Source organism: Grampus griseus (assembly GCF_964374135.1).
Source record: "Grampus griseus genome assembly, chromosome: 7".
NCBI classification, from domain to species: domain Eukaryota; kingdom Metazoa; phylum Chordata; class Mammalia; order Artiodactyla; family Delphinidae; genus Grampus; species Grampus griseus.
The window spans coordinates 2,762,885-2,818,306 of NC_139001.1; the positions used below are offsets into that span (position 1 = coordinate 2,762,885).

Consider the following 55,422-nt stretch of genomic DNA (forward strand, 5'->3'; position numbering starts at 1 on the left):
CTCTCACTGTTGTGGCCTCTCCCGTTGCGGAGCACAGGCTCCGGACGCGCAGGCTCAGCGGCCGTGGCTCACGGGCCCAGCTGCTCCGCGGCACGTGGGATCTTCCCGGACCGGGGCATGAACCCGTGTCCCCTGCATCGGCAGGTGGACTCTCGACCACTGCGCCACCAGGGAAGCCCCTCTGCCCCTTCCTTAAAGGACACGTTTCACAATAAAAATAGCACCGCCAATTAATTTTGCACAGTGTGAGAGATTTTCCGACATTTACTCCAATTTCCCCAAACCAGTGTTGCTGTAAAGTTCCTTTCCCCATTGCCACGGAAAAAAAACAGTTGTCATTTTCTTCCTTTTTCAGTCCTTTCTCACAGTGCACAAAACATGCCTGAATGACAGGTTGTTCAATCATTATTGCCGCATTTTACAGACCCCGAAACTTGGCAGTTTATAGCAACGCCTTCATTGTGCTTGGCCTGGCACTCCTTGCTTCAGACCCTTTGCTTGGTTGCAGTTGAAACTTCCGACATTTTTCCTGGAAATCTCTTTTTTACTATTGTGGTACTGTTGTACAGCCCAGCTGTTGATTCATCTATATTTTTATTTTTATATTCTTTCTAACATATCTGTTAGTTTCCTAGTCTAATTTTATTCTTTACTTTGTTATTGTTCTTTGTTTGTTTTTGCTGCCCCACGCGGCTTGGGGGATCTTGTTTCACGAGCCGGGGATCAGGCGAAACTCCTGCAGTGGGAGCTCCAAGTCCAAACCACTGGACTAACAGAGAACCTCAGACCCCAGGGAATATCCATTGGAGTGAGATCTCACAGAGGTCCTCATCTCAGCACCAAGACCCCGCTCTACCAAACAGCCTACAAACTGCAGTGTTGGAAGCCTCAGACCAAACAACCAGTAAGACAGGAACACAATCCCACTCATAAAAAATATTTTTAAATGAGACAACAAAAAAATATGTCACAGTTGAAGGAGCAAGGTAAAAACCTACAACAACAAATAAATGGAGAGGAAATTGTCAATCTACCTGAAAAAGTAATGACAGTAAAGATGATCCGGAATCTCGGAAATAGAATGGAGGCACGGATTGAGAAAATACAAGAAATGTATAACAAAGATCTAGAAGAATTCGGGGCTTCCCCAGTGGCACAGTGGTTAAGAATCCACCTGCCAATGCAGGAGACATGGGTTCGAGCCCTGGTCCAGGAAGATCCCACGTGCCGTGGAGCAACAAATCCTGTGTACCACAACTACTGAGCCTGTGCTCTAGAGCCTGCGAGCCACAACTACTGAGCCTGAATGCCACAACTACTGAAGCCTGTGCACCTACGGCCCATGCTCTGTAACAAGAGAAGCCACCGCAATGAGAAGCCTGCACACCACAATGAAGAGTAGCCCCCACTCGCCGCAACTAGAGAAACCCCGCGTGCAGCAACGAAGACCCAATGCAGCCAAAAATAAATAAATAAATAAACTTATAGAACTAAAGAACAAACAAACAGAGATGAGTAACACAATAACTGAAATGAAAAATACACTAGAAGGAATCAATAACAGAATAACTGAGGCAGAAGAACGAATAAGTGAGCTGGAAGACAAAATGGTGGAAATAACTGCCGAGGAGCAGAATAAAGAAAAAAGAATGAAAAGAAGACAATCTCAGAGACCTCTGGGACAACACTAAATGCACCAACATTCAAATTATAGGGGTCCCAGAAGAAGAAGGGGAAAAGAAAGGGACTGAGGAGATGTTTGAAGAGATTATAGTTGAAAACTTCCCTAACATGGGAAAAGAAATAGTCCCCCAAGTCCAGGAAGCACAGAGAGTCCCATACAGGATAAACTCTAGTAAAAACGCACAAAGACACATATAAATCAAACTAACAAAAATTAAATTCAAAGAAAAAATGTAAAAACCAGCAAGGGAAAAACAAAAAATAACATACAAAGGAATCCTCATAAGATTATCAGCTGATTTTTCAGCAGAAACACTGCAGGCCAGAAGGGAGTGGCAGGATATGCTTAAAGGGATGAAAAAGAAAAACCTACAATGAAGATTACTCTACCCAGCAAGGATCTCATTCAGATTCAATGGAGAAATCAAAAGCTTTTCAGACAAGCAAAACCTAAGACAAATAAGCACCACCAAACCAGCTTTACAACAAATGCTAAAGAAACTTCTCTAGGTGGGAAACACAGGAGAAGAAAAAGACCCACAAAAACAAACCCAAAACAATTAAGAAAATGGTAATAGGAACATACATATCGACAATGACCTTGAATGTAAATGGATTAAATGCCCCAACCAAAAGACACAGACTGGCTGAATGGATACAAAAACAAGACCCATATATATGCTGTCTACAAGAGACCCACTTCAGACCTAGGGACACATACAGACTGAAAGTGAAGGGATGGAAAAAGGTATTCCATGCAAATGGAAATCAAAAGAAAGCTGGAGTTGCAATACTCATATCAGACAAAATAGACTTTAAAATAAAGACTGTTACAAGAGATAAGGAGGGACACTACATAATGATCAAAGGATCAATCCAAGAAGAAGATATAACAATTATAAATGTTTATGCACCCAACATAGGAGCACCTCAATACATAAGGCAAATGCTAACAACCATGAAAGGAGAAATTAACAGTAACGCAATAATAGTAGGGGACTTTAACACCCCACTTACACCAATGGACAGATCATCCAACCAGAAAATAAATAAGGAAACACAAGCTTTAAGTGACACAATAGACCAGATAGATTTAATTGATATTTATAGACCATTCCACCAAAAAGTGGCAGGGTACACTTTCTTCTCAAGTGCACACAGAACATTCTCCAGGGTAGATCACATCTTGGGTCACAAATCAAGCCATGGAAAATTTAAGAAAATTGAAATCGTATCAAGCATGTTTTCTGACCACAACATTATGAGACTGGAAATCAATTACAGCAAAAAAAATTGTAAGAAACACATATACGTGGAGGCTAAACAGTGCGCTACTAAATAACCAAGAGATCACTGAAGAAATCAGAGAAGAAATAAAAAAACGCACAGAAACAAATGACAGCAAAAACATGATGACCCAAAACCTATGGGATGCAGCAAAAGCAGTTCTAAGAGGGAAGTTTATAGCAATTCAATCTCACCTCAAGAAACAAGAAAAATCTCAAATAAACGATCTAACCCTACACTTAAAACAACTAGAGAAAGAAGAACAAAGAAAATCCAAAGTCAGTAGAAGGAAAGAAATCATAAATATCAGAGCAGAAATAAATGAAATAGAAATGAAGAAAACAGTAGCAATGATCAATAAAACTAAAAACTGGTTCTTTGAGAAGATAAACAAAATTGATAAACCCTTAGCCAGACGCATCAAGATAAAAAGGGAGAGGACGCAAATCAATAAAATTAGAAAGGAGAAATCACAACTGACACGGCAGAAATACAAAGGATTATAAGAGACTACTACAAACAGCTATATGCCAATAAAATGGACAACCATGATGAAATGGACAAATTCTTGGAAAGGTACAATTTTCCATGGCTGAACCAGGAAGAATTAGAAAATATAAACAGACCTATCACAAGCAATGAAATTGAAACTGTGATTAAAAATCTTCCAACAAACAAAAGTCCAGGACCAGATGGCTTCACAGGCGAATTCTATCAAACATTTAGAGAAGAACTAAACTGATGCTTCTGAAACTCTTCCAAAAAACCGCAGAGGGAGAAACACTCCCAAATTCATTCTACGAAGCCACCATCACCCTGATACAAAAACCAGAATAAGATATCACACACAAAAAAGAAAATTATAGACCAATATCACTGATGAACATAGATGCAAACACCCTGAACAAAATACTAGCAAACAGAATCCAACAGCACATTAAAAGGATCATACACCATGATCAAGTGGGATTTATCCCAGGGATGCAAGGATTCTTCAATATAAGCAAATCAATCAATGTGATACAGAACATTAACAAATTAAGGAATAAAAACCATATGATTCATCTCAATAGATGCAGAAAAAGCTTTTGACAAAATTCAACACCCATTTATGATAAAAACTCTCCAGAAAATGGGCATAGAGGGAACCTATCTCAACATCATAAAAGTCATATATGACAAACACACAGCAAGCATCATACTCAATGGTGAAAACCTAAAAGCATTTCCACTAAGATCAGGAAAAAGACAAGGATGTTCACTCTCGCAACTCTTATTCAACATAGTTTTGGAAGTTCTAGCCATGGCAATCAGAGAAGAAAAAGAAATAAAAGGAATACAAATTGGAAAAGAAGAAGTAAACCTGTTGCTGTTTGCAGATGACATGATACTATACATAGAAAATCCTAAAGGTGCCACCAGAAAACTACTAGAACCAATCAATAAATTTGGCAAGGTTGCAGGATACAACATTAATGCACAGAAATCTCTGGCATTCCTATACACCAACAATGAAAAATCAGAAATTAAGGAAACACTCCCATTTACCAATGCAACAAAAAGAATTAAATGCCTAGGAATAAACCTGCCTAAGGAGGCGAAAGACTTGCACTCAGAAAACTATAAAACACTAATGAAAGAAATCAAAGATGACATAAACAGATGGAGAAATATACCATGTTCTTGGATTGGAAGAATCAACACTGTGAAAATGACTATACTACCCAAAGCAATCTACAGATTCAATGCAATCCCTATCAAACTACCAGTAGCATTCTTCACAGAATTAGAACAAAAAATTTTACAATTCGTATGGAATCACAAAAGACTCCGAATAGCCAAAGCAATCTTGAGAAAGAAAAACGGAATTGGAGGAATCAGGCTCCCTGACTTCAAACTATACCACAAAGCTAATCAAGACAGTATGGTATTGGCCCAAAAACAGAAATATAGATCGGTGGTACAGGATAGAAAGCCCAGAGATAAACCCATGCACATATGGGCACCTAATTTACAACAAAGGAGGCATGAACATAAAATGGGGAAAAGACAGCCTCTTCAATAAGTGGTGCCGGGAAAACTGGACAGGTACATGTAAAAGAATGAAATTAGAACACTACCCTACACCATACACAAAAATAAACTTCAAATGGATTAAAGACTTAAATGTAAGACCAGACACTACAAAACTCTTAGAGGAAAACATAGGAAAAAACACCCTTTGACATAAACCACAGCAAGATCTTTTTGACCCACCTCCTAGAGTAACGGAAATAAAAACAAAAATAAACAAAATGGGACATAATTAAACTTAAAAGCTTTTGCACAGCAAAGGAAATCATAAACAAGACGAAAACACAACCCTCAGAATGGGAGAAAATATTTGCAAATGAAACAACAGACAAAGGATTAATCTCCAAAATATACAAACAGCCCATGGAGCTCAATATCAAAAAAACAAACAATCCAGTTAAAAACTGGGTGGAATACCTAAATAGACATTTCACCGAGGAAGACGTACAGATGGCCAAGAGGCACAGGAAAAGATGCTCAACATCACTAATTATTAGAGCAATGCAAATCAAAACCACAGTGAGGTATCACCTCACACCAGTGAGATTGGCCATAATCAAAAAATCTAGAAACAATAAATGCTGGAAAGGGTGTGGTACACTATTAGTGGGAATGTAAATTGATACAGCCACTATAGAGAACAGTATGGAGGTTCCTTAAAAACTACAAATAGAACTACCACATGACCCAGCAATCCCACTACTGGGCATATACCCTGAGAAAGCCATAATTCAAAAAGAGACATGTACCACAATGTTCACTGCAGCACTATTTACAATAGCCAGGACATGGAAGCAACCTAAATGTCCACTGACAGACAAATGGATAAAGAAGATGTGGTGCATACACACAATGGAATATTACTCAGCCATAAAAAGAAACGAAATCGAGTTATTTGTAGTGAGGTGGATGGACCTAGAGTCTGTCATACAGAGTGAAGTAAGTCAGAAAGAGAAAAACAAATACCATATGCTAACACATATATATGGAATCTAAAAAAAAGTGGTACTGTTGAACCTAGTGGCAGGGCAGGAATAAAGATGTAGACATAGAGAATGGACTTGAGGACACGGGGTGGGAGGGGGAAGCTGGGGAGAAGTGAGAGTAGCAGCGACATATATGCACTACAGAATGTAAAATAGATAGCTAGTGGGAAGCAGCCGCATAGCACAGGGAGATCAGCTCCGTGCTTTGCGATGACCTAGAGGGGTAGGATAGGGAGGGTGGGAGGGAGGCTCAAGAGGGAGGGGATAAGGGGACATATGTGTGCATATAGCTGATTCACTTTGGTGTACAACAGAAACTAACAGTATTGTGGAGCAATTATACTCCAATAAAGATGTATTTTTTAAAAATATAGGGCTTCCCTGGTGGCGCAGTGGTTGAGAGTCTGCCTGCCGATGCAGGGGACACGGGTTCGTGCCCCGGTCCGGGAAGATCCCACATGCCGCGGAGCGGCTAAGCCCGTGAGCCATGGCCGCTGAGCCTGAGCATCCGGAGCCTGTGCTCCACAACGGGAGAGACCACAACAGTGAGAGGCCCGCGTACCGCCAAAAAAAAAAAAAAAAAAATATATATATATATATATATAAAACTGAGTCACTTTGTTGTAGACATGAAACTAACACAATATAGTCAATCAACTATACTTCCATTTTCAAAAAGAAACCTCATTTTATTTTGCTTGTGGTTTTGTGGGTCAGGATTTCATAAAGGGCTTAGCTGGGCAGTCCTTGCTTGGGGTCTCTCATGAGGTTGCAGTCAGCTGCTGGCTGGGGCTCAGAACCCTAGTCTGAGTGTTTCCTTCCCTGGAATGGATGTCCAAGATGACTCATTCGACTCGGCTGGCGCTCACTGCTGGCTGCTGGCTGGCACCTCGGCAGGGTTGTTGAATACAGTGCCTACGGGAGGCTTTTCCATCACGGCAGCCTCAGAGTAGTTGGACTTCTTACTTGGTGACTGACTTCCTCGAGAGCAGGCACCTCCAGAGAACCAGGCAGAAGCTGAGGGGCCTTTTACGACCTAGCCTTGGAAGTCATATAATGGCGCATCTTCCACTCTCTATCCGTCCAAGTAGTCGCAGCTCACCCAGGTTGAAGGGGAGGAGACTCAGAACCTACCTGTTGATGGGGGGAGTGGCAAGGACCCATTTAGAAGAGCACAGGGGATGGGAGACATTGTTGCAGCAAACTTTGGAAAATACCGTCTGCCACTCAGGCAGCTGATAATGTCCTAGGACATCCGGTACCTTGCTTATCTCTAGACAATTTAAGCTCTCAAAATCAGAAATCTGTGATCTTTTTCTAAGAGCGCAACAGTGAACTTAGTCTGGGCAGCCCTGAGCAAGCACGAAATTGGCTCCAAACTTCCTGACATTCCTGAGGTAGGAAGGCTTGTGTCATGAACTTTGAGCATCAAAAATGGACATATTCATCCATTCACTCATTCATCCATTCGTTCATTCATTCATTCATCATTCATCTAGCCAGTGTACGTGAGCACCTACTGTGTGTCAGATGCAGTAATGTGCAAAACCAAACATAGTTCCTGACCTCCTACAGCTTACATTTTGTTAGGAGATCCAGTCGTTAATGACATAATCACATAAATAACTGTAAAACGGCAACTATGACAAAAGCCATAAAGGGGGATCGTACTTAGGTCACTCAAGAATGGTTTTCCTGAGGAATCGATGACTGAAATCCGAGGAACAAATGAAATTTTCCTGGAGTGGAGGACCTAGAAGAACATCCCAAGCCAAAGGACCCACATGAGAAAATATGCCGGGACCAGAGAGAGAAAAACTAGTACAGGGGTTGAGAAAAGGCCTCAGGGAGAAGCTCGAAAGGAGGCCATGAGTCGGTGACACAGACTTGGTGGGCGCAGGGGTCAGGGGGTGGATTCAAAAGGCAGTCAGGGGATAAAACTGATAGGACTTGGTGATGGAGGGTGTATTTGTTATCTATTGTTGCATAACGAATTACCATGATCGAGCAGCTTAAAACCACATCCACTGTTATGGCACAGTTTCCACGGTTCAGGAGTCCAGGCACGATAGAGTCCTCTGCAAGGCTGCAGTCAAGGTGTGGGCCTGGACAGGAGTCTCATCTGAGGCTCGACTAGGAAGGACCAGCTTCCAAGCTCACCGGCTGTTGCAGCACTCATTTCCTTGTGTGCTCCTGGATTGAAGCCCTCCACTTCCGTCAGCCGGAAGCCACCCTCAGGTCCTCGCTGTGGCCCTCTCCATTCTGCAGCTCACAGCATGGTGTCTTGCTTCTTCAAAGTCAGCAAGAGAGAGTCTCTTAGTGTTGCTGAAACTTGGCCTCTGTACACCGGCGCTGGATTAAATCTCGGAGACAGTTTTGGGTGAACTAGAAAGAAATAGCTTTATTGCTTTGCCAGGCAAAGGGGGCCACAGCAGGCTACTTCCCTCAAGACTGTGTGTCCCTCCCTGGAGGGGGGAGTGAGGAGTCTTACAGAGTTCAAGGAACAGGGCGTGGTCAGCTCATGGACATTCTTCTGATTGGTTGGTGGTGAGGTAATTGGGAATCAGCACCATCAACCTTCTGGTTCCAACTGGTTTGGGGTCTACGTGCTTGTGGGCAGCATACAGTTAACTTCTTCCACTTGGTGTGGGTTTCAGTATCTGCAAAACAGCTCAAAGGATGTGGTTCAGAATATTATCTAGAGTCCTTGAGGAAGAACTAAATGTCCTTGACTTTGTTTAATGACTAAAGTATTATTATTTTGTCTTGTTTGACTGTTTTCCTTTCTTTCTGCATTTTCTCACTTCTCTGATTAAATTAATTCTTTGACTAAAGTTTTTCTACAGACAAAAGGCAGGTGGAGGACATGGGTGGGAGTCTATTCTGAGAAGGCCTCATAGGATCCTGCTGGGTCATACTAGCAGGATGGGTGTCACTAACCTGTGTGAAGGAATTACATCCACGTAACCACATACCTCCTGACACTTTTGCTGGACTCTATTGACCAGAGCAAGTCACACCAGCCACGTTCAAAAGAAGGTGACCACACAAGAGCTGAATACGAGGAGACGGGGATTGTGGAAGCCACCTTGGAGGCTATCTTCCCAAGAGGGATTCTGGGGTAGGGACACAGGGAGGTGTCAATCCTGGAAGGAGATATCGAAGGGGATACGGTGAGGAGTCGAGAAAATGATTTTGGTTGGGACATGTTGAGTTTGAGGTAATTTTTTTTTTTGTTTTTTGTTTTTTTGCTGTACGCAGGCCTCTCACTGTTGTGGCCTCTCCCGTTGCGGAGCACAGGCTCGGGACGCCCAGGCTCAGTGGCCATGGCTCACAGGCCCAGCCGCTCTGCGGCATGTGGGATCTTCCCGGACCGGGGCACGAACCCGTGTCCCCTGCATCGGCAGGCGGACTCTCAACCACTGTGCCACCAGGGAAACCCTTGAGGTACCTTTGAGACATCCAATAGATGTCACATGAGTGATATTTGAACATGTGGATCTGGAGCTGGTAGGAAACATAAATTAATGAACCACGTTTAGATGAGTGGTAATTCAAGCCAAGTGTGGATGAGATTTGCCAAAGGAGGGAGTGTGGCATGAGGAGGACCCAGGATCAAGTCTTAAAGAATGCCATCAGTTAATCGCCGGGCAGAAGACGTGGGCCTGCAAAGCAGACAGAGAACAGGCGTCAAACCAGGAGAGCGATGTGTTCCACAAACCAAAGGGAAAGAGACACTGACCGTGTCATACTGCTGGGATTCCTGTATGGCGACGACTAAAAACATCACCTCCATTTAGCCACAGAGTGGGAAATGACTGGTGAGCTTAGCAGGAACTGTTTTGGGGAAGTGATGAGGTGAAGCTAGTTGGGGTGGGTGAGCAGTGGATGAGGGGTGAGGAAATGGGGCTGCATTGCCACTTCAGAGCACTTCTGCAGGGATGAGGCAGTTCATCTGTTAAAGGGAGAGCAGAGAGCAGTGAGGGTTTCAAATAGTGGTGAGTGAGCGGGCAAGTAGGTGAGAGGCATGAAGGCCCACTGGGCCCAACAATGTCCTCAGCCAGAGATCACCAGAAACACACCTGCAGTCGTCGGAATTGGGTTATTACTCATCCCAGCCAGGGAGACTATTACCACGGGCAACCTCAGTCAAGGGACGTGCAGAGGACTTACAACATTTGGGTCTGTGTTAGTTGATTTGGGGAAACATTTAAGGAAGCAGGGCTTTGCTCTGGATTGGATTATGCCAGGAAAAGGAGGCAATTCCTTGACTGGATGTCTTAATAAATCGTATCTCAAAGGCAGGAAGACTAGAGAAATCCTAAACTTGTAATTGGTAAAGAAGCAGCAGTCACTCTTATTGGCCAAGACAGAAGGATGTTTGGTCACTTTTGTGGCTTGGCCAACGCTCGTCTTTTCGTCTGTGTTCAGACATGAAGAGAGGGGCCTCGGTTTTGGCTTGATCAGTCATCAGAGCCTGATGTCGACGTTTTATGAACCTGTGTATATTCAACAGAACACCGAGGCCCAGCTGTGTGCCAGGCCAGCTCCCTAACGTCACTGCTCTCTGGAACCTGCCATGGACGCTCCCTTTCCCCTCCCCCCCACGTGCCCGGATGGCGGCAGTCGAGACATGCCTCCTCTCCACCCTGCATCTTAAGGGGCCGCTCTATGAGGCTTCGGCTTCTCAATCTCAAATTGGCCAGGGATGGAGGCCCACCGTGGCGGTGTGAGGATGAAGGGACGGAACCGATGTGAAAACCCCATAAAGCCTTCCGGGCCACCAGGGCTCACTACAGCTGCCCTCGAGCTCAGACATGTCTATCTGGAAGGGCCTTCTTGGTATCGGACGGCCGTGCCCAGGAACAGCAGGAGGGGCCCGGGACGAGCGTCCCACAGAAACATCGCACAGCCCGCGGCGCGGCGCCCAGGTATCCGCTCGCGCAGCCGGCGAGGAGTAGATCTGTGCGCGTGCGCGCTTCCGCCCCGCCCCCTCACCGCCCCGCCCCCCCCGCCGGCGCGCAGGCCGCTGGGGCGGCCGGGCCACGCCGCGCGCCGATTGGTGGCGTTCCGGGCCCGCCTTCGGGTGATTGACGGCTCCCGGGCCGCCACCGCCCAGCCGCCGCAACAGCCGCCACCGCCGCTGCCTCCGCCTCCGCCTCAGCCGCAGGGTGTGGAGCCCGCCGCCGCTCGCGGGCTGCGCGTCTGCCGCCGCCGCCGCCGCCGCCGTCGCTGCCGCCGCCGTCGCTGCCGCCGCCGCCTCCGCCTCCCAGCCTCCGCCTCTCAGCCTCCGCCATGGACCTGTTCGGGGACCTGCCGGAGCCCGAGCGCTCGCCGCGCCCGGCTGCGGGTAAGCGGGTGGCCGCCCGGACGGTGAGGAGAAGGAGGGCGGGCGGGCGGCGGCCTTGAGGCCGCGGCGCCTGAGGCGGCGGCGGGGACGCGGGAGGGTGAGCGCGGCCTACACCGGCGCGGGGAGTTCGCGGTCTCCGCCATGTTCGCTGCGCAGGAGGAGGGGACCGCGGCTCGGGGACCTTTGTGTGCGGCCCACACGTGTGGCCGCCGCGGCCCGCGCACAGCCGCCGCCGTCCGCTCACGGGAGCCGCGCGCCGGGTCGCCGGCCTGCGTCCGAACAGCTCGCCGTGTGGGCCGCGTCGTTCCGGGCGCGCTCCCAGTTCTGCGTTTTCTTCGGCTTTGTTTTTCGTCTCTACCCCGGAGATGGAAGTCATCGCCGACTCAGTCCTTGGGGTTGTGAGGCCCAGAAGAGAGAATTCATTCTCTCTGCTCCTCTCGTCGGATCTAACGATTCGTGGTAGTTTTTGTGCTTTCCGGGGCCCCGGGAAGGGCCCGCTCCCCTGCCGGCCCCCGACCTCGGCCGCTGTGCCAGGTCCTTCCTGGAGGCTGGAGTTGGAGCCGCCCACGGCAGCAGCGCGGGGGCCGCACGGTTGGTCCTGTGTGTCCAGCGGGTGACGGCCACGCCAGGTTGAGGCTGGCAAGACCTGTGACTGTGTTCACGGGCTAGGTATGCAGCTGGGTGCTGTGGTTTAGGGCTTTCTTTACGAGCCCAGCTTGGTGGCAGAAAACGTGGAAAGCTCTAAAAACGCATTCAGACTGCAGGCTCAGCTCAGCGCCGGGTCTCAGTCTGAAAGCCTGCGGGGGGCGGGGGGCCCGCGTCTGCGGTAGGGGATCCGCGGGCGATTTGGGACCGCGCGGCGCGGGTCTGCAGAGCCTGGTTCGGGAGCTGCCGTTGTAGTAGGGGAAGGGGAAGGGGAGGGTGATGCCCAGCCTTTGCTCTCCAGGAGCCTAATTCTGCACGCAAGTGATGAAGATTGAACATGGCTAAGCTTAATGCCTGTGGGAAACGCTGAGTGTCCAGAGGAGCGACGTTTGTAGTCCGTGGACAGAGAGCGGGGAAGGAGGTGGTGCTGGAGTCTGGCCTCTCGGAAGATGGGTAGACTTGGGACTTGCAGAGACTCTAGGCAAGGGAACGGTGTGCTCTTTGGGGAACGTTTCGTTCCCTAGTTGGCCTGGGCGTACCAGCGTGGAGGGCTACTGTGACATGGGGCCCTGCCCCCGGAGAAGGGGGTGTTGTGCCCTCCATGGGGCCTGGATTCTGGCTTGTCACACGTGGACCACCAGGCTGGCCAGTCTTTGTCGGACCATTATTCCCAGTAACGGTGCCGTGACTTTTCCCTACCAAACATTCATCTTGTGGATTGTTTCTGAGATTTGTTTTCTAGATTGTTCTAGGTACGGGTGAAAACTCTGGCTTGTGTATGCACTCTTCCTTACTCTGTTGATGGAGTATAACCTCTCTCTGAATATGTTTGGGGCAGCGTTTGGACTCGCAGATGTGCCTGTGGGCCTGTCATTTTCTTGAATCGCAAAGGGACCCTTGAAACGATACAAAACTTGACAACTCTTACAGGTTGGTGCTTGGGAGGGCGTATCCAGCCCTGGCTGAGATGACAGGGTGGCAGGGGTGCTGCGTGAAGTTCAAACGCCCCCTTCCCTGAAGCGTGGATTCGTGAGCTGCTCCCTGCCTGTGGGGAGGGCTCTGACACGGTCCTGCTTGGCTGGGTGTATGTTTTTAAACAGCTTTGAAAACAAAGAAGGCATGCTTTCTGAATTTGTAGCTGACAGAAAGCTGAGAGGGATAAGTACTAAAGTGAGTGACAGAATCGGGACCCAAAGTTATCTTGACAGGCATTTAGTTCAAACCAACAAGGTGAGTCTTAACAGGTTAAACAAAATCATTTGAACAAGAACAGAATCTGATTTCACAATTTTGTGGAAATGCTTTGATTTTTGAAAACTTAATTCAAAACGTCATACTTTTTGTTTCCGAAAAATTGATCATATTGATTGACAAAATTGAACGTAGAGAGAATGAAAGGAAAATAGAGTTGGTTTCATGAAGTGGATGGAGAGATGAGGCTGAATCGCACCATCATGACCCTCACAAAGGATGTGCAGGTGCCACCAATTTCTGAGCTAATTCAGGGAACAATAAAAGACCTAGACACTTTCACAGTCCCCAGAAAGAGTTGTTCCAGACATGTTATCAGACTGTGTGGTTTCTGATCCCAACTCTGCTCTTGCTGTCTTCTGTGGCAGTTCCTGCTTCTGGGAAACATGAATGTCGCCTCCTCCTGTTAGCCCACAGGTTAGACAGGGCGCTGTGTGTACAGTATGTAGCACAGGTAGAGCACGAGGTCTGCGCTTACTAGATGCTAGTGCCTAGTAGGTGCTATTCTATGAGTTAACTTTCACAGCCATTCAGAAGGGGGAAAAAATGCACTCTTAAATGGATTTTGTGAAAACACTAAGTGTCCAAAGGGAGGAAGTATCACACTCCTCAGATCACATCAAGTGTATTTTATTTAGTTCTTTGATTTTTTGTTTTAAACATTACATCTAATGTTCCTACCCCAAGCCTCTTAATTTTTATGGTCTGAAGAAAAATGTGGAAAGAACGCATTAAATGTTTTCAGATTTTGTGCTAAATTAGGAGTTTTCATACCAGCCCCTAACATGTTTTGACTGCTGAGTGAAATCAGGTTTTTTATATACAGTATACATAGCTTACCTAAAAAAGGGAGTATGTTTGTTATTATCGGATAGAAATGAAATTTCTCTGGTACATCATACTCATAAAAGTGCTGACTTGATGTCTTTAAAGATTGACAGCTTATATTTGGCAGTCCAAACAAGTTAAAGGTGTCCTGGTTTAAAGTTGTTTGGGCAGTAACCTGGTTTCAGTTTTATAGGGTGGTTCTTTCACTACACCAGTACACTTTAAAGCTGATGGTCAGCTGTCAGGGACTAAGTAAATATTTGCTTGGCAGGCCATCTTCAAAATATTTCCTTTTAGAAAATTGGAGATCTACATATAAAATAAAGGCTGAGATATTAGAAAAAACTTGGACTAATTGTAAAACTTCAGGGTTAATAAGAAAAATCTCAAGTCATAAAAATTAGAATGGATATAGCTATGTAAAAATAAAAAGTTTCTGCAGGCAAAATAGCACAAAGGCAAAAGACAGACTGAGAGAAAGTGGTTGTGGTACACAATACTAAAGGTTACTATCCCTAGTAAGGGAAAGGCGCAGATAAATTAATAAGAAAAAGAGATGACCCGTTAGAAAAATGGTCAAAGGATGTGTCCTGACAGTTTATAGAGGAAGAAATGCAAATGACCCATCAACCAGAGCTTCCTCCGTCACTGGAAAGGAATAGCAGATCACTGATGTGCCATATTTTTCACCCATCAGATTTAAAAATTGGCAAGATGGTAATGAGGGTGTAGAGAAATGGATATTCTCATAAAGCGTGTTGGGGGTGAAAGTTACCACAACTTTTTTTGGAACAAATTTTGGCATTTGTCAGATTTATTAATTTACCCTTTGACCAGCAGTTAGCAGATAAAATAAGGATATAAGCCTAGGGTTGTTTATTGTGGCATTATTTGTCATGTAAAAAACCAGAATCATGCTGCATGCCCATCAGTAAGGGAACCAGACCAAGTGAGTGGCAGTGCTTTCCATAGAGAATAGTGTGCGGCTGTTGAAGCGAATCGTTAGACCCAGTGTGATGGCTTACATGAATAATGATATATGTAGAGTGTTGTGTATATAGTATACTTCTACCTTTTAAAAATTAAAATGCACATACACAAGTTCACGAGCATAAAGGAAAGTGGAAAGTATACAATAAACTGTTACGGTGGCGGGGAGGCGGGGCCTTTTTCTAATACGTCTGTGGTATTTGGAAAACATGTACAGTAGTCCCTCAGTATCTGTGGGGGATTGGTTCCAGGATCCCCTTCGGATACCAAAATCCGAGGATGCTCAAGTCCCTTATATATCAATAAAATGGCCTAGTACAATGCCCTCCGTATCCACAGGTTCCACATCCTCGGATGAGGAGGTCAGCTGTGTCACATTTGTAGTTGAAGAGAAAATCTAGGTATAAGAAGCAGTTTAGGCAAACTATTTAAAAGCTTGTTGTTGCTTTACTGTACGTAGCAACTTATAGCTAATCTGAATATAATCAGCCCAAGAGTATTTTTCTCAGCATAGTATGTAACTTTCAGTAGACTTAGCTTCAGAATGTAGGTAACTTAAAAAAAAAACCAACAATCTAGATAAGATTATCTGTAGTGAAAAACTTGTTTTCTGTCTTGTTTCTTTCTTTATGAGAGTTCTTATATTTAGATCAGGGGCCTCTTCCAAAGTTTAGGGTCAAGGTCACACTTGGTCCAATGATTGTAGCTCCAAATACTTTGAATTACTATTTATCCAAAACAGAATGTAAGGTTCTGGCTAACCAGAAGTTCCCTTTATAGCATCTGTGACCTACAGATTGTTGTTACAGAATCCAGATGCAAGCTATTCTAACTCTGACCCTTTTGATGGTGCATAAAGGTGTCCCAGAGATCTTAGAGAGCCTCGGGATTCTCCTTGTGGGGTTGTGTAAGGGTTAAATGAGATGATCCTTGTGAAGTTCCTAGAACAGTGTGGGGTGGGGGCAGTGTAGCACGTCGCCAGGAGCATGGGCTGGGAAAGCAGGCTGCCTGGGTTTGGATCTCCACTCCTCACTGGCTCTCTCTCCGACAGTTATTTAACCTAAGGGCCTCAGTTTTCTTATCAGTAAATTACAATAATAATAGTACCCACCTCATAAGATTATTGTAAGGATTAAATCCATTAAAATTTGTAGAGCACTAGAATTGTTCCTGGCAGGCAGCGAATGTTAATTATCATTTATATAAGCCATTTTCAGTTGTGGCCAACAAAAATATGAGATGATCTCATTGTGTTTAATTGAAATACCACTCACAGTATTCCAGAGTGACAGAGGAGAGGAGAGGCTCATTCTGTTCAGCATGGGAAGATAAGCCCTTCTCTGGGGCTGGTGGTAGGTTTGAGGAACTGACTTAAACTGAGTTGTCGCCAAAGGAGAGAGGCCAGGCTAGTGCTAAGCTGGAAACTCTATTATGAGGAATGCTTGCCAGGACCGAAAATGTATTAATACCTGGGTAAAAGAGGACTTTGCCCCATTGGACATTGGATTTGGAAAGACCTGACTTAGATGGGTAGTTTAATTCAGAAATTAAAATCGGACCCTGCGTAAGTAGAAGGGTTGATTGTCTTCAGGTTGGCCTCCTCGCTATAATGTCCCCCTCTCCCAAGATGCCTGGTGCTCTGGCCCCGCTGAATCCAGTGTGATTGTTCTGGGTCATCCCATTCAGTTTTGAGTCTGTTGGAATGGGCATGTTGATGCTTAGACCAATACAGTTTGAGTTTCCCTTGGAAGTGGCTTGCTAGAATATTAGCAATTCTTGTAGGAGGATTAATACAGTGAGTAAATGGTTATCCTAAATACCTCTTAGTGTCCTCCTAATGCTGTTTTTTTGGATACTCCCCACAGAGTCTTTATGTCGCTTGTGAGAAAAATGAAAGTATTTGTAATTACTTAATGTCTTTAGGGTAATCCTAAGGGATAAAAATGTAATTTATGGAGTCGACATTTCCCATTTGCATTAGGGGTATAAAGCAGAAGAGTTACTTTTTGTTAAATTAGGAATTACCAGGTATTTAATGTACTTCTGACCTAAAGACTCCTGAAGAAATTTCCTTTCTTGGAGTTTATAAATTTTAATTAAAATTTTTACTTTTTTAAAAAAGTAAAATTGATACCCAGCTCATTTCTAGGCAAAAAGACAATATGGATGAAACTTTTAGAGCGTACACATTGAATTGGTTTTTACTTTTATTTTTTTTAAGAGGGTATTAAATTGTTTATTTATTACACATGATAATGCATGATACACAAGCTTCATTCCCATCTATATCTGGTACCATAATCCAATTTAGATATATTGCATAGGATGTGCCAACAATCATATATTAATAATCAAAAAACTCCATGACTTGGCTTGGGTGACCCTTTTCACGGTGAACTCCAGGTCACAACGCAGTAACTGTCAGTTCAACTACACCAAGGTTTCGGAAGACAGTAGCTTCTCCACCAAAGCAGGTTGTAAGTAAATTTTGAATGGAACCTGGCATCACCTTGAAGGAATACTAACTTCACACTGTTGGCGTAGTTTACCAAAATGGCTTCAGAGTAGACTAACTTTACACAGTACATTTAAAAAAAGGACACATTTATTCAGCGTCATGATCAGACTATTACGTTTAGCAATCAACAGCATGGGTGCAAAAAAAAAAAAAAACTACATTAAAACCCTTTGATGGAATGCTTTACACTTTCCACAGAACAGAAACTAAAATAACCTGTTATACAGTTAGTCACAAACACAGTCCTCGAGTTTTTTTGCCCATACACATGAGTATTGTCTACAACATGTCTTCTTTGTAGCAGCTGGGCCCTGCCACCACTGTGCTTGGCTGAGCTCACACATCTGTTGTAGCCTGGAGCTTCCCCGTCACTCCTCTGGCTCTCCTCTCCTCCTAAGCTTTGTTTCCTGGCAGTAATCGAAACCTTCTGCCACTGCCATAGCTACTGCTGCTGCCGGAACCACCACAGCCACCTTGGTTTCGGGGTTTGGCAAAGTATTGGCCTCCACCGCCCTAGGGGCCAGAACTTCTGCCTCCAAAGTTTCCTCCTTTCATGGGTCCAAAATCTGAAGATTGATTGTTGTAACTGCCAAAATCATTGTAGCTTCCACCACCTCCAAAATTGCTTCCATCATTACCAAATCCATTATAGCCATCCCCACTGCCACCATATCCACCACCACCGCGGCTGCCACCAAAGCCACCTCGACCACTGAAGTCTCCTCCACGACCAAAGTTGTCATTCCCACCAAAACCACCTCCATGACCACCACCAAAGTTTCCAGAAGCACTTCGACCTCTTTGGCTGGATGAGGAACTAGCCATCTCTTGCTTAGATAGGGCTTTCCTTACTTCACAGTTGTGGCCATTCACAGTGTGGTGTTTCTTAATGACAATCTTGTCTACAGAGTCATGGTCATCAAAGGTTACGAAAGCAGAGCCTCTCTTTTTACACTGCCTCGGTCAGTCACGATTTCAGTCACTTCAGTCTTCCCACACTGTTCAAAGTAATCTCTTAGGTGATGTTCTTCAGTGTCTTCTTTAATGCCACCAACAAAAATCCTGTTCACAGTTAAGTGGGCACCAGGTCTTTGAGAATCTTCTCTGGAGACGGCCCTCTTTGGTTCCCCAACTCTTCCATCCACCTCGCGTGGCCTTGCATTCGTGGCCGCATCCACCTCCTCCACAGTGGCACATGTGACAAACCCAAAGCCTCTGGCGCGTGTGGTGTTTGGACCCCTCATCACCACACAGTCTGTGAGCGCTCCCCGCTGCTCAGGATGGCTCCTCAGACTGTCATCGGTTGTTTCAAAGCTCAAACCTCTGATGAAGAGCTTCTGCAGCTGTTCGGGCTCTTTGGGTGACTCTGACATAGACATGATGGCAGTGGAGGGGCGGAGGGGAGATGTCAACGATGCTTACTCTGCGGCGTCCATGAGCAGAAAGGAGTAATCTACCGAACGTATCTCTGAATTGGTTTTTAAATGAGTACATTTCTGTACTTGAACTCAGAGGAGAAAGATCAGTGTGTTGAACTTCATAGGACGTGGATGTCCACACCTTCATCTTTAGCCCTCTGTTTCCCCCACGTTCCTGTGGGCCAGTTCAAGTATTTCATAGCTTCAATAGAAATTTTGGGGAAAGCTGGAGAAGGAATAATGGTTACATTTTATGTGGAAAGGGATAATTGAGTATAAAACATTTCAGATAAGTACTTTTGGTAGGTAAATCTTTAGGTTTTTTTTTTTTTTTTTTTTTTTCCCGGTACGCGGGCCTCTCACTGTTGTGGCCTCTCCCGTTGCGGAGCACAGGCTCCGGACGTGCAGGCTCAGCGGCCATGGCTCACGGGCCCAGCCGCTCCACGGCATGTGGGATCTTCCCGGACTGGGGCACGAACCCGTGTCCCCTACATCGGCAGGCGGACTCTCAACCATTGCGCCACCAGGGAAGCCCAATCTTTAGGTTTTTAGAAAGTTTCCTGGCTTTCTCCTGAGTTTACCTTGGAGTATCTGAAATCCCTCATTTTCTTCATAGATATTTATTGAATTGGGCACTGTGCTGTTAAGGCAGATTGGCTTCCCTCAGGCCTCTCACCATCTCTGTGCTCCGTGTGTTTAAGATTCTCCCTGGTGGTTAATTCAGAATGGTACTGAAATAGGATTTTTAAGACCTGTAGATCTTTGAAGAGTCCCTTTATTTCTGAAGTTCTGTATTGAGGTACCAAGATAGAATTATTGTTTTGCTCTAGAGTCAGTTTTTTCTTCCCAGGATTCACTTTTAAAGAAAGATTTTAAAATATTTGTTCAATAGTGAAATTATCAAAAAAAATACTTGTTTCCCTCAAAACACGCAGTAGCCCTTAAAACGCCTGTTGGGTCATCTTTCATTGCTTGTATTATGTGTTGACTGTAACTTTTTGGAAACAAATGTCCCTATTAAATGGCTGTCAAGAAAATATTTTTTAAAAATAAGCTTTGTCCAGCAGCGGGGAGAAGATTTGAATTTAATGGTAAACTTAAAGATGTCCCCCTTTGAATCCCATCTGGCCAATGACCAAATGCTCTCTAAGCAGGTGTTCCGTGTTCTAGGGAAAGAAGCTCAGAAAGGATCTCTGCTCTTTGATGATCTCCCTCCGGCCAGCAGTACTGACTCAGGTACAGTCTTCAGGCTCTCCCAGGTGTGTGTCAACATGTCATCCTGGGATTGTAGTTGTCTCAATCTTTTTCCCTTTCCCCCATTTTCAACACACAGATGTTTTAGGTGTTGGACTGTCTTAAGTTTTGAATCCATGGCATCAGGTAAGGCAGAAAAATCCGCTAGTCGCTAGCCCTGAGAAACTGCATAAAAGTGTTGAGCAGTTTTCTCTGGTTCATTTGAGTGTTTAATATACTAGCTGGAATAAGATTTAACTCTTTAAGGCAGATTTTTTTGTTTCCTTTGAAATGATAGGACTTTAAAATAAAATAGGTTCAAGACATTATTTAGCACTGTATGAGTTGCCACTGGATTGACACAAGAGTTTTGAGTTTATTTCAATGACCTGTGTAGGTGTCCTGGTGGGATGGATTCTGAAACTTAAGCCTCCTCCTGGTTTTGTGGGCTCACTCAGTGTTCTGCTGTGTTTCAGGATCGGGGGGACCTTTGCTTTTTGATGATCTCCCACCAGCCAGCAGTGGTGATTCAGGTAAGTGGTAGGGAAAAATGTCCAACGTGCTGGTGGAAATAATATGCACTATTTTACCCTTACGTAAAATTTATTTATTTATAGCTTGTAACAAGCCTTAGGATGATATTAAATCATAATACAACATAAGGTTTATTAAAACTGAATAGATACCTGGAATTTCTTGGCAGTCCAGTGGTTAGGACTCAGTGCTTTCACTGCTGGGGCCAAGGTTTGATCCCTGGTTGGGGAACTAAGTTCCCGCAAAAAAAACCCTAAATAGATACCATTAGGTGGGAGCAAAAAGACACTTAAATGCTACATCACTTTTTGGTGATTATTTTTTACTTCTTGCAACTGACTTTTAAGAAGTGAAGAGTCCAGTAATTTACTTTGATCTTTGTTATTAACGTGTTTTTCTTAATTAATTAATTTATTTATTTATTTTTGCTGTGTTGGGTCTTCGTTTCTGTGCAAGGGCTTTCTTTAGTTGTGGCAAGCGGGGGCCACTCTTCATCGCGGTGCGCAGGCCTCTCACTATTGCAGCCTCTCTGTTGCGGAGCACAGGCTCCAGACGCACAGGCTCAGTAGTTGTGGCTCACGGGCCTAGTTGCTCCGCGGCATGTGGGATCTTCCCAGACCAGAGCTCGAACCCATGTCCCCTGTATTAGCAGGCAGATTCTCAACCACTGCACCACCAGGGAAGTCCCTGTTATTAACGTTTAAAAGAAAATCTCAGTCTGTCATTCTGGTTTTGCCTTGTTATATTCCTGACAGGCCCAAATGTATCCAGCAGAAGTGTCTGAATATATGAAGTACAGTTAAAATATTTTCAGTTTCCTGATAAATAAGTCATTTGTTTTATGCCACTTACATTAAAAAGAATTTTGATTTTAAGAAAATGAAGTCAGAATGACACTGCTTTATTGACTGGTACAGACCATGTGCAGGAATTTGAATTCTTAAAATTCAAGACCTTAGTTAATTATTTTCCAGTCAGTCCTTTTATGTTCTCAAGATTCTTTTTATTGATTTGATTTCATTTTTGTCAAGCCTATTAACATTGGCTCTACCTGAGCCTGTAAATGTTTAACTTTTCCTTTTATGTCCCAATTACACAGAAGGGGAAAATAGAGCCGATTCTTCTAGGTTGTCATATATGACGAATGTATTATTCCACTAACTGAGAACTTCTCACATGGAATTCCCCCAAAGGGAGGGGGAAGGTAGGGCAATGGTGGGGGACAGTGGGGATGCAGGCTGTCCTTTTTCACGTGCAGTTTTATCCTCTAGTGTAAAAAACCTTCCTTATGTTGTCAAATAGAACACTTGCTGCTTTTCAGGTATATTTTTTGTATTATTAATTCTTTACCATAAATTCATTGGAATTAGTCTAGAAAGTATGGATTAAATTAGGTATCATTCCTATATTTAGAAAAAGTATCACAATCGTCTTACATAAGAAGTCTCAGGTTTTCAGGCTATGTATCCATACCAAAAAATTACAGCATTCTCATACAATTTACCCTAAAACCTTCCCAATAAAGACAGTGCATTTAGTTAAAATGAAAGTTAATGTGTGCAACTAGGACTCTTAACAGATTTAATTTAAAAAAGGAAGATTCAGCATAGTTACATCTTAGTTATCCACAGGGCAAAAGGCAATAAACTAGTAGCGACTTAGAAGACGTCAACCCATTGTTAACAAGCTTGATTTTTTTTTTTTTTTGGATATAGAATCCAATCTTGTATGCAGTATTTAGGCTTTCTTGAGAAGACATATCTTTCTTCTCAAGCAGGCAAGAGCCATTTACAAAAATTGACTGCATTCTAGCCCATAAAGTAAGTCCCAGTAAAGAATCAGCTTCATACGTAGACCGCATTCTCTGATGACAATGTGATTCACTGAGAAGTCAATAACAGTTTAAAACATTTCTCTGTTTTTCAATTTAAAAGAAAGGAAGATTCTTTTACATACACATTGGGAAAACTGGAACACAAACAGTAAGTGACAGGAGGCTAATGAAGAGACCTTTGGGAAATCCGTGACATTGTCCCAGTTAATTTGCCTTACTATGTGGGGTGGGATGTGTGTGTTATACTGTTGCAGAAATCTGTCCTTTGCAAGTAATTGACCCTTCTTGCAGGCAGGGACATTTCTTTCCTTTTTTTCCTCAGTACTCAGAAATGTCTGGCAAAGAATAGTTGAATAAATAATAAATGGTTGCATGCTTTTATACCTAAATGCAGAGAATACTTAGGGCCATTTATTGGATACTTGATGGACCAGGCACTGTGATGAATGCTTTACATACCTTCTCCCCAGCAGTTTTCAAACAAGCCCCTGAGAGGACAGTATTCGCCCTATTACGGGTGAAGAAACTGAGGCTGGAAGGTTAAGTAACTTGCCTTAAGGGCACACCCCTTGGAAGTGGCAGAACTGAGATTTGAAACTAGACTTCTGTTGTTTCAAAATGCATACACACTGCAGGTGCTCTTAGCTCTGGCTTTGAATACAAATTCGTCCCTTTGCAAGTGGGAATGGCTTCAGCAGTCCTATTTTGCCTTTCAGGATACATACAGTTCTGAAAGCCTGATGTTTATTTTATGCCTTTTTTGGCACTTGTTACTCTTTTTTTTTTTTTTGCGGTACGCGGGCCTCTCACTGTTGTGGCCTCTCCTGTTGCGGAGCACAGGCTCCGGACGCGCAGGCTCAGCGGCCATGGCTCACGGGCCCAGCTGCTCCGCGGCATGTGGGATCTTCCCGGACTGGGGCATGAACCCGTGTCCCCTGCATCGGCAGTTGGACTCTCAACCACTGCGCCACCAGGGAAGCCCTACACTTGTTACTCTTTTGAACTGGTTCAGGACATTTCACTTTGCAGATTTTGGAAACTTATTTATAAGTAGGGGCTTGTGGATGTAAAACATCATATATGTGCCATAGCCCCAAGATATGAATGTGTATTTTTACCACTGAGAAGCCTCTCTTGCATGTCGTCTTATGCCAGTCTGAGCAGGGCCTGGATCTTAATTTGTGGTCTCCCACTGTGGGTGCCCAGGTACTGCCCCACCCCTCAGAGTCATAGCCGTGACTGCTGTGCCTCTCTCTCTGCCAGGCCTCTCTCAAATGTCTTTTGTCTCTGAGGGCTGGGAGGGAGCCTGGTCTGCTAGGGACTCTTATCGTCTACAGCTGTGTTTCTGTCTGGCTTTGACTTTATATTTCCAGGTTCTCTTGACACTTCGATATCCCAGGTGGTAAAGAATGAAGGGAAAGGAGCAAAGAGAAAAACCTCTGAAGAAGAGAAGAATGGCAGTGAAGAGCTTGTGGAAAAGAAAGTTTGTAAAGGTTTTCAGACAGTTTGAAAACAAATGTATTAGACTTCATATTGTAAAACAACCCAGAGCAAAAAGCAAGCTCAGCTTTCCGACAATATTGGATTGGCCAAAAAGTTCGTTCGGTTTTAAGTAAAAATAAAAGACATTTTTCATTTTCACCAAGAAGTTCATTGAATAATGTATTCATTAACTGAATGACCTTTTTGGCCAACCCAGTACTTCCTTTTAATGTCTGTATTTAAGAAGTGGATAGGGTTTCTTATTTGCAAACGGATTTCCAAGTTTACTTTTGCTTCCTCTCTCCTTGCTCTCCATGTACATCTGTTACCTTTGGTCAGATAGGAAACCTGCATTTGTCCTTCAAGGGTTAAAAACCACAGGTAGTCCTTACTTAGCCTTCGGCAGTGAGTGTTTAGCTTATTGGCCCCCCAGTTCCTTGTCCCCAGCCTGTTGGTTAGCACTTGGAATTCTGTGAATAGCTCAGTAGACAGATCCCAAGAGACAGCCTGAGGCTGGAAAAAGCAATTGAAATTTGCAGTCAGCTTTGTAACATGTCACAGTGAGTGGGGAAGAACTGAAAGGTATCAGCTAAAGAGAAAAACCGTGGATTTTCACTTATCGCACTGGCCACTTTGTCTTGTGCCATAAGTGATCTCAAGGCAGAGGCTGTAGGCTGCAGTGCAGGTGTGAGAGGACCTGCGCCGCCTCTGCTGTGAAGACGTGCGCTCAGCTTGGCTTGTCACTGCCTTGAGCCTGGAGAGCACTGTGCCTGCCACCAGCCACTCTTCAGAAAGTGCTCATTCTATCACTTCTATGGATCTAGGTGTCAGAAAAAGCTTAAACCAGCCATTAAAGAGAAATTTCTGCGCCTCCAGTGAACTCCTTTTTCCTTTCCTTCCTCAGTTAAAGTAAAAGCAGCTGATCTTACCATTTGTTCAAATTCTTCCAGCCTCAAGCATGGAAATATATATTTCCAGTGTATCCAACAGGGTATTAGGGATAAACTCTACTTGCTTGCATTCCTCTAAACTAGAAATTTTTTTGTCCTTATTAAATTATTGACAGACTAGATTTGCACAGAATTCCTTGCCCCAGTTCAAGTCCCACTTCTGTGGGATGACAGCACATTCCTTGCTCTGGTGCTTTGACTTAATGCCCTCGCAAGAGAAGCCATTCTGTACTAACTTGCTGTCGTCTGCTGTCTCCTTTCCACTGCTCAGCCTTGCAGAGACCGGCCCTGTCCAACAGTGGTCTGAATCTTGTAACAGAGTTGCAGTCCGGGAGATGCCTTGAGGGGTATAGCTTATTTGTTTGCAGCATTAGGGCATTGCTGAGTAGAACAGCCATAGTTCCCTCTCATTTGCTCTGGGACTAGGGCTTCTGGAGAGAAGGGCACAGTTTTGTATTGGCTTTTTGTTCTCTTTTTCTTAGGCTCTTCGGTGATCTTTGGTTTGAAAGGCTATGTAGCTGAGCGGAAGGGCGAGCGGGAGGAGATGCAGGACGCCCATGTCATCCTGAATGACATCACCGAGGAGTGTAGGCCCCCCTCCTCCCTCATGTGAGTGTCTGTGCTCTAGCAGCCTGATGGCATAAAAGTCTCTGTTCTGATGGGAACTTTGGGCTGTATCCAGTTTGTGTTTATTAGAAAGACATATTTCTTGAGCTGCTTGGTTCAACATCAGTAGTTCTCAGCTGGGGTTGGTTTTGCCCCCCAGGGACATTTCTGGTTGTCACAGTGGGGGATGTACTACTGGCGTATGGTGAGTGGAGGCCAGGATGTTATCCTATAGTGCACGGGTTAGCCCTACAACAATTGTCCTGCTGAACTTGAGAAACCCTGCTAATTGGGAAATGACTCTCCCTATTTTGGGTCTTGGGGTGTGTGCTTTCCACCAGTACCTGAAGAGGTTCTGACAGATAGTATTCTTATTCTTTGACCCAGGAGATAGAGGTAGAAGCTGCTAATTACAGAGGTGAATGGTGACCGGGAGAGCTAGTGCATATAGCGAGGGCCCAGAAAGAGAACAAAAAAGCAGAAATGGCATCAAGAAGATTTCCTGCAGTTGTACAAACTAAAATGAAGGAAAAGGCATGGAGGAAAAGCCATTGCTCACCAAGAGCAGGAATATGCTTTGGAGTTGCTTTTGAACCCAGGAAAGGGGCTTCTGGAGAGCCCCACGGGGGTAGATATTTTCGGGATAGATTTAATTGAGGAACACTAAGCCATAACTAGCAAATACTACGCTGTAAGATTCTGAGTTATCAACCACATGAAATTTATTTTTTCATGGCTTGTGATGTCCCAAATTGAAAAGGAATTTCAAAAATGTTTGAAAAAAGAGCAGCTCTGCAGAATAAATGTCATTTCTCATAGGCATTTTTGTTCTATCCTTCTTGAAACAGTTTTTTAATGACATTTATTCTATTTATGTTTTTTGGCAAAACTTGAAAGGGGAATAGGAATAAGACTATAGTAAGATAGGCTTTAAGAATTCTATATTGGTCGGAGTTTGAGCAAGAATCCTGAAATTACCTATTCTGTCTCTCATAGATGTTTTAAAATAATTTTTTAATATCTTTATTGGAGTATAATTGCTTTACAATATTGTGTTAGTTTCTGCCATACAACAAAGTGAATCAGCTATAACTCTTACAGATATTTTTGACCGTCTTGGATCAGTAACTGTTTATCTGTGTGTTAGTGTTTGAAACTAAATCTGCTTTAAATAGAAAAAAGTTCTGAATTTTAGTTTAGTGAAAAATCAGGGTTAATAGATCTTGATTTTTAAAAACAAGTGTGAGTTTTTAATTCTTAATTTAAAAATGTCACGGAAGTTACTTAAATGTTTGTCTCAGGTAATGTTAATGTTCGCTGTCTAAGAGTTAACAGCTTTTATGGAGAGGAGTAGTCTTTGCTGTGAGAATCTCTCTGACTCTCAGTTCATTGTTCCAGTACCCGGGTTTCATATTTTGCTGTTTTCGATGGACATGGAGGAATTCGAGCCTCAAAATTTGCTGCACAGAATTTGCATCAGAACTTAATCAGGAAATTTCCTAAAGGTGAGACTGAGAGCTAAATCGGTTCATGTTCATCTTGGTGTTGGCTGTTTGTGCTGATCAGTGACATGTCACTGGCTTTAGCAGAGTCCTTGGTGACTCTAAAAGAGCAGGGATGGGCTTCCCTGGTGGCGCAGTGGTTGAGAGTCCGCCTGCCAATGCAGGGGACACGGGTTCATGCCCCGGTCCGGGAAGATCCCACATGCCGCGGAGCGGCTGGGCCCGTGAGCCATGGCCGCTGAGCCTGCGCATCCGGAGCCTGTGCTACACAACGGGAGAGGCCACAACAGTGAGAGGCCCGCGTACCGCAAAAAATAAAAATAAAAAAAAATAAAAGAGCAGGGCTGAGAGGAGGCGGCTCCGAGGTGAGCAGGTGCAGTGGCCGTGCAGGTGTGCCTAGTATGGAACTTCTCGTGTCTCTGAGTGATTGGCCCCTCTCGTGGAATGTCTTTGGGTACAAGTGAGTGTCTTGCCTTTGTATTTGGGAGACTACTAAAACCAAATGCAGGTGGCACTTAGAGGTGAGGAAGTACAGGCTGTTCTTGGTTGTAATACAGAAACAAAATGACAGTGGCGGGAGGATAATCTTCCCTCCTTAAGAGTTTGTTTTCTTTTGTTCCTTCTGTAATAGGAGATGTAATCAGTGTAGAGAAAACCGTGAAAAGATGCCTCTTGGACACTTTCAAGCATACTGATGAAGAATTCCTGAAGCAAGCTTCAAGCCAGTAAGTGTAATAACCACATGAAGACACATGAGTGGAGCACGCGTGTTGTTTTCCTAAACACATTCCAGGCCTGCTAATGCAGTTTAATGCTGATGCTCACTGTCTGAAAAGTTCCTAGCACCAAGTAATCTCTCACAACTTAACGAAATCTGGAACAGAAAAAAGCACGTATCAAACCATCCATTTAAAAAGTATAAGACTCCCCATTCAACTCGGGAAATTAGCCTCAAAGTGCTAGCATGTTGGTGGTGACTGTATTTCTGATGTGTTTCCCCCCAGGAAGCCTGCCTGGAAAGATGGGTCCACTGCTACCTGTGTTCTGGCTGTAGACAACATTCTTTATATTGCCAACCTCGGAGATAGTCGGGTATGTGACTCTGGAGGCACCTATTTAGATAACAGCATGTCACATGGGAGAAGAGCTGTAGAAGCACTTGCTGAATAAGATTACAGTGATGATGGCTGGGTTGGAATCTTCTATTGGGGTTGCTGCAGGGGGTTCTGCTGCAGGGTTTAAGTTCTGGGTCAGGGAACAGCAGCTAAGCTTGAGGCTGTTTGTTCTCTGAGAAGGCTTATACCCTGTCTGTCAGATACAGAGCTGTGAGTTGGAATTTAATTGGCCTGCAAGTACCTTAAATATTCATCTTCATTTTTCTGACCTCAGGCCATAATGAATGAATAACTCAAAAGCTGTAGCTAGAAAGTGCTAGATGATGTGACATATATCCGTTGAGCCCAGTACACCTGGCTGAGGGAGAAACGCGATGATTTCCCACTGGTGACATCCTGTGTCCCAGTCCCAGTCGTGGGGAATGACAGAGCTGGAGGGCAGTGCTCTGCAGGGTCTCTGCAGTCCCTCCCACCTCCCCTGCCAGGAGCGGATGTTCACCTCCATTGCCGCTTGCTTTTCAGCCATTCTCCATGCTTGTTCAGCAGTCACTGGACAAAGTGACCTTCCCACTCTTACTAGCACCTTCAGACGTGGAAATAGCTGCTCCCACCCCTGTTGCTTTTAGGGTGATCTATAAATATGGAGCGCTAGGAGCTATAGCATCACAGATGACAGCCCTGCCTTAGTGGAGTTCATGTTCTGGTGATGTTTTAGTGGGTCTGTCTAGTGGACTGTCTCTTGTACATAGGTGTTTAGATCAAAGGACTTAAAAAAACAACATGAGTAAAATTGGCCAAAAAAAGAGAGACTTTGGAGTCAGGCCCAAGTTTGAGTCCTGGCCTTGCTCTCTGACTCTAGGCACGATGCTTATCCCCTGGGCCTCAGGCTTCCTCCTCTGTAGAATAAGAGGTTTGTCCGGAAGTTACCACACAGTAAACATGGTGGCGGGAACCCACGGAGAGGTACTTGGTCAGCCCACCAAACTGCCCTCATCTTTGCCATTGTAAACTCTTGGAATGGTAACGCCTAAAGGGGCCTTGGTACCTGTTAGGTCCTCCCTTTCACGTCACAGATGAGAAGATGATGGCCTAGTGAGGGTGAGCAGTGAGCTGTGGTCATCCAGCAGAGTTTGCACCAGAGTTGAGACCCAAGCCCGGGGCTTCTCTCCCTGAATTTTTTTTGTGACACCACTTTGCTGCTTGTACTTTTGATGCTGGATCCACTGACCTCAAGTTTGTCAGCAGGAGGCTGAATCTGAAACTCCATTGTTAGCCTTTCTCTTCAGCTGTCAACTTTAGGTGCTGGGCCCATTAAATTTCACAGCCAGTGTACTCTCCATCTTCCCAGGCAATCCTGTGTCGTTACAATGAGGAGAGTCAAAAACATGCAGCCTTAAGCCTCAGCAAGGAGCATAATCCAACCCAGTATGAGGAACGAATGAGAATACAGAAGGCTGGAGGGAATGTCAGGTAACCGGGAGTGACGGGAACTCGGGAAGGAGGGTTCACTTACGTAAAAGCAGCCTTGAGACCTCTGAGGGTGGAACGTTCTGTGTCATGCAGTCTTCAGCGTAATGAGACTCTGTATGAGGTCTAACCTGGTGAAGTCGAAGTAGGTGAACGAGTGTTGTAGGATTTCACCTGTGTCCAAGTGGCAGCAAAAAATGTATGCAAGAAACATGCTTCCCTACGTTTGCAACAGGAGACCTGTCTCAAATTCAAGTTCACCGTTTGCAGCATTGTCTCTGGTCCTGGTAACTCTCATAAAAGCTGTCATTTGTCACAACCCGGTAAGCTACAGTTTTCAGCAAATTCTCCAGAGAGAAAATCTAAAGTGGTTAAGACAGTAAATGTAAGACAGCAGTGTGTGCTGATCACCTCTGGTCTTCCTGGAGAACAACTTATCTAGCCCAGAGGGCCGCCCTTACCTGGCTGCGTCCGTGGCAATTCCAGTTCATCTCTCTTTACACCTTTGAAGGGTGTGTGCCGGCTCTAGTTTATCATCTGCCATCTCTCAGGTAGTTAAAGGAGGGCTTAAGTCTTTTCTGCACTTTAGGAGAATTATACTTTAAGGACATTGCACTATGAATTCGATCAGAGGTGTTTTCTGGTTCATCTTACAGTTTGACCCCATGAGGATTTTGTCTCCTGTTGGAGATAAGGGAGAAGTAATATATCAGTGTAAGAGTGCAGTTATTTGTCCTTGGATGTGTAGTTTCTCTTGTTGTTTATTTGGGGCAGTTTTTATTATTGCTTCAGGCTGTTTCTAGCCAGGGGTGCAGGGAGGTCTCTGGAGAGCAGTTAGAATTCTTAGGGTTGGTTAAAAAAACTCCTGGGTTAGTCAAAGGTGATTTGGGTCTTGGTTGTGGCTGCTACATGAGTGTCGACAGAACTGCAGGCTGGGTTCAGACCTTGGCCAGTGCTCTGTGCCTGACTTCTCCCCCATGACTGCTGTGGAAGTTAATGCCCGAGAATGTGACCCCAGTGTTAGTGTCAGCATCACCTTTTCTGCCCTTTATTATAACTTTAAAATGCTGCTTTTGCCTGAACTCCTTGAAAAGATTTTGACATTGGCAGTCCTATGGCTGAAAGTAAGATTAGCTGCATTGCATTTACTTCCTGTTTCCCAGTCCCTACTTGCTAAGAACAGTGTGGGCTTAGGGTGAGCCCCTCAATTTAGAGAAACGGGGTGGGAGGCTCAGAGACAGCAGGGGCTTTCTGTTCCTGAGCAGCAGGGCCAGGCTGTGGCCCATCTCCTGCCTGAGGCCAGGGGTGGCATGCTTTTTCTTTTCCACCACCCCCTCCTCCTTTTATTATTAAAATTTTCAAACATGCAGAAAACATTTTAAAAGAGTAAACATTTCAATACCTACCACCTAGATTCAGTAGTTAACATTTTGCCATTTTGCTTTGTCTGTTTATGTGTGTGTTTGGCTGAACTATTTAAAAGTTAGTTGCAGACATAACACCTAAGAAAATAATAATTCCTTAGGTTGTGTTAGGTTATCTAATATCCCGTCTGTACTCGTATTTCCCCAGTTGTCCCCACAGTGTCTCTGTTTGAAACCAGGGTCTGGTCAGTGTTCGCATCTACCTTGGACTCACATCTTTCCATGTAGAATCATCTCCACTTGTACTAGGCTTGGATCATCACTAGTCAGCACTTGTATAGGGTCACCAGTGCTGTTGTTTCATAGTATTGTTTAAGTCGCTTGTGTGTATTGCTTGTGAACTAGAAGTTAGGTCTAAAGGCTTCTTTAAATTCAGATAAGACATTTTCAGCAAAAATATTTGACGGGGGATGCTATGTACTTTTGATAGTCCCTCACTTCAGTAGCCATGTAAGGTCACTGGTGTGATACTGATTCCATGCTGGCTACCATGGCTACCATGTGGTGACAACAGATGGCTCCAGAGTGAAAGGACGTGTTTCCGTGTTATCAGCCCATGATCCGGGGAGACACACTTGAGCACCTTGTGAACATTGTGGCCCACCAGCCTTTCAGCTGACGGTTTTAGCATCCCTTAGTGAGCCTTGCATGAATCATTTATTTCACAGGGATGGCAAAGATGATCATCTGCTTCTGTGCTTCCTTCTACGTGTATTGACAGGCATCCTATAAAGAAAGGCTTTCCTTCATCAATAGGAGAAGTACCATAGTTTCTCCCTGAAAGCAGGGTAAATGTTGAATTCTTTAATCACCATTTGCAGAGTGAGAGCCACCCACAGTTGTGGAAACTAGTGTTTTCTTTCCCTTCTCTGCTTCTCTCCATCCCCTTTTCCTTGCTCCATGAGTCACTGCAGGTGGCTTTATGTATTGGAGGCGCTGATTCTAGCTGTAGAGGCAGGGTGCTCTTGCTGCTCACACGACCTCATCTGTGGCCAGTGGGCGGGAGCTTCGGCTTGCTTCAGACACTTCTGCCTTTGTCTTAAAGCTGAGCTCCATATGCTGGGGGTGCTTGTTTCAACTGCAGCGTCATCAATTCTGCGTCTGTTCTAGGACAGAGCCAGGAAACACACACACACACACACACACACACACTCTCTCTCTCTCTTTCTCTCTCTCTCTCTCTCTCTCTCTCTCTCTCTCTCTCTCTCTCTCTCTCTTTTTAAGCTGTGAGCTTAGATTGCTATTTCTCATTCATATTGGACACTTATAGGGCTTTCTCTTAAATTCTTTGATTCAGTACTTGTAGTGTCTTCTTTTATGCTGAAAATCTTGGTTCCTGACAACATTAGTATATTTATTTGCCAAAATAGCTTGGAAATCATAGTATCAACAGTATCACTATTAATGAATTTGAGTTCCTGTGGTTCTCTTATCCTTAGTCTGTGCTTCACTGAGGATGTACGGAGTACTGTGTGTAAACATGGGATAATTATTTTCACTGCGGTTTTGTTACACTCTGGTTATTATGATCATTAGTTTCATTTTGCTTTCAACTTCAGGGCTTTTCCTGCTGGTGGGAATGTAAAATGGTGCATCTGCTGTGGAAACTAGTTTGGCAGTTCCTCACAAATTAAAAATAGATCTATCACACAACATTGTAAATCAACTGTACTTCAATGAAAAATAAATTTAAAAATAAAAAATAAATAGATCTACCATATGATCTAGCAATTCCACTCCTGGGTATATACCCCCCAAAATTCAAAGCAGTGGATTAGAAGAGATAGGCGTGCACCCATGTTCATAGCAGCATTTTTCACAAGAACCAAAAGGTGGAAGCAACCCAAGTGTCCATCCATAGATGAAGTCGTGAACAAAATACGGTTTCTCCATACAATGGAAATACTATTCAGCCTTAACAAGGAAGGAAATCCTGTCGCATGGATGAACCTTGAGGACATTTTGCTAAGTGTTAGAATAAGCTAGTCACAGAAGAGTGACTGCTGTATGGTTTCACTTATATGAGGTCCCTGAGTGGTCAGAATCATCACCGGGACAGAAAGTAGGGTGGGAGTTGTCGGGGGAGGGGGAGGGGGAGTTGGTATTTAATGGCCGCAGAGTTCAGTTTGGGAAGATGGGAAGGTTTTTGGAGATGGATTGTGGTGATGGTTGCACAACAACGTGAATGTACTTAATGCCACTCAACTGTACGTGTAAAAGTAGTTAAGGGCTTCCCTGGTGGCGCAGTGGTTGAGAGTCCGCCTACCAATGTAGGGGACACGGGTTCGTGCCCCGGTCCGGGGAGATCCCACATGCCGCGGAGCAGCCGGGCCCGTGAGCCATGGCCGCTGAGCCTACGTGTCCGGAGCCTGTGCTCCGCAATGGGAGAGGCCACAACAGTGAGAGGCCCGCGTACCGCAAAAAAAAAAAAAAAAGGTCTTAAGGGACTTCCCTGGTGGCGCAGTGGTTGATAATCTGCCTGCCAAAGCAGGGGACACGGGTTCGAGACCTGGTCTGGGAAGATCCCACATGCCACGGAGCAACTCGGCCCGTGAGCCATAACTACTGAGCCTGTGCGTCTGGAGCCTGTGCTCCACAACAAGAGAGGCTGCAATAGTGAGAGGCCCACGCTCACCGCAACTAGAGAAAGCCCTCGCACAGAAACGAAGACCCAACACAGCCAAAAATAAATAAATAAATTTATTTTTTTAAAAAAAAGTAGTTAAGATGGTAAATTTTATGTTACATGTATTTTTACCACAATTTTAAAAATGAACCCCCCCCCACATTTACGTGGTTAATTATCTAAGTTAAATAAAAGGCACAGTTAGACATGCTTTTGTCTCTGTTCCCTTCACCCTTATTTCCTGATTCTTCTCAGTGTTTCTTTTTACAAAAATAAGCAAATCCACGTATGTATTTTTATTTTCCTACTTGCTTACACTGAAGGTAGTATACTGTATGCAGCAGTGCGTTACACTCCTTCAGGTGACTTCCTCGGAGAAGGTGAAAACAGTTTTGTGTTTATTTTACAAGGAAGGCAACTGAACAGCTGAAGGGAAGCTTGCACATGTAGCATTTAGTGTCAGATTTGCAGTACTTGTGCTGGTACAGGTCTCTGATGGCAAAAAGAAACACTTCTGGAATCATACCTGCAGTCTTCTCTGTAGCACGCATCATATTAATACAGCGGATCTTGGCATCTGCAATCCTGGGATGGTCAGAAGAGGATGGAGCGTCCACCTCCCAGCCTCAGCTTTCCGAGCCTGGCAAGACCACCGAGTCCCTGCATTTGCTCACCTGCCAGAGTTGCTGAAGTCCAAGCAGGGTCTGGCTTGTCCTCACAGCCAGATTGGCTGTTCCAGTGCCTCCCTCTCCGATTGCGAAGGGAGAACTGGAACAGAAAATGGCAGCAAAAAGAGCTACGATCAGGGGACTCTGTTGAACGACTTTCCCACCAATAGAACAGCAGTTCTCTGACGGCTGGGCAGATGGGAAGGAGATGAGGGACAAAGCAATGTGGAGCAAAAGTCGCTTGAGTGTGGGAGGCCAGGCCTGTGGACGATTGGTACCGAGGGAAGGCACGTGGGTCGTGAGTGTGGACCTCAAAGCCCACTCCCTCCTCAGCATGGTGGTCTTGGGGGAGAACTTGGAGGGTAGCGGGAGGAGAGTGGGTTTTCAGCCGTTTGTTGAGGGAGAACCCGCTGCAGAGCACGCAGCTTCCTATTGTGCGTTTAGGAAGCTGGCCGCGTATCCTATCGGGTGCGTGTGGAGGAGCTCTGCTGAGGGGGATTGGAGCGCGCCGGGAAGTGCGAGCCCACACATCCACGTGGCTGGTTCCGGACAGGCCTCGTCGGGTGTGGTCCTGTTCCAGTTGTCACTGACCATGAAGGCAGGTGGTGTGGCTTCGTGCTCTTGTGATGCACAGCCTTGGAGTTGGCACTGGCCTCTGGAGCTGACTGGCGTTTGCACACACACGTCTTAGATAGCCCGTGACACTGAGTGCAGGCAGAGTGACAGCCAGCTTGCGGTGTCCGTTTCTGAAGCGTAAGTGGCTTTTCCTGGGTCTGCGATTCTGTCCGTTGTTGCCTTCTCCTGTCACTCCAGTAGTTGAGTGAGTGTAAGATTTCCACTCTGTGTAGAACTTTGCTCAGTAAACAAGAATGGAACTGGCAACTTCTGTGTTGTGGCACACACATTTTTCTTCATTAGACTCAAGAATTGTTCCACGTTTTGTGTACTGAGTTGTGCTGGTAGTAACTGGGGCTTTGGGACCTGCCATTGCACACAATCTCACTGAAACAAGCTGGGTTTATGACTTGGGGGTGGGGTTGGGTGCGCACCAGGCACCCAGTTCCTCGATCCTGAAGAAGCGCTTTGTTGGCTTCTCATGGTGCTCGTGCTTTGAGCTGCTTCCTCAAAGGCGCTCTTGAGGCTGAGGGATCCCGCCCCCCGCCCCACTTCACTCTTCAGCTCGGCCCCTGTGCACTTCGGCCCCTCTTGCTGCGCGTTTTACTGTTTGCACTTGAGAAGACTGCTCAGCTCTTCACAGACACCAGCAGAAGTCTTCGTTGCTGGTGATTCAGCTGTGACCACTGGGAGGGTGAGGGCGACTTTGTGGGCACAGTGAAGGGCCAGGGGCCAGGCTGAGCTCTGACTCTATGAGACAGCAGCCCAGACCCAGGCGAGCAGCTTCTGGCCATGTGTGTCCATCACACAGCATCTCCAGAGCTTGTTCTGTCGTTTGGGAGCCCCGTGGTGACAGTACACCTCCACGCACGCACAGCTGCTGTTTGCTGAGTGCTCTGACGCACCTTGTCGAGCGTGGGTTCTGGTTTTACACATGAGGGTCTAGATGCTTGGGAGGTTGCAGCTGCCCGAGGTCACACAGCAAGTACACCGCCCGGATTGTCCTTGGGAGTGTCAGGCTAGGGACTGTTTCTCCTGCTGACAGAACTCTGTCTTACAATGTGGAGTCTTTTTATAGGTCACCTTCCCATCTCCCTATCCCTCGTCTAAAAATAGAATGGGTGGAAGTATAATGCTGTGCAGAACACTGCCATTTGTATTTAAGTCATATTAAATCTTATTCATACCCAGTGTAAAGAAAACTCGCTTCCAAATCTGGGAATAGTCATTTTCAGGTATTTTCTGAATCTGATTAGAGTGAAATGCAAAATATCCCTCTGTTCCAGCTATTCTTAACTCTGGTGACATGGTTGAATCACGTGAGAAGCTTTACGATAAAAACAAAGCCAGGTCCCCATCCAATCAAGTTTGACCATGGACTGTGGGCAAATCAATGGATTAGGCCCAGGGCTGCCGTATGCCAGCTAGAGGGGGCGCTGTCCCCATCAGTGTGCTGTTGGGCTGAGGAGCCAGGGGCAGCAGGAGTGTGAACGACCTAGAACAAAGAAGACTCAGCACAGAAATGCTCAGACGCTGCTATGTATTAGAGGCTAAGAGATGCGGATTCCACAGGTTACATCTTTTACTCTATCCCATTTTTCTGCTTTTAAGATCGGATTCTGAGTACTGTGACCCGTGACTGTCAGATGGAATCTGAATTTGCTTTTCCCCTCATTTTAGGGACGGGCGTGTCCTGGGTGTGCTGGAGGTGTCCCGCTCCATTGGGGATGGGCAGTACAAGCGCTGTGGGGTCACTTCTGTGCCAGATATCAGACGCTGCCAGCTGACCCCCAACGACAGGTAAAACCTCCCAGAGGCACAGGTGTGCACGCACATGGTTTTGTTTCTCTTCTGATTTCTTCCAGTTTGTGTAGTGAACCTGGGGTGGGCAGCCATGTCTCGGGCACTGTGCTAGGCCCTAGAGGTGCAGGGATAAATAAAATACCGTTTCTGCTCTCGTGGGGTCCACAGTCTGCCGGGGGGAGCACCTGTGAATGGGCGGTTCCAGTCTAGTGTGTCTTAAGAGTGTGGGGTGCTCTGGGAGACTTTGGCTGTGGGGGGAGAGAGGCATCCTTGCTGGAGAAAAGAGAAGGGCTTTTTGGCAGAGCGGACACAGGGACAGGATGAAGATGTGGCCAGGCAGATGCCATAATAGGGAGTCAGGAAAGTGATGGCAGGGTACCTGGGGACAGATTGTAAAGGCCCTGGATTCTTTGCTGAGGAGCTTGAATTTTAGCTCATAATTGGTGGAGAATCCTGGGAGGTTTGTAAGCAGAGTCAAGTTAGGTTGAGAAAGAGACCCCTTGTTTAATTGTCCAGCCCCTAATTCTGAGCTGCTTGAAGGTGAGGCACCATGCCTAGTGCCAGAAGCCCTCAGCAAGTCAGTGTTAGAGGCTGGAGTAGGACGGAGCCCAGCGGCCAGTGAGGAACTGATGCACTGGCCCTCGCTGCGGGTGGGGATGGGGGAGGTGAACTAAGGCAGCAGTGGAAGGAGACCGGGGAGGCCAGTGCTGCGAGGGAGGAGGCTTACCCCGGCCCCCTGCCTGCTGAGTGAGCGTCTCGGGACACGGTTCCACCAGCTCCTCTGGTTTTCTAGATGATGCCTCAGGGGAGTCTCGTCTGTCCCCACATTAGACCAGGCCCCCTGTTGTATGTACTGCTCGAGCTCCCTCTGCTTTGGATCATGGCCAGTTGCTTAGGGTCTGTCACGTCAGTGGAAGGGGCCGGCACCTGCTTGGACCTGTGCCCTGGTAGATACGTGTTGAATGAATGCCCAGTCAAAAGAGGAAAACCAGGACCTGGGTATTAAAATGAGGAGAAAAGGGTGTTAGATCTGTGGGGAAACTGTCCTAGGAGAACCTGAACTGTCTCGTCTCATCCATCATTGTTCAGAAAGACTTTCCTTGGGAAGTCTAGAGGGGGCTTTGAAAGGGAGGTAGTCCTGTTCTCAGACGGTGAAAGTGGAAGGTGGTTCTCCCTTCACGTGGGGAGTGAGTGCTTGAGAACATTCCTTAAGTCCACAAACTGTCAGTTTTATTGGGTTGGCCAAAAAGTGCCTTTGGTTTTTTTAAGTAAAAATAAAAGACACATTTTTCATTTTCACCAAGAACTTTATTGAAGAACGTATTCACCCTTTTGTTCCACTACCTTCTGCCATTTTTCAGCCAACTTCACAATCCCATCTTCCCCAAACTTTTTATCTTTTTGAGCAAAGAACTGTTCCAGGGGCCTTTTACAGTCCTCCAGGGAATCGACATTGTTTTCCATTGAGAGAATTTTGTAAAGACTGAAATAAATGGAAATCCGAAGGTGCAATGTCTGGTGAATGTGGTGGATGAATCAGAGCTTCCCAGCCCGGCTGTGACAGTTTGTGCCTGGTCAGCAAAGAAACATGCAGCCTTGCGTTATCCTGCTGGAAGATTATGCGTTTTCTCTTGACTAATTCTGGACACTTTTCGTCGAGTGCTGCTTTCAGTTGGTGGAATTGGGAGCAGTACTTGTTGGAATTAATCGTTTGGTTTTCCAGAAGGAGCTCATAATAGAGGACTCCCTTCCAATCCCACCATATACACAACATCACCTTCTTTGGATGAAGACCGGCCTTTGGTGTGGTTGGTGGTGGTTCATTTAGCTTGCCCCACGATCTCTTCCGTTCCACATTATTGTCACTTTTCATTGCCCATCATGATTTGTTTTAAAAACAGAACATTTTCATTACATTTCAGTAGAGAATCACATGCGGAAATGTGGTCTAGAAAGTTTTTTTCGCTTAACTTACGTGGAACCGAAACATCAAAGCGATGAACATAACCAAGCTGGTGCAGGTGACTTTCAGCGCTTGATTTGGATATTTCGAGTGTGTCGGCTGTCTCCAGCGTGGTATAACGTTGATTGTTCTCAACTAATGTCTCAGTTTGATCACTGTCTACTTCAACTGGTCTACCCGACCATGGAGCGGCGTCCAGTGAGAAATCTCCAGCACAAAACTTCGCAGACCACTCTTGACACATTCGATCAGTCACAGCACCTTCTCCATACACTGCACAAATCTTTTTGTGCATTTCAGTTGCGTTTTTACCTTTCTTGAAATAATCATAATATGCCAAAAATGTTGCTTTTTTCCTCCCATCTTCAATATTAAAACGGCTACACAAAAATTCACCAATTTTGATAAGTCTTTTTTTTTTTTTTTTTTTTTTTTTTGCGGTACGCGGGCCTCTCACTGTTGTGGCCTCTCCCGTTGCGGAGCACAGGCTCCGGACGCGCAGGCTTAGCGGCCATGGCTCACGGGCCTAGCCGCTCTGCGGCATGTGGGATCTTCCCGGACCGGGGCACGAACCCGTGTCCCTGCATCGGCAGGCGGACTCTCAACCACTGCGCCACCAGGGAAGCCCAATAAGTCTTTTTTTTAAATGTACGCTGATGTGACAGCTGTCACATACAATCTAACAAAATTATTTCGAATGAAGTTAAAGACAACTGAGTGCTACTAGAGCCATCTTACAGAAAAAAACTGAACGAACCTTTTGGCCCACGCATTATGTTTGGGAAATGGCTCGAGGCGTGTGGTGATAGAAATTTAGCATGTATTTATCATAACACCTGATGAATTTTATTCGGTGATTTTCCTAGAGTTTGTCTAAGAAGTGGGTTTAGGTTAATCCATAATTTTTGGTGAACAGAGAGTAGTCCCAGTTTTGATGTATAACATTTCACCTACAAATATTTTTAAGTAGTTTTAACCTTTGTCTCATAGAAGTTAAATTGGTTTTAAAAAATGTTTAGCCTTTGAGTAGTTGGACAAATATTTTTACCTCCACTGCCAGGCCATTTAATAAAGTTTGCTGCTAAAACCCATTTATATTTTTTCTCTGTGTTGTAGGTTTATTTTGCTGGCCTGTGATGGCCTCTTCAAGGTCTTTAACCCAGAAGAAGCCGTGAACTTCATCTTGTCCTGCCTTGAGGTAAGAAGTCTCACAAGGGAGAGGGTGCCAGTCGTCCCAGCTGCACTTGGGCTTTAGAGGAGGAGTCCCGAAGCCCCCTTCCTCCCCCATGTTCCCTGTAGTTGGGAGTGGGAACTCCAGCCCGGGGACTCACCGGTCAGTTTGTCCTGCCTGCCCTGATGGGGACTGGGGAGCAGTTCTTCCTTGTGGCAGTGGTGTCTCAGGAGAGTGATGGGGTGCAGGGTCCCCACTCACCAGTGCCCCTTTCCTGCCCGGTAGGATGAGAAGATCCAGAGCCGAGAAGGGAAGCCCGCCGTGGACGCCCGCTACGAAGCCGCCTGCAACAGGCTGGCCAACAAGGCGGTGCAGCGGGGCTCGGCGGACAACGTCACCGTGATGGTGGTGCGGATAGGGCACTGAGGTGCTGCGGGCCGGGGCGCGGCGTGGTGTTGACTTCCAATGTTCATTTTGTGTGTTGTGCACATTATGTGTTTCGTGTACTCCTGTGGGATTCCCATGGTTGTAAATAAAGGTTTTGTTTTTTTTTTTCTAGACTTTGGAGTTATCTTATTACATTTTGAGCAGCTCTTGACCTTTCAGAGGTTGTGTTTGCTTTCGAACATGCTTTGGGTCTCTCCTCGTTAAAACCCTTATAGGCATCTTGGGTTGGCCAGTGGTAACGGCCCATCCTTAGTAAGCTGCTCGTTGTGCAGTGCTCTGTGGTTTACGCACACCTTTCCTGTGCTGTTTCACCCTCCTGATAACTGCCTGGGGAAGTGGCATTTTACAATGAGGAAATCGAGGTAATGACTGCATTGGACAGGCCACGACTAGAGCCCAGGGCTGCTGGAGCACTCTGGCTGCTTTCAGCTTTTATACAAAAATAAGGTTACAAAACGTTATGCGGCATGATCCCAGGCTCAGCCAGGGGAACAAGGTGAGGTGGTCACTCTGTGGAGCAGCGTGCCCCCAACGGGCCCTCCAGAAACACCACGGGATTCTGCTTGTTTCCAGTTCTGTGATGACAGATGCAGTCTGGCTGAGGGACTCTAAGAAGGGCTGGGTTTACTGGGTCTCCCGTCTGGGTCCCCTGGGTGCAAAGTGTGTACTTTTCCAGGTTTGAGCAGCCAAGCTGCTGTTCCCTGTGGCCGGGTCCAGCCTCCCGTCTTAGTCTTAGGAACGTGCATTCAGTTGGTTCTGTGCTGGGCTGGGGCTGATGGTCACGATCACACTTCCGTCAGAGATGTTACAAATGCATGAAAAGCCTACTCAGGAAAACAAACTTTAAAATTCTTTTCAAGCCCTTATTTATATGTAAAGCAGGCCATTGGTATTGCTGTAATTACTTAGTAAAGCAGCTTTTAGGTCTGTGTAAATGCTGCCTCAGGATGATGTAAGATTCTGAAAATTTGCTTTTGAAGCTGTTTTGTCATGTTTGCTGGCCCTGCCCAGCCTACGCACATGGCCTTATCACCTCGTCAGTTCTGTCAGTGGGACCGGCCTCCCTACAAGTACCTCGGGAGCGTTTCCAGCACACCCTTCCCCAGAGTGTTAAGAGCCAGGTTTCACTCCTGCTGAGGACTGGGACGACGCGGTGTGGCGTTGCGGAAGGAAAGAACCTCAGCGTCTCAGAATTGGGAAGTGGGACAATTTATTCAATAAACATTTTCTTACAGCAAACAAGGCACCAGTCTTTGACCATGTATCCCTAATCCCCAGACCGCTAGTGTCCTAGAGCTGGGAGAGGCTTGGCGCTGGTCTTCCCTGGATGGGCTGTCCCTGCCACCTTCTCCATGGGTCTGAGGGCCCCCATGGGCTGGAAACATCCTTCCGCCTCCCCTCCCAGAGCTCACTCCTCCGTCCTTGGTGAGCCTGGCCTAAATGACTAAGACTCTATATTTTAAGGTCAGCCCTTTGTTTCTGTAATTTTGTATAATCACATAAAATAATTCTCAAAAGTCAGTTTATATATATATGTGTGTGTATATATATATATATATATTCCACCTGACAATATTATACAATAAATACTTCAATAAATTGCTGTGTGACACACTCATATTGAGAAAATGAAAGAGATCTGTGGGTTTTTCAAGGGTAAAAGATAGCTTCTCTAAAATATCTGGATACAAAGTGAAATCCAGAAAAGGGCGTGGCCACACCATCCCTTATCAGAGAGCGTGGGCAGGCAGGACCCGGCCAGCTGGTACTTCCTGGTAGGGCGGGTACGAGTCCTACTGAGAACTGTGCCAGGACTGCCAAAGGGCACAGAGTGGTGGTTTGTGTGCACTGCGCCTGGGGTCCCCTGGCTGGGAGGGAAAGGTCTGAGCCTGACTGTGGCGCTGGAAGCTTAGGGCTCCGGGGCATCAGCTAGGCCTGGCCACAGTCACCTGCTCATCCCAAGGCCAGCTAGAAGGTTACGGTGAGAGGTGACTGCAGCCATTGCCCACTTCTCTCCCAGGCCTGAGAAGGGGGCAATGGCTTACCAGACCAGCTTGGCCCCCAGGACATCTTATGGTACCCCGTTCCTGTAGCCTGTTTTGTGTGTAGGTACAGGGGTTGGGTAACTTCCTCAGCAGGCAGCGGGGGCCCTGCACCTTGAAAGAAATTGCAGCAACTCCCAGACCCCCATCACCACTGCTACCCGCATCCCATCACTGCTGCAGCAGCACAGAAGGACTTGGGACCTGGTCTTCTCAGGACACCCATCTGAGCTTGGGGCCATAGTCCCACCCCCGTGGGGAAGATTCTTTCAAGAGCCCCAGAGCTGGATAGACCCAGCGAGGCTAGGCTGCGGTTGGGCACCGAGAGCCTGTCAGCTTGTGGGAAGCGTCCGCTTCATCCGTGCAGATGGGCAGGCAGGGCCTGGCCGCCCCTGACCTGCAGGGTTGTTCTAGCTCTTTCATCTGGTGGGTGGATCCCAGCAGTGAGCCAGGGCCGCAAGGGGGTGGGCAAGGGGCCCTCATCCACGAGAGGGTCTGTGACGGAGGAGGAGGGTGCAGCTCCTATGTGGAAAGGCTGGGTGAGCGTGCAAGTGACCTTGCACGTGTCACAAGTGAAAACAGCTCCAGACTGTCACTGTCCCCGTCAGCCCCCATCCAGTGTCTCTCTGGTGCCTGAGGCTGCTATGCCCCGGGGCCACAAGGAGAGGCTTGGGCCCCGTGGCCCCTGCAGGCTAAAGGCAGGGCTGGGAGAGGGGCAGGTGGGGACCAGGCAGGCTGGGCGGCCTCTGCCCTCCGTCCTGGCACTCCCAGCAGGCAGCCCGTGAGAACACTAAGAAAGATGGAAAAGGTGGGGCTGGGCCACAGCAACGAAGCTGAGGCTGCCAGGGCCACTGGGGCCAGGAGGGGCCCAGGTCTGCAGCTGGGGAGGGACAAAGCACGTGCTCCTGGGCACACTGAAACGTCTCCCCTTTAACTTAAGCTGGCATCCTGAAAATCATTCCCAGTCTGGGACTGCCAGTTTGCGTGTCACCTCCCCAGGCTGCCTGTAGTGGCATCTCTGGGTTGACCTGCGGTGGCCAGTGTGGGCAGTTCGGCGGGCTCCCTCCTGCGTGTGGCCCCCGCCACTCCGCCACGGCCCCGAGATTGTTCGCACTCCTGCTCCATTTGCCCGGCGAGAGGGAGAGCCTGGGGTGGCCGTTCATACACCGAGGAGGACAGCACTGAAGTGGGAGCCACCGCGCACTGTGAGGGAGGAGCTGCTGGCATTGTCCAGGAAGACGGAGGTGTACTGCCCCGCCTGCGGGGAAGGTCAGCGTCAGCCTGGATGCCGCCGGCCTGCAGGTGCGCCCACCACACACCATGCCCGCCCCGCCCCGCCCCAGCCCGCCCAAGGACAGGAGCGAGGGCCGGCAGGCAGGGCTTGCCCTCAAACCCAGCACCCCTGACGACTGGTCTAGTGCCTCCTCCCCAGCTCCATCAGCCCCGGCACCAATGGGCTCCCTGTAGTGCATGTGCAGGGGAGCAAGCCTCTGCTCAGGGCCAGAGCGGGGCTCGAGCGTCAAACAGTTCCCTCTGCTGCACTCGAAGCCTGAAAGCGTGCTGAACTCACGTGTGACGGTGCCCCTTCCCCCCACAGGCCCGGCCACTGACCCATCTGGTAGAGCCACGGTCGGACTGGTACTCTGCCTGGCTACTCCGAATGTGGTCCAGGCATCAGCAGGGTCACATCCCCAGATGTGAGCTGGGAACTCCCAGAGATGCAGAATCTGGGCATTTGCATCTTAAGACCCCAGGCACGCTGTGTGCCATCTGAGCTCACGCAGCAGTGCCAGGGACCAGACCTCTAAACGCCTTCCAGCAACCAGAGCCGCCTGCAGCCACAGCCTGGCCTCCGATCCTGGCTTTGCTGTGCGAGCTTGGGCAAAGTACTTAACACTTCTGTGCCCTCGTTCCCTTATTTGTAAACAGGGGAATAATATTTCCTACCTCAAAGTGCTGTGAGTAATGGGTAATTTATGTTAAGTGCTCAGAACGGGCCTGGCCTAGTTAGTGCTATTTACATGTGAGCTTTATTCCGCACATCTGTACCTAAATTTTTCTTTCTTAGGAAATCTCATCTTTTCATCAGTTTCTCAAGCCCTTGCCCAAATCCCCACAGTTCTAGAAAGAGACTGTCAGTTGGGGTTTTGTGTAGGAAATAACTGCATCTGCTTCCCGAAGTCCCAATGGGCCAGGGGGTCGTGATGTCATCCTGGGCAAAGAGCTGACCTCTGTCACTGCCCCCCGCCCCCTTGCCCACTGAGTCCCTTCCGAAGGGCTCGTTACGGCCAGAAGCACCAGTCCTCAATATGGGGGGGCCAGGTCTGGGGAAAGGAGCCCCGGTCTCGGCCTGGCTCTGCCTGGGCTAGCGGGAGTGCTCTGTGCCGCCCTGACCCTTGCCCGGACCTGGAGGCTGAGGGCACTGCACCCAGCGCTCTGAGCACCCACCAGCACCCCTCCCTGCCCAGTCACCCCCACGGCTGTGTCCGGGTGGTGGCCCCCCCATAGCTGAGCCTGCCCCACACACCTGCAGATACAGAACGCCGTTGACCGAGATGGTGAAGAACTCGCTGCTGCTCTCCAGCCCCATGACAGCCTCCAGGGAGCTGCGGCCAAAACAGAAAGAGGGTGGGCCTGAGACCCCTGCCCCAGAACCACCAACTTCACCCACAATGTGCTCACAATCACCGCAGCGCCCGACACCAGCAAAGTGCCATGAGAACGGCTGTCTTAGCCGGGGCTTCCGGTGGAGGTGGCATCTGAACTGGGTCCCCAAGAGGAGTAAGAACAGGCTCCACAGGGCTGAAGGTGTGCCGTGAGGGCCGGGCAGCAAATCCTGGCTCTGATGGGAAGCGAGACACTGGCCGGTGCAGCTGGAGGTGCGGGGCTGGCAGCAGTGAGGCTGGGTTCAGGCCAATGGGTGCAGGGCTTTCCAAACCAGAGTGAGAAGATTTGAACTTCACCCATGCATGCCTTCTGCAACCGCTGTGGAGCACCTGCTCTCTGCCTGGGCTGTTCTGGGTGCTGGGGACACCGAAGGAGCAGCCCTGCCCTCCCGGACCAGCAAGAGACGGGAAGCTGGACAAGTTCACGGAGAAGGGCTGGGAGAGAGCCTGGGGAGGGTCCGCACAGACTGGTCAGGACAGGCCTGGGGACGCGACGCTGGCGCCTCGGGTCGCCGGAGGGGAGTCAGTCCCCTGTGGGGGGCGGGCAGAGCAGGGGCTGGGGCGGGCCGGGCCCCCACGTCCCGGGTTGGGGTTCGGGGAGCGCGCGCCGGGGCGGGAGGAACGCCTGACGGTGGCCGGGGGAAGCCCCGAGGGAGGAGGCGGGCGCCCGGGCTGCGCGCCCTGCCCGCGCCCACTCACGCGTGGTGCTGGCACCGGGACTGGATGCAGATGAGTAGGCGCAGGCGGTCCCGGGGGCGCGGCGGCGCCCGTCTCGTCTGCTCAGCCAGCGCTGCGGGGGAGGCACGGGGGCGGTCACCGGGCGGCAGGAACCAAGCGCGGCGGGGCGCCCCCCCCCAGGCCCCGCCCCAGCCCCGGGCCTCACCCACGTGCAGCGTGGCGGCGAGCGCGTAGAAGCCGGCGACGGGCGCCGTGTACTGGCCGCTGGTCAGGTTCAGGCCCGGGCCGCGGCGGAAGGCGCCCTCGGCGTTGGGCTGCGGGCGCACGGACGGTCACCCCGGGCCCACCGCGCCCGCCCCGCCCCGGCCGCCCCGGCCCGGACTCACCACGTAGTAGACGCCGAGCTCGTGCAGCGCGCGCCGCTCCACCGACGCGTCCCGGCGCAGGCGGCAGTGGAAGGCGGCCTCGATGCGCGGCGCCCGCGGACCCGGGGCCAGGGGCGCAGCCAGCAGCGCCAGCACGCCCGCGCCCCCCGCCGCCGCCGCCTCCTCCTCCTCGTCCTCCTCGTCCTCCGCGGGGACGGCCGGCACCGCGGCGGGGCCGCGCGGGCGGGGCTCAGGCTCCAAGCACTCGCGTGTGCGCACCGCGCCTGGCACAGAGCGAGCGGTGGCCGCGCCGGGACCACCTCGCTCGCCCTTCCGTGTCCCGCCCGGACCCCTTCCCCAAACCCGGGCGCTGCTGAGAGCGCGGGGGGCCATTACCGGTTACCCCGGAACCGCGCGCCAGGCGCACGCAGTCGGGCCTGGCGGGTCTTCGGAAACTGCCTCCTGATCCTGCGGCTGCACCTGTTTCCTTTCACGCTTTGGCTACTGGGAAGCTCAGGGCTGATTCACCCAGGACCCTCGTTCTCCTGCTTCACCTGCCTATCCTACCGCTTCTTCCCCCTTCCCGCTGCTGTTTCTTCTCTGTTTACATTTTTGTTGTATCAGGGAATGCAATAGTTTAAGCCAGACTGGTCATTTTTGAAAAGAAGCTGGGTATAAATAAATAATTTTGCAGCTATATTGCACATAATATGGAGGTTCTTCAGCCGCTGAAGCTGGTCTATTTAAATGAACAGTACATTAAACTGAAGGGGGAAAAAGACTCAGTAGCTCTTCACAATGACATTATCTAGTCAATAGCGTGAGCTGCGACTCAGCAGCTGGCCACAGTGCAGGGACACCGCCCTCGGTGCCGGAGCCCCGCTCAGCGCTGCTCTCTCCGCCTGCGGCCTCCAGCGGCTGCCCCATCCTCCTCCCTGTGCTGCCCCCAGACACCATCCTCCTTGCCCCGTGAGGGCGGCCTCCTGGTGCCCTCCCATGCGGCTCTGAGGCCAGCGGCAGAGATCTGTCAGGAGAAGAGGCGGGGGCACAGGTGATCAGGGGGTAGAAGGGGGCCTGTGTTACTGGGCTGAGCCTCCGATCTCCCTGGTGTCACTGCGGGGATCAGAGGAGCACTTTACAAGCTTACGGGGCCCTGAGCCCCCTCTGACAGTCCCCATGGGCTTAGATCTCTCGGCCTTTGCTAGGCTCACCGGACTCGCAAGTGGGGCGTGGATGCTGGTCCCCAGGCCCCTGCTGAACACCGAGTGGCCAAGTCCACCTTCCTCTGGAAGCCACCTCCTCACCACGCTCCTCCCACCTCCCCCGCAAGCTCCCGACCCACGGCCTTGACCCAGGCCAGCACCGGAGCAGAAGCCTCCTTGGGATACGGGTCAACAGACAAAGGTCTAGCCCACCTCAGCTCCTCCAGGATGCCCTCCCCGGCCCCGCTCACACCGGGGGTGGGGTGGGGGCCCCGCCCTACCTTTCAGCAGCAGCTGGAACTCTTTCAGCAGGACCTCAGGTGGGGTGATGGGGCCCGGGGGGCCCTGGGGGCCGGGGGGCCCTGGGGGACCTGGCAGGCCGAGCTGAAAGAGAAGCTTGACGGTGAAGACATCTGAACAGGCAGGCTGGGGACCGCGGGCACCCCCTCTGCAAGCTCTTGCCACCGAGCCTGGCAAGGGGGTGGGGTCCTGCTTTGACCCCTGGGGTGGAGGTCAGCCTCCAGGGCCTCCGATTCCCCTGAGGAGGCAGTGAAAGCTGCAGGCACAGGGCCTCAGGGTGGTGGGGCCCCTGGGGCAGGGCTGGGGGGAGGAAAGTGCACGAGCGGGGAAGCAGAGGGCTGCAGCCCAGCCCCGGGGCTGGATTTCCTGATGCAGGGAAAAGGGGAGGGAGGGACACGCCAGGCTGCTTTCCACTCTCAAGGTCGTCTCAGCAGCAGTTGGCAAGCTCTCCCTGTGCCTGGCCCAGCACCGGGGCCTGGGGTCCTCAAGGAGCCCTCACTGGGCTGGGCTGGTACCCACCCAGGAGCAAGGAAGTCCCCTGCAAGGAGGAGCCTGGGGGAGCCCCCAGCTCAGCGTCGGGGGTGACGGGTCAGGCCATGGTGACAGCCCAGCAGCCCGGCTGCCTCAGGCTCAGAACCTGGCACTCGGTCACTGGGTCAGATCTGGGGCAGGGTGAGGCCCAAACTCAGCATGGGCAGCACAGCCGTGACCAGAGCGCTCACCCCAGGGGACACAGCCCTCCTTGGGGCTCAAGGCAAGAGTCAGCCGTCAGGACCAGGTGCCAGGTCCCTGCCAGGCTGAATGAGAGTGGGGGCCGGCAGCTGCCAGGGCCCCCACGTCCCCCAGCCACTAGGAACCAGACCGTGTCACCCCAGCCCGCCCGTAGGCCCCTCCAGCTTGCTCCCTGACTGCCCTACCAGGCCAGCCCAGGCCTCCCGTGCCAGGATGCAGAGGGGAGAGAAAGCGGGGAGCCAGTGAGGCTGCCTGGCATTCCAGGGGTGCAGGGTAAACGGTTGGAACAGGCCCCAAACTCAGGGTCACTAGGCCCCAGCTTGACAGTTCTGTGCCCTCTGGCCCGAGGGTGAGGGTCTCTGCTCGTTGGAACTGCTCAGGGTGTCCAGGGGGAGCCAGTGAGGGGTGTGGGGTGGTGGTGGTGGACTGGGGGTTTGGGGAAAGGCCTGTGGGTGGGGGCTCACACACACCCACCCACACCCCCCCCCACACACACCCAAGACACACACACCCAGGACACACACACACCCAGGACACACACACACGCAGGACACACACACCCCAGGACACACACACACACACCCAGGACACACACATACACACACACCCCCGAGGACACACACACCCCAGGACACACACACACACACACACACACACCCAGGACACACACACACACACCCAGGACACACACACACACGCACACGCAACACTGGCTGGAGCTCCAGGGCTCACCTTCAACTTCCTGGCTTTGCCTCTGCTCCCCTTCTTGCTGTTGGCGCCCTTGTCACTCTGCCTAACGAAGAGCATCCAGGCATCTCGCGGATCGATGCCGCGCACTTGCTCCACGGGGGGTTCCTGGAACATGGCGGCCATCAGCCGGTCTGCCTCCCCTGGACGCTTTGCAGGAGGTCACTGTGCAGGACTGGCCTCCGGCACCCTCGGGCCCCTGTCACTGCGCCCTCCAAGACAGCACAGCCCCGGCCCCCAGCCCCGCGGAGGACGACCCCCGGGGAACAGGCCACTCCACAGCCTGGACTTGCGGGAGAAGAGGCCCCTGGGCATGGGTGCGTGGGAATCAGAGCACGTGGGAATCGGGCTCTGCTGGGCCACCAGGCCTGTCCCAGCTTCCGTCCCGGGAGCTGCAGTGAATGCACCTTCCTGGGAGTCGGAGAATCAGACCACCGGCTCCACGGGTGCTCAGGCAGGGGCCCCCGACTACCAGCAGGCCCCCCGACCAAGCCCGATGGTCCGAAGTTCCAGGGAGGCCAATTTCAGCCCTCAGCGATGATAAGCCTACAGTCCAGTGCGGTTAGGGGGACCGGGGTAGGGGGGTGTCCAGCACTGAGATATGACTCCAGGCGCCTGCACGGCATGTGACACCACTCGTCTGCCTCAGGACTTCTGAGATGCGTGACCTAAGCAAGGACAGTGATGGTTCCAGAAATGTCCATTCCCCTTCACAGTGCGTTCTGACTAGTCCTGACACGGAGGAGAGTTCCAGGAGGTACCTTGCAGGGAGAGGCCCTTGGCCCTCTGGGCAGTGGGCCTCACACAGTCTGAGCTCCAGGCAGGGCTGCCAGCTGGGACGGAAATTGGCTCCAGAGGGCTTAGATGAGGTCATGGGTGCCGACTCCGGTGACTGATGGAAGGACCCTGGGGTCTTGGAGCCACCAGGCCCTTTCGTCAGAGGCAGACTCAGTGGTCTGGCAGCCCCTCTGCAAGGATCTGGGGCTTCCCATCAGGAGCCAGTGTGCTGTGATGGGGACGGGCTTCTGTGATGGAGGAGCCTGGGAAGCCTCGGAAAGGCCTCAGGGTGCCTGGGGCTTCCCCACATCTCCCTGGGTGCTGGGCCCCGCGAGGCGCCCCCCGACTGCTTCCTCTCCACGGACACCAGGACCTGTGGCCTCACTTCACGGCCTCACGCTGCCCTCAGTGGAAACACGTGGCAGGAGGATTCTACGTGGGCTGGACGGTGTGCCACGCTGGCCCTCCAGCTGGACCAGTAGCCTGTGGAAGGACTCAGACCCCAGTTTGGTTTGGGGAACTGAAACAGGTGGGACCACGTTGGTCTGGGGGTCTGGGAGATGGGCCTGCGGCAGTATGGGTGGGTATCTGGCAACTGCCCTGGCCGACTGACGTCTCCAGCCTCCAGGGGCTCTCAGAAAGGAGCCTCTGTGGACCCAAGGAAGGTCCCAGGCCAGAATCCCACCTGGAAGCACGTGAAGCCCCCTCTGCTTCCTGGCCACCACAGCCCAACATCTGGCACCCCTGCCCCCCAGGGGTTGTGGTTGGCTGGCTGGGTAGGGTTTGCCTTCAGTCCATGGGAAGTGGCCGGAGGTGATGGGAACGAGGGCTTCGGGGAGGCCCCTCCCAGGGGGCAGGCAGGGCTGGCCGCCACCTCCACCTGTCTTTAATGGGGGTGTCCTTTAGCGGGGGCATCATGGTTCCCAGAGTGATGCTGAGAGCAGAGGTGCAGGCTTGAGGCCCCAGCAAGGCTCTGCCCTTTGCACTGCCCACAGGCATCTTCAGAAAAAAGAAACTCAAAGCTCCTTCCCCGACGGCCCTCACCTCCCTGTCTGAAAGGCCCCACCCACACTGAGGGCCCCTCTGAAGGCCCCAATTCCCCAGCCTCCTCCAACCTGAGCACCCTCTTGTGTAGCAAGGGAAGGAAGAAGCAGGCTGAGCTAAGCATCACCGGCCTCGGCCAGAAATCACACGTCACCGGGGGCCCGGCACCCCACCCCTTTCTCCCCTGCACCCTCCCCAACCAGCAGCAAGGCAGTTTTTGTTTTCCAGAGAGACTTGCACCAAACAGATTGGGGGCAGGGGTGGGGTGCGGTGGTGGTCAGTAACTTGCTCACACTTTTACAAATACGTTCTTCCCAATTTGAGGAGAATGAAGTTATTTACACTTTACTCACTTCCCAACGCAGAAGTCACCAAAGAAAAGGCATTTCCCCTGGTCTGGTAGAACTTTGCTTCAATGCCAAAGAACTACCCCAAAAGCCAAGGTCACGGCTGGCCTTAAGGCGCCCGTGGGGAGGTGCAGTGAGGAGGCGTCCAGACCTCCTGGGCCTCCCCCGCAAGCAGCGTTTTTCTGCCCACTTTACAAAGGAGGACACCCAAGCCAGCCCAGGTCCCCGCTCGCGGCGCCGCGCTCCCCACCGCCCCGGAAGCAAGCGCCCTCCGCCTCCGGGGCGCCCTGGAGCTCAGGAGGTGCGGGCTCCGGGTGGGGAAGCTGAGGCCCGGAGGTCTCTGGGGCGCTGGGGCCCGGGCGAGTAGTCGGGCGGCGTCTTACCTGCGGGCTGGCGGCCGACCCTGCGGGCAGCTCGTTCCCGGGCGGCGGCTCTTCGCGGGCGCGGCTCCCCGAAGGCGCGCCGGGCTCCGGGGAGCCGAGGCCCGCGGCGGCGGCCAGCAGGCCCGCGTACGCGAGCATCAGGGCTCCGGCAGGGCAGCAGGCGAGGGCCATGAGGGCGACGGGTCCCTCTCTCCTCCGAGCGCTACGTCTGGGACTCGCCCTCTGGCTCCGCGCCTTATAACGCGCTTGAATCCCCCGCGTCGCCCGGAGAGCGCGCATCACCGCCGGCGCCCCCTCCCGGCTCCCGCGCGCGCTGCAGCCGCGGGGGCGGGGGGCCGGTGCGGGGAGGGAAGGAGGCGCTGCGGGGCGGGGCACGCGTTAGGAAAGGGGGCGCGGGGTCGAGGAAGGCAGTACAGGGGAGGCAGGGGGCTCGGGGAGCGCTGGCTGGCGGTGGTCTGGGCGCCCCCTCCTGTCGAGCTCGTTTCCGCCCCAGCTCGGGACTCCCGGTCCCTCCTGCGCTCTGTCCCGCGCTTCTGCTTGGCGGGGAGCCCGGACGCCCCTTCTACCGACCCGGGGCATCCCTCTCTCCTCCCTATCCCGCGCGTCTTCTGCGGGGACCTCGAGACGCCTCCTCCCCATTCTCCCGGCCGCGCCCTGCATGTTAGATTGAGCACATCGGAGCGCAAAGACCGTCAGGGTCCCTCCTTGGAGCCCCTTTCCCAGGCGGCGGCCCCTTCCTTCCGACGCAGCCTTCTCCCCAAGGCTGGGGCGCCCTGAGATCAGAGATGGGCTCTTCCTCCCCAGCAGGGCGCACCTGCAGGGGCCTCCGGGGGCGGGGATGGGGCACGGAGCAAATCTACAGCCGGGGACAGGCGCCCTGCACTGAAGCGGGCGCCCTGAGGCCTGGACTGGGAGGATCGAGCCCAATCTCGACCTGGGGGCCGGGGGCGGGGGGGCGGGGCGGGTGGCCGATCCGACCCGGGACCACATTACCCGCAGCCCACCAGGATCAGCGCAGGGCACGCCGCGGGCACAGGTGGACCAGGCCCTGCAGGCCTGGGGTCCAGGCTCCTCCCGGAAAAGAGCAGCCCCTTCACTCTTCCCTGGGCTGTTTGTTCTATCACCTGCGCGTCGCCTCTCCACCCCTACCGTCCACTCCGCCCCGCCCCGACTGCCTGCCGAGGCTGGCACTCCAGGCTCTCCTGTGTCCCTCCCCGAGGGGCCTGAACCTGGTGGGTAAATAGTGCATTTTATTCAGGGGGTTCAAGGGAAGGGCACAGCTGAGGATTGCACCTTACAAGGACCTGCCACCCTCACAAGGGATGATTTCCACCTCTTCTGAGAAGAGGGGGGACCTCCCCCTGTCCTGTTTCAGAGCGTGGCTCCGCCAATTTCAGCAAGTGCAGCCAGGGCCTGGGGGAGGGGCTGGGGGTCATCCTCAGTCAGGGCCTCACCGCCTCGCCTGCGGTCTTCCCCACCCCTGCACTGTTTCCAGGGGACAGGAAACACTTAATACTTTAGAAAAAGCCTGGTATTAGATGTTAATTTTTCCCTGCGATTCTGCCTCTTTTCCTGTAGGATGGGGGGATGGTGGTAGTTTTGGGGGGGTTTAAAGAGAAAAACACCCTTCCCACCCTGAGAATGTGTCCCCGCCAGGGTGTGTCCTACAGACTTACTCTATGAGACTTACTGAAAGGCAAATTAGAACTGCAAAGGAGTTCTGTCTTTATACAATTTGGGGGGGAAATTATCAGTGGAATGAAAAAACTGAAATTCCTATAGAACTTGCAGCTCTCCAAGAAGATATTTGAGAAATACTGGCTTTTATAATACATACTCAATAAACTACATGAACTTATTCCATCGGCAACCATTTGCTACAAATAAGGCCATTTGCTCCAAAATTTGTAGATGGTGTTGCCAGAAGGTTCTCAAAGAATTCAGGACTTCTTGGGTGGCTTCTCATTTCTGGTCCCACAAGGAACATCTGTTAGGAAGCCGGGCATTGGAACTTTGTAATGACGTGTGTGTGTGTGTGCTGGGCGTGTGCTTCAGCGTTAGGTGTTAGAATTTTGTTCACTTTCATTTTGCGGGGGAGACTTCATCTGGGACCATGGGATGCCAAGTGTGGGGTGTTTTCATCGTTGAAACCCACAGTCCGCTGGCAGAGAGGGGCTTCTGTCCTCAGGAGATGCAGCTCTGTGAACAGTACCTTCATGTTTCTGAAAAAGCTTGTCCACATCCAGCACCTCATTCACTTCTCACTGGCCAGCCCAGCGAGATGAGGGTTCGCTAGGGACTCACAGCCTGGGCTCGGGGCTGGGGCCGGGCTGGGCCCTCTGGCCCCCTGGGCATGGTCACATCTTCACAGCCACATGTTTTGCCCATCAGGGTCCTGCCTATTCTTGCTGATGAACTTGAAGGTTATTGAAAATACAGCTCTGTCTTTTCCGGGACGGGAACCCCTTAGGTGTGGGGTTTCCTATGGGGGTCTGGCTGTGAGGGAAGCCCAGGGAAATGCGTGCGGCTGCCACTCTTGAACCAGGGGGGCTCATCACGAGCTTTCCCTTCCTGAGGGGATGGAAGTTCAGGGGGGCAGCCCGATGTGGTGGGAAAGGGGCTCCCCCTGGGCTCTGCCCCTCACCTGAGGGTGGCCAGCCTGTCCTCGAGCTCCTTGGAGGCTCAGCTTCCCTGGCTGAGAGCTGGGATTAATGCACGTGTCCTCAGGGCCTGCTCTAGGAGGAGCTGAGTCCATGGCAGGTCCTGTGCGGAGCCACGAGCGAGGCCTGCTTGCCTTCCAGGCTGCCTGAGCAGTGAGGGTCATCACATCACATCATGGGGGCGCGGAGGGTAGGTGCCCTCAGACCTACCTGAAGACAGAGGCCCTGGGCCACGGAGGCCATGGCAGAGCATGGAGAGAGCCCAGGTCACACCCAGCCGCGGGTCTGCTCAGCAAACCTGGTCCTCACACGGCCCTCTGAGGCTTCGGAGGAGGCACACCTCAGGGCCTTCAGGCCCTCATCCCCCGGAGCCTCAGTTTGCTGCTCTGTACAATGGGCACAACAACAGGGGGACGTGTGGGGAGGGAGGGACCAGATTTGGGTCACGTGAGGACGTGTGGGGAGGGAGGGACCAGATTTGGGTCACGTGATCCTTCAGATAGTCTTGTGACACCATTTCCAACTCACAGTAGGGAGCCCCAGTCCTCACAAGGCCAGCATTGAGGACAGGAGCTGTTGCTATGTGAAAAACAGTTATTTTCCCAAACAGTGAACAATCCTCATGATGTCATAGGCCTGCCAGAGGGCCCAAATCAAATCCGTTCTGGCGCTGTGCAGCCTCCAGTAACCCTCTCCGGAGGTGATGACACAGCCTGGCCGTGGGGCAGGAGAGCACAGAGGGCTGGGGCCTTCAGGTGGGGCTCCCTGCAGGTTTCTGGGGTCGCATTCCAGAAACAGCCTCTACTCAGAGGAGGGGGGAGCTTAGCAAAGCCTCGTGCAGCTCAACGACCACCACAAACAAGGTTCCGATGACCCTGGGGCCCTTCCACTGCAGCAGCCTCCCGTGGGCTCAGAAGTGAGGGTGGCATCTGAGGGTGAGTTAATGGATCCCAGGGAGGAGCGACTGGATGGAGTGGCGCAGGAGGGGGCGGGCGGGGCTCGAGGTGGCC

At 49.8% G+C, this 55,422-nt stretch overlaps 2 protein-coding genes and 1 pseudogene across 8 annotated transcripts; 1 reads left to right on the top strand and 2 right to left on the bottom strand.

Annotated features, from left to right (window-relative positions):
• The first annotated feature begins 11,295 nt into the window (after positions 1–11,295).
• On the top strand, positions 11,296–40,689 carry ILKAP (ILK associated serine/threonine phosphatase). 6 transcript variants are annotated; one of them, XR_014296962.1, is made up of 12 exons: positions 11,296–11,379; positions 20,200–20,265; positions 20,739–20,795; positions 24,004–24,123; positions 25,545–25,671; positions 27,067–27,173; positions 27,802–27,895; positions 28,175–28,262; positions 29,634–29,755; positions 36,766–36,907; positions 39,968–40,049; positions 40,308–40,337. XR_014296962.1 is itself a non-coding variant. In XM_082657732.1 (12 exons), the coding sequence occupies exons 1-12, from the start codon at positions 11,325–11,327 to the stop codon at positions 40,446–40,448; spliced, it is 1,179 nt and encodes a 392-aa protein (XP_082513858.1). In that variant the 5' UTR covers positions 11,296–11,324; the 3' UTR covers positions 40,449–40,689. The 6 variants fall into 6 exon arrangements, 5 of the variants coding, with proteins under 5 accessions (XP_082513858.1, XP_082513859.1, XP_082513860.1 ...); XM_082657732.1 differs by having other exon boundaries at positions 36,766–36,885; positions 40,308–40,689; XM_082657733.1 differs by lacking the exon at positions 36,766–36,907 and having other exon boundaries at positions 40,308–40,689.
• LOC309824686 (heterogeneous nuclear ribonucleoprotein A1-like) lies at positions 18,005–18,990 on the bottom strand (annotated as a pseudogene). Its single transcript has one exon. The product of its transcript is annotated as a heterogeneous nuclear ribonucleoprotein A1-like (transcript).
• A 2,946-nt stretch (positions 40,690–43,635) lies between the features above and the next one.
• On the bottom strand, positions 43,636–51,923 carry ERFE (erythroferrone; the record flags this gene model as incomplete). Its single annotated transcript, XM_082657966.1, has 8 exons — positions 43,636–43,769; positions 45,039–45,117; positions 45,877–45,967; positions 46,061–46,169; positions 46,242–46,504; positions 47,704–47,806; positions 49,187–49,309; positions 51,753–51,923. 8 exons carry the CDS (start codon positions 51,921–51,923, stop codon positions 43,671–43,673), a joined length of 1,038 nt encoding a protein of 345 aa, XP_082514092.1. The 3' UTR covers positions 43,636–43,670.
• Positions 51,924–55,422: the final 3,499 nt, after the last annotated feature.

Excerpts from the sequence above, each read along its gene's own strand:
- ILKAP (XM_082657732.1), top strand. The coding sequence starts at position 11,325 with ATGGACCTGTTCGGGGACCTGCCGGAGCCCGAGCGCTCGCCGCGCCCG. Across the intron at positions 28,263-29,633 it reads CCAACCTCGGAGATAGTCGG|GCAATCCTGTGTCGTTACAA; the intron begins GTATGTGACTCT and ends CCATCTTCCCAG. Across the intron at positions 36,886-39,967 it reads CAGCTGACCCCCAACGACAG|GTTTATTTTGCTGGCCTGTG; the intron begins GTAAAACCTCCC and ends TCTGTGTTGTAG.